The sequence below is a fragment of the Rhinatrema bivittatum genome, chromosome 5 (assembly GCF_901001135.1).
Source record: "Rhinatrema bivittatum chromosome 5, aRhiBiv1.1, whole genome shotgun sequence".
Taxonomy (NCBI): domain Eukaryota; kingdom Metazoa; phylum Chordata; class Amphibia; order Gymnophiona; family Rhinatrematidae; genus Rhinatrema; species Rhinatrema bivittatum.
The window spans coordinates 332678714-332750802 of record NC_042619.1 but is presented as its reverse complement, the minus strand read 5'-3'; the positions used below and the strand labels follow the sequence as shown (position 1 = coordinate 332750802).

The 72089-nt window shown below is 44.7% G+C and overlaps 1 long non-coding RNA gene across 1 annotated transcript; it reads right to left on the bottom strand.

Moving 5' to 3' along the window:
- Positions 1 to 28986: 28986 nt before the first annotated feature.
- Positions 28987 to 49439, bottom strand: LOC115091699. Its single transcript, XR_003856800.1, has 3 exons — positions 49346 to 49439; positions 30983 to 31040; positions 28987 to 29071 (listed from the first exon to the last, which is right to left on the bottom strand). It is a non-coding gene; the product is annotated as an uncharacterized LOC115091699 (long non-coding RNA).
- Between the last annotated feature and the right edge of the window lie 22650 nt (positions 49440 to 72089).

Below are 72089 nucleotides of genomic sequence, written 5' to 3'. Positions count from 1 at the left end.
AGTGAGAGGCTGGCTTCACAGACAGGGGGGAGCTGCCTGACCCTCACTCCTGACTTCCCCCATGTCCCAGCTAGTGAATGGTGTGTGGGTGAGGGGGGGGGGGGAGGATGGTGAAGTCTGAGACCGCCCCCTCCCTGCATTACTAGTGAGAGGCTGGCTTCACAGACAGGGGGGAGCTGCCTGTCCCTCACTCCTGACTTCCCCCATGTCCCAGCTAGTGAATGGTGTGTGGGTGGGGGGGGGGGGGGTGGATGGTGAAGTCTGAGACAGCTCCCTCCCTGCATTACTAGTGAGAGGCTGGCTTCACAGACAGGGGAGAGCTGCCTGACCCTCACTCCTGACTTCCCCCATGTCCCAGCTAGTGAATGGTGTGTGGGTGGGGGGGGGGGGGGGGAGGATGGTGAAGTCTGAGACAGCTCCCTCCCTGCATTACTAGTGAGAGGCTGGCTTCACAGACAGGGGGGAGCTGCCTGACCCTCACTCCTGACTTCCACCATGTCCCAGCTAGTGAATGGTGTGTGGGTGAGGGGGGGGGGGAGGATGGTGAAGTCTGAGACAGCTCCCTCCCTGCATTACTAGTGAGAGGCTGGCTTCGCAGACAGGGGGGAGCTGCCTGACCCTCACTCCTGACTTCCCCCATGTCCCAGCTAGTGAATGGTGTGTGGGTAAGGGGGGGGGGGAGGATGGTGAAGTCTGAGACAGCTCCCTCCCTGCATTACTAGTGAGAGGCTGGCTTCACAGACAGGGGGGAGCTGCCTGACCCTCACTCCTCCGGGGTATTATGATCTTCCTGCACACAGTGCCCTATCCCTGATACCAGGGGTGTTGTGATCTTCCTGCATGCAGTGCCCTATCCCTATTAATACCAGGAGTGTTGTGATCTTCCTGCATGCAGTGCCCTATCCCTATTAATACCAGGAGTGTTGTGATCTTCCTGCATGCAGTGCCCTTTCCCTGATATCGGGATGTGTGCAAGAAAATCACAACACCCCCGGTATCAGGAATAGGGCACTGTGTGCAGGAAGATCACAACACCCCCAGTATCAGGAATAGGGCACTGTGTGCAGGAAGATCACAACACCCCTGGTATTAGGGATAGGGCACTGTGTGCAGGAAGATCACAACACTCCTGGTATTAATAGGGATAGGGCACTGTGTGCAGGAAGATCACAATACCCCTGGTATCAGGGTTAGGGCACAAGTTCTAGTCACATTGACTGATCACATTACTTGTTTTGTCAAGCTACCAACTGTTTCCATTTCCCATCCCCCATATACTGTCAGTAGGAAACTTGGTAACATGAATAAATAAGAGGGCAGCCAATAGGAATACATATTCATTCCTAAACTGACCTTAACTGACCTGAAAAGTGTCAAATTGTATCATTTTCAGTTAGTGCGCACTAACTCCCAGTTAGTGCGCACTAACTCCCGTTAGTGCGCACTAACTCGAGTTAGTGCGCACTAATCGGAAAAAACGATTTTTAACGATTTTTTAACTAAAAAATCGTGCCTAAGACGATTTTCTTGCCCTGCCACACGATTTCTATCGTTAAGACGATATGGAAAACGATTCACATCCCTACTTGCCAGGTTCTTATGGCCTGGATTGGCCACTATTGGAAGCAGGATGCTGGGCTTGATGGACCCTTGGTCTGACCCAATATGGCATTTTCTTATGTTCTTCTAAATGATCTGCAAAAGGGAACAACAAATGAAGTGATCAAATTTGCAGATGATATAAAATGATTATGAATGTTATATCACAAGTGGATTGTGAAAAATTGTAGGAGGATCTTGTGAGACTGGAAGATTGGGCATTTAAATGGTAGATGAAATTTAATGTGGATAATTGTAAAATGATGCACATTGGGAAAAGTAATCCACACTGTAGTTACATGGCGTTAGAGTCTGTATTAGGAATTACCACCCAGGAAAAGGACTTGGGTGTCATAGTGGACAACCTTTGAAATTATCGGTTCAGTATACTGTGGAGGTCAAAAAGGCAAACAGGAATTATTAAGAAAGGAATGGAGAACATGTGGAATGCCATAATGCTTCTGCATCGCTCAGTGATGAGGCTGCACTTAGAGCATTGTGTGCAGTTCTAGTCACCACAGCTCAAAAAGATATAGTTGTATTGGAAATAGACAAGGGTGACTAAAATGATAAAGGGAATGGAGCAGCTCCCCTATGAGGAAAGTCTAAAGGGTTGGGTCTGTTCAGCTTGGAGAAGAGACTGTTGAGGGAGGATATGATAAAGGTCTATAAAATCATGAATAAAATAGAATGGATAATTGTAAATCAGTTAGGTACACTTTAAAAAAAATCAAAGGCTAGGGAGCACTCCATGAAGTTAGTAGGGATGTGCAGACCAAAAGTTTAAGTTCATAAGTTCATAAGTCGAATGGGGGTCCCATTTGCGGTCAATATGGACTTATGGAGAATTCCATAAGTTGAGTCTATGTCCATATGTGCAAATAAAATTTAAACCCCTCACCCGCCTTAATCCCCCCCCCCCCCCAAAGACTTACCAAAACTCCCTGGTGGTCCAGCGGGGTCAGGACGCCATTCCTGAACTCCTTTGCAAGGAGCACGTGACGTCGGCGCCACGTCAGAGTGACGCGCGTCACGTGATTCCCCACGCGTCGCTCCCGGACCCTCACGGAACTTTTGGCCAGCTTTGGTAAGTCTTGGGGGGGGGGGGATTAAGGAGGGTGAGGGGTTTAAATTTGTATTTAGATCAACAATCGCGATTTCCAACGTATTCAACATAGCTATGTTGAATAAGTTGGAAATCCGATCGTTTACGCCTCATCTTTTTTTTAAGTCAAAAAAAAAAAAAAGTTGCGTTTTCCATTTAAGTTCAAAACGAATGCACACCCCTAGAAGTTAGTAAGTAGCACATTCAAAACAAATCAGAGAAAATTCTTATCACTCAATGCTCAGTTAAGCTCTGGAATTAATTCCCAGAGGATATGGTTAAGACAGTTAGCGTAGCTAGTTTTAAAAAATGTTTGGACAAAATCATGTAGGACAATTTAATAAAATGTTATTAATCAAGTAGCCTTAAGAAAGCACCACTACTTATTACTGTGTGATAGCAGCATGGGATATATTTACAGTTTGGGATCTTGCCAGGTACTTATGACCTGGATTAGCCACTATTAGACATAGGATAGTGGTCTTGATGGACCCTCGGTCTGACCCAGTATGGCAGGTAGTAAGGAGTGGCTTTACTACCCCTCTTTAACCTGTGTGGGACCAAGTTTGATGCCTTGTCCACCTTAAATCACCCTAGAAGGAAAGAGCTCTATGGGCAGGACTCTGCTGGGCGGGAAGAGCTCTGTGGGTGGGACTCCGCTGGTAATATTAAGAGCCCAGCTGGGATCAGAGGGTCACACATCTCTAGGAGAAGGCAGATCCTAAATACATTTCTGACCTAAGACTGTAAGTCATCTTTCTGGAGGTAAGAAGTGTCACTAGGAGATGGCAACTCCTATATACATTTCTGTCCTGACTAAACCTGTGAGTTTTACTCTAGAAACCGTAGGCACTCTATTTTGATTGTTTGCTGAGAAGTGTGAATAAAGCTATAATCCGTTAAGAAAAGGATGGAGTCAATGTGGTTTCTGCCTACAATGTATTATCCACTATGATGCCTAGACCTCTTTCTTGGGGAGTAGCACTTAATATGGAACCTAACATTGTGTAACTATAGCATGGGTTATTTTTCCCTATATGCATCACCTTGCACTTATAAGAACATATAAAATTGCCATGCTGGGTCAGACCAAGGGTCCATCAAGCCCAGCATCCTGTTTCCAACAGAGGCCAAACCAGGCCACAAGAACCTGGCAATTACCCAAACACTAAGAAGATCCCTTGCTACTGATGCAATTAATAGCAGTGGCTATTCCCTAAGTAAACTTGATTAATAGCCATTAATGGACTTCTCCTCCAAGAACTTATCCAAACCTTTTTTGAACCCAGCTACACTAACTGCACTAACCACATCCTCTGGCAACAAATTCCAGAGCTTTATTGTGCGTTGAATGAAAAAGAATTTTCTCCAATTAGTCTTAAATGTGCTACTTGCTAACTTCATGAAATGCCTCCTAGTCCTTCTATTATTCGAAACTGTAAATAACCGATTCACATCTACTTGTTCAAGGCCTCTCATGATCTTAAAGATCTCTATCATATCCCCCCTCAGCCGTCTCTTCTCCAAGCTGAACAGCCCTAACCTCTTCAGCCTTTCCTCATAGGGAAGCTTTTCCATCACCTTTATCATTTTGGTTGCCCTTCTCTGTACCTTCTCCATCGCAACCATATCTTTTTTGAGATGCGGTGACCAGAACTGTACACAGTATTCAAGGTGCGGTCTCACCATGGAGCGATATAGAGGCATTATGTCATTTTCTGTTTTATTAACAATTCCCTTCCTAATAATTCCTAACATTTTGCTTGCTTTTTTGACTGCTGCAGCACACTGAGCTGACGATTTTAAAGTATTATCCACTATGATGCCTAGATCTTTTTCCTGGGTGGTAGCTCCTAATATGAAACCTAACATCGTGTAAGTACACAAGGGTTATTTTTCCCTATATGCAACACCTTGCACTTGTCCACATTAAATTTCATCTGCCATTTGGATGCCCAATTTTCCAGTCTTGCAAGGTCCTCCTGTAATGTATCACAATCTGCTTGTGATTTAACATCTCTGAATAATTTTGTATCATCCGCAAATTTGATAACCTCACTCGTCGTATTCCTTTCCAGATCATTTATATTTATATCAAAAAGCACCGGTCCAAGTACAGATCCCTGAAGCACTCCACTGTTTACCCTTTTCCACTGAGAAAATTGACCATTTTATCCTACCCTCTGTTTCCTGTCCTTTTGTAATCCACGAAAGGATATCGCCTCCTATCCCATGACATTTTAGTTTTCTTAGAAGCCTCTCATAAGGGACGTTGTCAAACGCTTTCTGAAAATCCAAATACACCACATCTACCGGTTTACTTTTATCCACATGTTTATTAACCCCTTCAAAAAAATGAAGCAGATTTGTTAGGCAAGACTTCTCTGGGGTAAATCCATGTTGACTGTGTTCCATTAAACCATGTCTTTATATATGTTCTACGATTTTGATCTTGAGAATAGTTTCCACTATTTTTCCCGGCACTGAGGTCAAGCTCACTGGTCTATAGTTACCCGGATCACCCCTGGAGGCTTTTTTAAATTTTGGGGTTACATTGGCTACCCTACAGTCTTCAGGTACAATGGATGATTTTAATGATAGGTTACAAATTTTAACTAATAGATCAGAAATTTAATTTTTGAGTTCCTTCAGTACCCTAGGATGCATACCATCCAGTCCAGGTGATTTGCTACTCTTTAGTTTGTCAATCTGGCCTACTATATCTTCCAGGTTCACAGTGATTTCTAGAGATGTGAATCGGAACCGGAATTGGTTCGGATTCCGGTTCCGATTCACATGTGGGTTTTTTTCCATCGGGCCCGATCGCATTTTGTTTATCGGCTGCGCCCCAGCCAATAAACAAAAAACCCACCCCGACCCTTTAAAAGTAACCCCTTAGCTTCCCCCACCCTCCCGACCCCCCCAAACCTTTTTACAGGTAACTGGTGGTCCAGTGGGGGTCCCGGGAGCGATCTCCCATGATCTCCCACTCCGGGCCATCCTCTGGCTACCGGGCCGTCGGCTGACACTAATCAAAATGGCGCCGATGGCCCTTTGCCCTTACCATGTGACAGGGTACCCGTGCCATTGGACGGATCATGTCACATGGTAGGAGCACTGGATGGCCGGCACCATCTTGTGCTCCTACCATGTGACAGGGGCTGACCAATGGCACTGGTAGCCCCTGTGACATAGTAAGGGCAAAGGCTATCGGTGCCATTTTGAATACTGGCAGCCGACGGTCCGAGTGCAGGAGGTCGCTCCCGGACCCCCGCTGGACTTTTGGCAAGTCTTGTGGGGGTCAGGAGGGTCCCCCAAGACTTGTCAAAAGCCCCTGGTGGTCCAGTGGGGGTCCAGGAGTAATCTCCTGCACTCGGGCCATCGGCTGCCAGTAATCAAAATGGCGCCGATAGCCTTTGCCCTTACTATGTCACAGGGGCTACTGGTGCCATTGGTCAGCCCCTGTCACATGGTAGGAGCACAGGATGGCACCGGCCATCCAGTGCTCCTACCATGTGACATGATCTGGCCAATGGCACGGGTACCCTGCCACATGGTAAGGGCAAAGGGCCATCGGCGCCATTTTGATTAGTGTCAGCCGACGGCCCGGTAGCCAGAGGATGGCCCGGAGCAGGAGATCACGGGAGATCGCTCCCTGGACCCCCACTGGACCACCAGGTACCTGCAAAAAGGTTTTGGGGGGTCGGGAGGGTGGGGGAAGCTAAGGGGTTACTTTTAAAGGGTCGGGGTGGGTTTAGGGGTTATTTTTGTGTGTCGTTTTTCCCGCCCTCCCCCAAAATGATAAGGGAACCCCCACGATCAATATTGTGGGGTTTTCCTATCATTTTGGGGGAGCCCCCGATTTCTGACGATTTTGAAAATATCGACGATATTTTCAATCGTCCGAAGCCCAATTCACATCCCTAGTGATTTCATTCAGTTTGTCTGACTCATCACCCCTGAAAACCATCTCCGGAACTGGTATCTTCCCAACATCCTCATTAATAAACACGGAAGCAAAGAATTAATTTAGTCTTTCTGTAATGGCCTTATCTTCCCTAAGAGCCCCTTTAACCCCTCGGTCATCTAATGGTCCAACTGACTCCCTCACAGGTTTCTTGCTTTGGATATATTTTAAAAAGTTTTTATTATGAGTTTTTGCCTCTATGGCCAACTTCATTTCAAATTCTCTCTTCGCTTGACTTATCAATGTTTTACACTTAACTTGACAATGCTTATGTTTTATCCTATTTTCTTCAGATGGATCCTTCTTCCAATTTTTGAAAGATGTTTTTTGGGCTAAAATAGCCTCTTTTACCTCACCTCACATTAAATTTCATCTGCCATTTCGATGCCCAATTTTCCAGTCTCACAAGGTCTTCCTGCAATTTATCACAATCTGCTTGTGATTTAACTACTCTGAACAATTTTGTATCATCTGCAAATTTGATTACCTCACTCGTCGTATTTCTTTACAGATCATTTATAAATATAGTGAAAAGTAAGGGTCCCAATACAGATCCCTGAGGCCCTCCTGCCCACTCCCTTCCACTGAGAAAATTGCCCATTTAATCCTACTCTCTTTTTCCTGTCTTTTAGCCAGTTTGTAATCCACGAAAGGACATCGCCACCTATCCCATGACTTTTTACTTTTCCTAGCATGTCCACCCCAAAAATGTATTTAAATGATCAGACTACCAGGTATGAAAGAAGAGTTTTTAAATTTAATTGTATGTATACAGGTATGTTAGTGATATAAACATTTAATTGTTCTTAAAGCATTGAAATTGCATTTGCTTACAATTTCGTTTGCTTTTACATTTTCAATGCCTTCAAATATGCATTAGAAAACAGCTGCTGGGCTCATGGTAGAGCTCTTATAGATAGCACTATATTTAGCATGCATGGTAAGCATGCATACTATGCATGCTACAAATAGGCCTTTTGACTTCATAAAGGCTCTTAAAAAGTCTATTCATTTCATAACATTTATATATATAGACGTTCTTTAAAAAATGTGTCTATTATGTTTTTTTTTTTTACTAATTGCAACTAACCTATCAATATAAATATCAGACTCATGTATGAATTCTGGTGGAGGGGTCACATGTATAACACTTTATTCATTAATATGCTCAAGAAAAAAGAAAGCTAAAACCTAATAAAGAAATAGAAATATAAAAAATGTAATCAAGAGAAAACTGTTAAATGCAGGAAAAATAGAGAAGAGAGTAACATATGATGTTTTGAGATAACTGTATTCACTTAGGTTGGCAAGTCAATTCTGAAATTGTCACATTGATTATTAAGCAAAGGTTTGTTGTAAGTCTGTTTTTAAGGAATGCCTTTCAGGGTGTCAGCCAAAGCATAATGAGATTCCTGTCTTCGCATATGTTTGTTTATGCAGGTTTTCAAGGTAAGCTCTGATTCAGATTTCATAAATAATAGTTCCTGGAGGTCCAGCGGGGGTCAGGGAGCGATTTCCCGCCGCGAATCGTTTTCGTACGGAAAATGGCGCCGGCAGGAGATCGACTGCAGGAGGTTGTTCAGCGAGGCGCCGGAACCCTCGCTGAACGACCTCCTGCAGTCGATCTCCTGCCGGCGCCATTTTCCGTACGAAAACGATTCGCGGCGGGAAATCGCTCCCTGACCCCCGCTGGACCTCCAGGAACTTTTGGCCAGCTTGTGGGGGGCCTCCTGACCCCCACGAGACTTGCCAAAAGTCCAGCGGGGGTCCGGAAGGACCTCCTGCCGTCCAATCGTGTTCGTCTATGGCCGCCGCCATTTTTCGGCGCCATTTTGGAAAATGGCGCCGGCTGAAGACAACAAGATTCAGGAGCAGGAGCCCGTTCCGGACCGCTGCCGTTCCGGACCGCCGCTGGACCCGCAGGTTATTTAAGTCATTTGGGGGGGGTTCGGGAGGGTGGGGGATTTAATTTAAAGGGTCGGGGTGGGTTTTAGGGGGTTTTAGTGTGCCGGCTCACGATTCTAACGATTTATAACGATAAATCGTTAGAATCTCTATTGTATTGTGTTCCATAACGGTTTAAGACGATATTAAAATTATCGGACGATAATTTTAATCGTCCTAAAACGATTCACATCCCTAATAAATAAGAGCAGGGCAGTCCTTTGAGAGAAGTGCAGCCCAGATATCGTACGTAATACCTTCATCTGTGCTCAAGTTCTGTGTGTGGCAGCCTAGTTACGCATTTAGAGGGGATTTTTGGAAGGGATTCGACTTATTAAAGAGGAGTTTTACCCTATTAAAGGGGTGGAATGAAAAATGCTCCCCCTCCCCAGCAGATAAATCTAGCTGCCGAACTTCACAAGGGGGCCGAATAAACGGTGGATTAAAGGAGGCGGGGGAGGTGCAAGAACGGAAAGCACAGACAGGGACTTGATTTGAGACCCCTGTGCCTACTTTGACACACGGACACCCCCTATCCAAAATGCAGGTGAAAAATCCACATGAACTTTTATATCTACGGACATTTTGGCTCCAGTTTTCGAAAGGAAAACGTCTGTGATTAGTTTCCTCTTTAAAATTAGCTTGAAGGTGACTAGAAGGAAAAGCATTAATGGGACCTTAAAAGTGCTCAAGGTTTTCAAAATTGCCTTCCTAGTGGGAAATCTTTCAAAAACATTTACCAGGGTAAAAAATGAGTTACTTAGGTAAACACCTCCAGGCAGGGCCGGTGCAAACCTTACAGTCTGGCATCCCCTCCCCATACACAATTTTAAATTATGCATTTTTAACATATTTTACATGAAAAAAGACATTCTGAGGTAAAATTAATATACAAGTTGTTGTGTTAATTTCATGCACTATTGTGATGCCAACAAGAAAACTTTGCATCTTGGAATTCATATGGCATCATACTTATTGTGATATATTTTGGCATGGTCCTCCCGTATCAACACAGTACTATTTGCCAACACTCAAAGAATAACAACCCTACCTATGAAAAAGAATACCACAAATATTACACCTGAATCTAAAATATCAATACACCTCCTATCAGGAAAACAGAACAGGCTAAGCTACTACAGATCCCTACAGAGAAACCACATGATAAAAGAATGCTTCATCTCAGTCTTTGCATGCAGAACACAAACCCTCACCAAATACAGAATAAAGCCACATATAAACAGAAATGTGCAGACAAAAACTGAACTGTAAAACGCATCACGCCAGACTCTATACAGTGTAACAATGGAAAAACAAAAATTTCACCATTCCTCGTGAAACAAATCAATAAAATCAAGATATATACATCATTAATCATAATTATAAAATCATACAAATAAAATAATTTCAAAACAGCTGATGAATAGAATATCCAATAATTAAAGACTCATGCACATTTTGAAAGCTTTACCAAACACCAATAAAATATTTCAAACAGCAGACACATCACATACTACCCATTAATAAAAATGATAGTCAATCAAGAAAAATGAACTTAAAAATCCACCTTTACTTACTCTCTCCAGCAGTTCCCCTACTCCTTTCCCTTGCAGGTCATACCAGAAGCAGCAGTAGCTGCTGAAGCTGTCCTCACAGTCCTCTTCCTTAGGGAGCACAACCAGTCTCTTCTCTCTCTCACACATACAGACCAGTCACACCTTCAGGACCAGTTTCTGTCTCTCACACACACACAAGCACACACATACCAGTCATCTCCCTGATCAGTCTTTCTCACACATACACACGTCACCTCTCTGGCCAGTTTCTCTCAATCACACAATGCTCTCGTTCTCTCTTACTTACATACAGGCTTTCAATCACACACATGCTCTCTCTATTTCACTTACACACAAGCTCTCAATCATAACACATGTTCTATCTCACTTACAGTATGCAACCAAAAAGATCAAGTATATATATCTCTTTATATTTCTTTTGCTGTTGTTGACAGAAATATTTTATCAAGAAATATTCTTTACGATGATACCGCATCAGCAAGCCAGACAACGGCAGTGAACCTACTTGCCGTCCGGACTACTCGCCATTTGCGGTGTGATGTTATCTGTAATGTTTTTACAACTAAATTTTTACAACTCAACAAGACCGACAAGAGACGCTTACAAAGGATCACTTCAAGTACCCCCAGCCAAAACTACCAGTCACATTACGCTAAGAGACCGGGCCTTCTCCACAGCCGGTCCTACCTTATGGAACTCTATTCCCCCAGATCTTAGAACGGAACCCAGCATCTCAACCTTCAAGAAAAGACTCAAGACCTGGCTGTTCACGCAGGCCTTTCCTAACTCCAACATTATTTAACTCCCATCAATCAACACTCTTCGCTAGTAATATCATTAACAGCCACCTCTTACAATGTTATTATATGTAATTATCTGATCTTTATTTTCCTTCTTACTCCAAGTTTTATATTTCCTTGTTACATGTAACTGCTTTTTCTGCACCATTGTTCAAGTTGTTAAGTTTATTATAATTGCACCCCTGTTTCTTGTGAACCAGCATGATGGGACTATCGTCTTGAATGTTGGTATATAAAAAACTTAAATAAATAAAATAAATAAAATAAAAGTCCATTTAAATTTCATCTGTATCCCGCATTTAACTAAACTCCATCTATAACCCAAAACTCAATATGAAGGATTGCACCCGACAACGGCCGGTGTTTCGCGATATGTCAAATCGCTTCTTCAGGAGTATTTTATCGATAAATTTGTCAGGACAGATGCTAAGAATTCAAAAAATGAAAGCAGACATTTAGAATTATTCCACTTGAATCAAATACTTAACTTTGAGTGAACACAGCAATGCGAACCTTTCTGATGGACCCGAGCATCTCTTGTGTTTTCAGCCAAATGGGACAGGGGAACCCTGAACTCACTTACAAACAGGCTCAATCACACACATGCTCTCTCTCACAGCCACAAGCCAGCCAAAAACATGCTCCATCTCTCTCGCACACACACATTGACACACACAAGCACCCTCCCTGACTCACATATACCCCTCACACATACAGAAGCACCCTCCCTGCCTCACATATACACCACACACATACAGAAGCACCCTCCCTGTCTCACATACACAAAGCACCCTCCCCATCTCACATACATATTACACACTCACAGAAGCACCTTGCTTTCAGACTTGCATGATTTTTCACTTTTACTAAAAGTGAAAGTGATACTCCCAACCCTTAAATAAGAAAACCACATTCCTCTTAGAAGGCAAAATGACACCCTTCCTTCAGGTTCTGTCCTCCCAAGGGACAGCCACCTACACCATACAGCTTCTCTTGTTTTACGCTTTCAGGCAATAAAGCAAGTGTCTTTCTTCAAACTATCAGTCATATGATTATTCATGTGGGAGATATGGAACAGAAGGACATCCTTAGTCAGCTTCCCTTTTAAATGGGAAGATTCCAGTCTTAATTTAAAAATATACATTTTCTAAAGGCTTAAAAAAAAAAAAAAAAGCAAAACCATTTCAGATTGGAACTATTCTAGTCTTCAGGCTTAAATTATGCTTCCAAAAAAAAAAAAAAAAAAAACACCACCTAGCATCAGTATCTTAAATTTGTGATTTTGCTGAGATGAATATTTTAAATACTTTAAATTTTTTTTGCTTTAGTATTTGTCTCTACCCACTTTAAGTTAAATTTTATTTTCCAGAAGAGGGATGCTTAAAATTCAGTAATTTCATCATTCATCCAACTTTTCAAAAGTTGCATTACCAGCACAAAAGTTGAGGTATATGTATTATCACATTTCATTTTTTTAAACTGGCAGATTCCTTTCTCACATACACACTACATACACCCACACAGAAGCTCCATTCCTTTCTCACATACACACACACACACACACATACACATACAGAAGCTCCATTCGTCTCTCACATACACAACACATATACCCACACAGAATCTCCACTCCTTTCTCTCATACACACCACATACAAGGGCACTTTTTGCCCTTTCAAAATTCTGCCGCCTGCTGCGGCACCACCTAAGTCTCGGCGCCCTAGGCACAGGCCTAGATCACCTAGTGCTTCCTCCGGCCCTGCCTCCAGGTGAAAACGGCCCTCTCCTCAGTGGGGAAATGCACCTACACTGTGAGGCATCACATGAAGCTTTCACTGCAGGTGACAGGAGCGAAATGGAGATGGTCATTTGCGCGGAGCAGGGTAAAGATGTGCGAACATTTCATTTTGCAATTCCTACACATACTTTGGCCCCTGCGGTACAGCAGGTGCAAAGTTCACAGCTACTTCTAGATGTGTATTGGTTTGTTGACCCTGAATTTTGAAACTCCGCAGGCAGCTTTGCTTTGAAAATTTGATTTCAGGTGTCATGGGGGGGGGGGGGAAGTGTTTCAAAAAGACCAATTTAGGAGGAAATTTTCAAACAGCCTGCATAAGAAGGCCGGCAAAAACATGCGTGTTACACCAATTTTCAAAGCAGGCTTTCGGGCATGGCTCCTTTGAAAATTATCCCATTACTTCTACCAGCAGGTTTAATCCTAGGGGAATTCTGTGCAAAAATAAATTAAAAGTCTGTGCACAAAAACTTAAAATTCTGCAAAATTCTGCAAACTTTATATTGGTCAAAATAACATAATTTACATGACAGTTTTTAAGTAATTGCATTTTAAAATAATACAGAAAAAGTTATTACTTAAAGATGCAGAATTTTAAATATGTTGAGCAGCATTTCCCAGGAAAATCACTGTAAGAGTGCCCCTTCCACTCACTCTCCCTAGTCCCCTGACCAGTTTGCCCTCTCAGGCCCCTCCACCTGCCAGTATCTCTCCCCTCCACCTCTAGGCTCAACCCCTTCCACTCTATCAACACTCCCAGAGTTTGATCCTGTTCTCAGTACTGCCCTCACACAGACTCCCTCTGTCCTTCCTTATCTCACACACATGCTCCCTCTCTCTAGTGTTATTTTCACATTGAAATTAGTCTCCTAAATTTTTAATTTTAGTTTATTTTAATTATTTATTTATTTATTTATTTATTTATTTATTTAAATACTAGTTTACAGGCAGTCAGAGTTTGTTAATTTTATTAATTGTATTACTTAAAATTATTTTACATTGTATTATCTGTTACTTTAGTTTGTTTTACCTATGTATTATGTTTTATACTTTGGTTTTAATGTCTTACGATGTAAACCAATATGAAGCTTTTACAAATATCGGTATATAAAAAGTGAATGAATGAATGAACATAAGAACATAAGAAATTGCCATGCTGGGTCAGACCAAGGGTCCATCAAGCCCAGCATCCTGTTTCCAACAGAGGCCAAAACCAGGCCACAAGAACCTGGCAATTACCCAAACAGTAAGAAGCTCCCATGCTACTGATGCAATTAATAGCAGTGGCTATTCCCTAAGTAAAATTGATTAATAGCCATTAATGGACTTCTCCTCCAAGAACTTATCCAAACATTTTTTGAACCCAGCTACACTAACTGCACTAACCATATCCTCTGGCAACAAATTCCAGAGCTTTATTGTGCGTTGAGTGAAAAATAATTTTCTCCGATTAGTCTTAAATGTGCTACTTGCTAACTTCATGGAATGCCCCCTAGTCCTTCTATTATTCGAAAGTGTAAATAACCGAGTCACATCTACTCGTTCAAGACCTCTCATGATCTTAAAGACCTCTATCATATCCCCCCCTCAGCCATCTCTTCTCCAAGTTGAACAGCCCTAACCTCTTCAGCCTTTCCTCATAGGGGAGCTGTTCCATCCCCTTTATCATTTTGGTAGCCCTTCTCTGTACCTTCTCCATCGCAACTATATCTTTTTTTAAATGCGGCGACCAGAATTGTACACAGTATTCAAGGTGTGGTCTCACCATGGAGCAATACAGAGGCATTATGACATTTTCCGTTCTATTAACCATTCCCTTCCTAATAATTCCTAACATTCTATTTGCTTTTTTGACTGCTGCAGCACACTGAGCCGACGATTTTAAAGTATTATCCACTATGATGCCTAGATCTTTTTCCTGGGTGGTAGCTCCTAATATGGAACCTAGCATCGTGTAACTACAGCAAGGGTTATTTTTCCCTATATGCAACACCTTGCACTTGTCCACATTAAATTTCATCTGCCATTTGGATGCCCAATCTTCCAGTCTTGCAAGGTCCTCCTGTAATGTATCACAGTCTGCTTGTGATTTAACTACTCTGAATAATTTTGTATCATCCGCAAATTTGATAACCTCACTCGTCGTATTCCTTTCCAGATCATTTATATATATATATATATATATATATATTGAATGAATGAATGAATGATTGAGTAAATAAATAAATAAATAAATAAATAGTGCACATACAGACAGCCTCATACAGGCTCCCTCACTCTCTCTCACGCATACATACCCTCATACAGGGTCCCTCTCTCTTGCATACACACCCACACAAGCTCCCTTTCTCTCTCTTGCACACACCCCTTCACACAGGCTACCTATGTCTGTCTCTCACACACCCCTTCATATAGGCTCTCTCTCACATATACACAACCCTTTCATACAGGCTAGCACCCTGTAATTTTTCTGGAACATTTAAGAACAATCTGTTTAAAAATTCAAAACTAAGTACATAAGCCCAAACACTTCCCTAGTTCTGCCCCCAGGAATGTTTCCACGCAGTTTGGGTAAACTTACAAGTGAGCGTGACATACATGCACAGGGAAATTTTGTAAAAAGTCCTTTCTGTGTCTAAAACACTTTTTTTTAAACACAGAAGTCTCTTTCTTGAAGGGAAAATGAATATTCCTAGGCTACATTTAAGAACTTCTCCATGATAAACAAGAATTAGGGGCAAAAGGCCAATGGAGTAGAGCTGAAAATGTTGTTCTATATTGTGTGGATTTGTTCTGTCACCATGAGGATTTCTGAATGACCCATAGGATTACACAGCTGGTACGCAACAATACCACCAGACTAATTTCCCTTTGCATGCTGTGAATGTTCTCACTACGGTCTCCATATAACTACGTAATTTTTCTCTAGCAGCTGTCAAGAATATTTGCTAAAGTGAAAATCCCATCTTTCGCCCAAGTTACAATATGAATTAAAAAGGAAAAACAAAAGCATTTGTCACAAATGTTAAATTTGTAAAGGAGAAGTACTTAATGCATACCCCACAGTGCTTTACATCTCCAACAGAATGAACCATTGAACATTTTAATAACAGGCCCGAGCTTGCAGACCATGCTGCCAGATGTGCATGCACGGTTTTTTTTTTGTATGGCATATGGATAGCAATAACCTGCAGCTAAACTGCCCTCACTGTCTGTTACTTGAACTTCATAAGGTTAAGCGTGGCAGAGTAGAAACCATCGTTCACAGTACACACACACACACACACACACACACTCACTGACACACATACACAGTCACACACACAAACACAGACACACACAGACATACACAAAGCAGCCATTACAACTTCTGGTCATAAAACCTGTGCGTGGCATCTGTGGATATTCAGCAGTCCTTTGCAGAGTTCTCTCAGTAACATTTCCTGGCGACTATTTTTAGCTCTGCATGAAAGCTCACGTAGTATGACATTTTGAAGGATTTTATGTCCTTATACCAAAAATACAATTTTTTTTAAAAAGATAATTTAATTTGGAGGCTAAAACAAGCAATATCTTTTGGAAATCCCCCCTTTTTGCATACATTTTATTTCAGAAGGAGATATTGTTAACAGGATTTTAAAACTCCTCCTGGTAGGTCCCCTATCCTTATTAATCTAATTGAAACTTCAGATGCTATGCTGACCCTGATTAAAACCCCATGAGGGTACAACAGGGATGCAAGCAATAAATGCAGCACAAACAGCTAAGAAGACAGACCAGGAAAAGGAGGTATTCAGATATGTCTATAATTAGAAAGATGCCCCCGTTTCCTTTCTTAGGGAGAGTGATTTCATAATATCACACACAAGGCTAAAATCTGTGGGTGCTTTCTACCTGCAGACTTTAGCCCCCATTTTGAAAGTGGACTTATGCGCAGATGACCATTTTGAACATTTGCAGATGTCCCCGGTATGTGCGCCAACATGCATGCACCAACTTACAACTGCTCCCAAGCAGGTGTATCATGTGCGTGGAGATTTAGATGCATTTTTTCAAAAATCGAAAGTAGAGGCATAAATCCTTTCCCCAACTCCACTCCCTATCCTATGGCAGGTAAAAGTATGCATGAAATCGGGTGTCAAGCACGCCTTTAACCCCTAACCTGTGGGTGTGGGTTGATTTTGAAAGCCGTGATGCATGTGCAGAAAACAGAGCTTTATGTGCACATAGGGGTAGATTTTCAAAGGGTTGCGCGCGTAAGATATGCGCGTAACCCCCGAAAACCTACCCCTGCGCACGATGAGCCTATTTTGCATAGGCTCGGTGGTGCGCGCAAGCCCCGGGATGCATGTATGTCCGGGGCTTCGAAAACGGGGCAGTCCGGGGGCAGGCATATCTCAACGAAATAAGGTAGGGGGGGATTTAGGTAGGGCTGGGGGGTGGGTTAGATAGGGGAAGGGATGGAAAGGTGGGGGGGACCAAACAAAAAGTTCCCTCCAAGGCCGCTCTGATTTCGGAGCGGCCTTGGAGGGAATGGGGAAAGCCATCGGGCCTCCCCTAGGGCTCGGCACATGCAAGGTGTACAAGTGTGCACCCCCTTGCGTGCGCCGACCTTGATTTTATAACATGAATGTGGCAGCGCGCGCATGTTATATGGCACGCTTCACATGTTATATGGCATGTTATATGTTATATGGCACGTTATATGGCACGTTATATGGCGCATGTTATATGGCACGCTTCACAGCCCACACTGACCCTACAAACCTATCAGCATCCAAAAATACCCCCATAGACTACACCACCCAGATCACGCAACTGTACCCTGCCACGCAAACCTCAAACACCTCTCTCTCGAACTTTGAAAACACATCTGCACTAGAAATTGAAACTACACTCAAAAAAATCAAACCTGCCTTCCACCCCTCAGACAATCTTCCCACCAAAATGCTTCTCACAAGCCCCGCCACTATAGCCAAATACATCGCCAACATCCTAAATAAATCCATAACACTAGGCCAGGTCCCAAAGCAACTTAAGCAGGCCATTATTAAACCTACCCTCAAAAAACCGAATTTAGATCCCAATGAACCAGCCAACTACCGCCCTGTATCTAACCTCCCTTTCCTCTCTAAAATACTTGAAAAGATCATCAACAGACAACTCACAGATTACATTGAAGAAAACAACATACTCTCCTCATCCCAATATGGCTTCCGTAAACACCATAGCACAGAAACGCTACTCATCACCCTCTCGGAAACTATACTTAAAGCTATGGACAAGGGACAATCCCACATACTTGCACTGCTGGATATCTCTGCAGCATTCGACACGGTCAACCATCTCACACTTATCAAACGACTCATGGAAATTGGCATCTCTGGCACCGCCCTACTTTGGTTCCAATCATACCTTAATGACAGGAGTTACAGTGTAAAAATTGGCTGTAACAAATCCAAACCTGTCAAACTATCACAAGGAGTACCACAAGGCTCATCCCTTTCTTCAACCCTTTTTAATATATACCTCCTTCCCCTCTGCCAACTTCTTTCTAAACTGGGTATCCAGCATTTCATATATGCTGACGACGTACAGATACTCATCCCTATATCTGACTCCATCACAAACGCAATGAAGATCTGGAACTCTGCTCTGTCTGAAATAAACAAAGTACTCACTAACAATTTCCTAGCACTCAACACCAACAAAACAGAGCTTCTCATTCTTTCTCCCCCTAACAACCCCTTGCACAATCTTCCCCCCACCCTCTCTCTACCCGGCCACCCTCCTACACAACAAGTCCGCAACCTTGGCATAATGATAGACAACCAATTCAACCTCAAAAAATTCATCTCTGCCACTATAAAAAGCGGATTCTTTAAGCTCCACACCCTGAAGAGAATCAAACCTCTTCTCCACACCTCCGACTTCCGCACAGTGCTGCAAGCCATGATTCTGTCCAAACTCGACTACTGCAATGCCATCCTACTAGGCTTACCAAAAAGTACCTTACAACCGCTACAGTTACTACAAAACGCTGCTGCCCGCATCCTCACCAATACTCACCGTCATGAACATATTACTCCAGTTCTTCAGTCACTACACTGGCTCCCCGTATCCTCCAGGATAATATATAAATCACTCACACTCATACACAAAGCCATTCACAACCAAAACATGCAATGGTTCCCAGAATATTTCTCACTCTACATTCCGACTAGACCAACAAGAATGCAACACCAGGCCAAACTCCAAACACCCTCTCCTAAACTCATGAAGCATGTCACGTTTAGAGAGCGCTCATTCATTATAGCAGGAACCTCCCACTGGAATAAAATGCCTCCCCATTTACGCCAGGAACCCTGCCACAAAAAATTCAAACACAATCTCAAAACCTGGCTGTTCAAACTAGCGTACCCCGACTAACCAACGGACTCCCCGCCAAAGCTACGATATGACCACCCGACTGATTTACGCCCAATTATATCTATTCTCCCTCCTCCCCACTTCTTGTGGATCTCCCTCTCCTCCTCCTTCTTACTCCTAATACCCCACCCACCCCCCTCAACTACCTAACTGCTTTGATTAACTCTATTGTTAAAAAAAAAAAAAAAAAAAAATGTACATATGTATATAATCCACGTATTATCTCCACCACCCCCTGTTTACCGACTCCTTGTTAAAAATTTATATTATTGTAAAGCTTGTTGCTAGGTTATGTTACATTGTGAACCGAGGTGATGTTTTGCAAACGTGCCTCGGTATATAAAAAACCCTTAAATAAATAAATAAATAAAATGTTATAAAATTGGGTGTACATTTGTGCGCGCCGGGTAGCGCGCACAAATGTAGCCCCCACGCACAGTATTAAAAATCTGCCCCATAGTGCGTTGAAAACCAATCCCGAAAAAATGAAAAGGTAAAGTACGAGTGAGGCAAAGGAATTAAGGCTCTGAAAAAAAGACAAGGAGAAAACCGAGCTTGCGAGCTAGTAAAGAGACACCGTGACTCTCAGTAGTACTGTAGCTTTCCTGATTTTCTACATCCTCATGCTGCATGCACTATACCATTAGTAGATTTCTCCAAGATACAGAATAATAAATGTTCTAATGTGTAATAGTCCAATTATCTATCTTAGGCTATAATTTGCTATAACTGGCACATTCATACATGTTTCAGGGTAGCCATTTCACTGAGTTTACCATTATTTCCTCATCAGCACAATAGCTGTCTCAAAGTAGCAGTGAAGATTCTGGGGAATGATGAAGAACCTGTGAGTTAGTGTGCAAGAATAAAAAAAAAGACAACCATAATGATTGGAGAAAGGGAAATAAAAGCCGTATTGATCTTTTGATATAAATAAAATATATTCTTATAGACCTCATAGCTTTCCATCCATTGCAAAGATATTGGCTCATAATGAAAACAATAAATGAGGATTCCACTGGGGGAATTAAATTGAGTTTTTGACAGTAGTCCCATATGTAACCAAAGTCCTGCCAGAGGCTGTCAGAGCAGCCTGTGCTACCTTCCGAGAGAAAGACTTTTTCCAGCTACCCTCAGGTCATCGGTGATCCACGTTTTATAACCATATAAATTTTTAAAGCTTCAATAGCAGTCCAAAAAAAAAAAGAAAAGAAAAATAATTGTGCACCGAAACCAAAGCAAAAATAATCTGAACTTCATAGTACCATTAGATTCTGTGAGAAAAAAAAATCATGCAGAAAGTATTTAGGATGACCTATGAATATAAAAATAAGTAGTCTTACAAATACTTCATAACTGGACTTTGCATGATCTTCAAGACCTGCCACCTCCCTATTATCTGCTCATTTCATTGGCTTCTCTCCTCCATTCCTTTTGAATAGGTATAGGTAGGTATCCATCCTAGGTGACACTATATCCTTCTGAAAGAGGCACAGGAAACCACTGCACCTGCTTCAGATATTGATGTTGCCTTGGTGGAAAAGCTTGACCATATTTGTAAGATATTTAGAGTATTGTAAAAATGAATGCCTGAAACTTAGGCGTGTACTAAGTCACTACAAAAGTGCTAACATCAAGGCAATTTCAGATTTGCTCACCAAATCATGTGGGGAAGTGAAAGTAGTCCTGGAAGAGTCAAAAGAGGATCAATGAGGACCAACATTAAAGGCAAATAACAATGGTTGATAAAACAGTGAGTATGGGGGGAGGAAGGAGGAAAGGGGTTTGGGAGAGAAATATGGTCACTTTTACATTATGAGTAAAGTGAGGAAAAAAAAAGACAGCTTACATAATTTTGAAAAGTATTAAAGCCAGGGGACCTTCCATAAAAGGTAGTAGATTTAAAACAAAAGAGAAATCATTTTATTCACTCAACACATAATAAAGCAATGTAATTTGTTGCTGGCAGAAGTGGTAAAGGCATCCAGTATAGTTGGGTTTAAAAGGGATTTGGGCAAGTTTCTAAAGGAAAAATCCATAAACAGTTATTAGCCAGGTAAACTTGGAAAAGCCACCACTTAACCCTGGGAGTGAGCAACAAGAAATGGATCTATCATGGGGTAGTGCTCACTATGACAGGAATGAACCTTGTTCATAAACCAGGGTATGTTAGATATGTAGATGGGATTAGAACCTGCACAAATATTTTCCCTGCGGCATTTGGCTGATCGCTGGTCTGGCCATTGACCGGCCACTCCTACCTCCAGCCCCAGGTAGAGAGGGGACCACTGATGCTGTGACTGGGCTCTGGGAGTAGACGTAGCCGACCACTGCACAGGCCCAATGCGCTGTGCTAGAAATGCCACTCAGCTGAGCGGAATGTCCCTAGGTGCGTGCAGCTCAGGCACATTTAAAGGGCCCATGGTGGGAAATCTACTGCAGCACCTGTGAATGATATCAGAGTTCTTCTTCAATAAGGCCTGCTCTGTCCTGCCTCAGATGCCCTGGCAATAGGTTGAACTCCTTGGAACCAGGAACTCACTGTTCCTGGTTCAGATCCCTGGCTTGTCTTCGTTTGGATTCCTTGCTTGGCTTTGGACTGCTTTTCAACTTTGACTTATGCTTGCCTTGTGATTACTATATGCTCCTCGTCTTGCTGAACTCCACCTGCTCCTGACCTCAGCCTGCTCTCATCACTGCTGTCTGCTGCCTGGCCCAACCTCTGCTTGGGCTGACTTTATTTTTTTCCTGCTGGCCAACAACCTCTTCTGCAACAGATTATTCTCTTCACAGAGGCCCACGCTAGCTGGCCCCAGCACCCGAGATCTTATCCTAAGGGGAACGAGGGCTGGTATTGGTGAAGTTCCTGTTTGGCCTCTGCTCCACCTGCCAATGGTGAGGCCCTGCAGGGCTTCTCCCTGTGGGGAGCGCCAGCTTCACCTCAGTCCAAGGGTCCACTTCTGCAACATTCCCAGCGGTTATCTTGGGAATTTTCAGAAAGACTTTTTGCAAGTCCTGCACCTCCCAATTTTTTAGGCCATCCTCCTTTTGGGATGAGTCTCAGAGGTATAAATTGCTACTGAGCACATGTAGTAGTCAAAGGATTTGGAGATGCTGAGTGGCTTAGTGGTCTAGTGAAGAGGTCAATCCACTGGATCTCACAGTGAAGAGAAGTTTTGAGGTGGAGATTTTGGGTAGTTCCTCAAGGCCTAGTCATTTGAAGAGTTTTTGAGTCTAAGAGATTTTGGAGAAGACTGAGAGTGCTTTTGATATTTTGGATCGGCTCTTGAGAGAGAGAGGAGGGACCCCCCTGGAAGAAAGGGCTGTATTCCTGTTTTTGCATCTTGCACCTAGTTAACAGCAAGGTGGAAGACAGATTTGGGGTTTTGAGAATTTTGAAGATTCTATTTTTGAAGCTGGGGAAAGGTTTTTCTATTGCCCCTGGTAAATGTTGGAACTGGAGGAGAACCTACCTAACTACCCTTATTGGAAGTGTTTTGGATCAGAACACAGTTAAGAGCAGGAGGGTCATCAAGAGGCACTATGGACAAAGAGGGTAGTTAGGTAGGTTGTCCTCCAGTTTGGAATTCTAGCATGGATACTCCTTTTTAAGTTGAAGTAAACCGTTTTATTATTTGAATACCAACCTTACACTCTGAGCATTTATTCATGTGTGCCCTTTTGTATCTGCAGACCGCTCCTGACCGTGAGTGCGAGCTAAGAATAAGAGTGACTGTGTAGTCTGGTTACCCTACCATGGCACCTGGGACCCACTGTCAGAGAACCCTAGTCCCTAGGGTGATGTTTGGTGTTTACAAGTGTAAGAGGTCCAGGAGAGTAAAGACAGCCCTGGAATTTTGCTGTCGCCCCCTGCATCAGACACCCTCCACCAGACAGGGGGTTATAGATACAATCTCAGTCTCTTAAATGGTCTGCTAGTGCTTGCCTCAGTACTTGCATTGTGTCAAAAAGAGAGCCTCTTTCTGGAGATCATAGGATGTAGTATATTTTTATTTATTTTAAATATTATGGAGATAATTGTCAAAGAGTCACATGCAAAAAAACTACCCTATATGTGTGTATGTGGATTGAGCGCATACAATCAGTAATTTAAAAAGGGTCCACATGCTCCTTTACATGTGCAAAAAGGGGCATGTTATGAACATGACCTATTTTAAAAACGGCGTACACACTTATGTTAATGCATGTACATATACATGCGCGTATACATTTGTTACACCTCATTTATGCGTACTAGTGCTAACTTTCACTTTGATTAGCAACTTGGAGGAGAATTTTCAAAAGATATGCACATAAAAATTAATGCGTTTATGTGTGAAATAGCATGTTCACGTGTATATGTTATTTTAAAAACTGCAATATATGCATATGTATTGGGGAGCATGAGTAAACTTACACGTGTATAAAAGAGGTGGACCAAGGGTGGATCCAACAGTTACGCACATAAAGGTGAAATTTAAAAGCTCGGAGTGTGCATCAATTAGGGGATGCACGCATAGGTCGGGCTCGCACAAACCCACTGTATTTTAAAAGCAGCCCAGATACATGCGTATCTCTCGCTGTGCGCACATCTCTCTCTGATTCTAAGAGGGGAGTGGTCTGGGTGGAGTGTGAGTGTTCCAGGGCAGGGCCAAGAGATATGGGTGAAGATACTTATGTGCCTGGGCGTGTGCCCAGGGCTAATGCCACGTAAGTTTACTTCTGCTATGGGGGAGGTGTAAGTTAAAAAAAAAAAACCAGCCATATTCCATGGGTTTGAAGAGTCTTGGCAAACTGAGGGAGTGAACACTATTAAAATAAGTGGGTTTGGAGGATCTAGCTCTTAACTGGGTTAACTGGTTGAAGAATTGGTGAAACTGGCAATGGCGTGAGCATGCACCCCTTTTAAAATCCCCTGACTAATGTGGTAGAAGTGGGATTTGCGCCCCCATGCATGAGCTCACTTAAAATTAGAAGCACATGCGCACCCGGCCAGGCTATTTTATTACATTTGTGCATATATGTGCACAAGTTATCAAATGGCTGCTTATCTGAGTGCGCGTTGATGCACATGCGCCAAAGTGCTCCCGCATGCTGGTTTGAAAGTTAACATCATAAATTACTATTATACAACCTGCCAAAGTGATGCGTTTAAGTCTTTTACTTACATATATTTACTCCTGCTCAAGGTTTTAAGTGATTGTAAACATTTCAAAAGTGATAAAATGTCTGGGTGGGGGGTCTGGATGAAATGGAGGGGTTTCAGGATGAAGAGCCAGGAGGGTCTTCATGATGGACTGGGTGAATTGGTAGACTAATTTGTAAAACTGGTAATTTCATTGCTATACGCATATTGTAAAATCCTGACTTATGTGTTTAAAAGCTGACTTACAGGAGGTAAATGCATCTAAATAACACGAGTAAAATCTATTCACATATCTCTTTAAAATTTGAAATAAAAATTCTCAGGAATATCATTTGCACATACTTATTCTTAGTATGTGGGTACTTGCCAGGTACTTGTTGCCTGGATTGGCCACTGTTGGAAACAGGATGCTGGGCTTGATGGACCCTTGGACTGACCCAAGATGACAATTTCTTATATTCTTAAATTTCGACTAATCCGGCTAAGTAGCACCTTTGCTGCTATTTAGACGGACACATTTGAACCTATGAGGATACGTAGTGTTTTTATTTTAGACTTTTCTTACATACCCGGATAAGTTGGAAAAGGGCTAATTATATGGCCAAGCAGGGCTTTTCAGACTTATCTGGCTAAGTGCTCCTACTTAGCTGGATAAATTGGATCTTATGAGAATAAGTGCCGCTAATTTTCTGCATAAGCCAGAACTTGCACGGTCATGGTCTTTATATACAAGAGCATGTGAGCGCGCATATGTACTCATATTTTATAACCTGCACATATCATTTGCTTGCAGGTTATAAAAATATAGTTGTAAATTCACATGCACCCATATAAATGCATATATGGATGCACCAAGCAGTTTTGAAAGTTATTTTGTTGGAGTTTTGTAGCTTAGCTTCTCTGGGTGAGTAGACACAGGAGCAGGCCAGAGAGCATGACAAGGTGTGTCTGGGATAGACTGGGACTTACTGGGGGACATTGGGAAACTGCAGGGCATACAGGAGGGTTTGAAGGCCAGACTGGTGGGGGGAAGTTTGGATAGAGCGTTTTTGGGATTATACAGGACCATGTTGCCTGCTACTTGGGGGGGGGGGGGGTTAGAGGAACAGATTGGGAAACCCAGGGACATAAAAGCCTACAGAAGGGGAGTGCCAGTATATGTCCAATAACATACACAGGTTAGCTAGGCAGTATTAGAAAGCCCCTTTTCAAGATGACTCTACTGACCCTATGAGTAATGATGTCTATGCAGCTGAGAAAGGTGGAAAGCAGAGGAATAGGAGGAGGACATATCCCTTACACCAAGTACACATGATTAGGACACAGTTTATGGATCTTTCAGAGGAGCTAGTCATGATAGATTATAATTCAACAAGGAAAGCATATTGTACCTATGCCAGCAAGTAGAGGGGGATCTACAGGCAAGACAAGGCCCGAAAGCGCACCTTCCAAAGACCTTATGGGGCCAAGGCTGGAATCAGCCAGGGGTGATGAGGCCACCTACTGAAATTGCAAGGGTTTCACTCCCTTAATATGCAGGTGGTCCATGATGCACAGAGCATCATCCTGGACATAATGCCCAGGTTTCCAGAATCCATTTATGATGTGTACATCCTCTTGCAGTCTAGAATACATGACCACTTTTAGGAGAGATACATCACTGGGGGCTGGTTTATAGGTAGGAATGCACTATACAAGAAATAACCTCTTCTTATTGTCTCCTCCATATCTGGGTGGATTAACACCATTGGACCTGCAGGACTGCTATGACCTTCTCCAGGCAACTGTCCTGCTCATTGCCAAACTTTATGCTATGTTTAACTCTTCTCTGACATCTCCCCTACAGATGACAGATCCTATTCACTCAAAACCTGTTTCATCATCCCCATAGCTTGCCCACAGACTTCTGTGGAGGCTCAATACAACAGGGCCTACTGGTAGAGCAGAGCCATCAATGAGAGAATATTCGGTCTACTAAAACATGCTTCTGCTATCTGGACGGATCTGGGGGATGCCTTCTCTACAACACACCTAAAGTCTGTGAGATCTTTCTAGCCTGCTGTATGCTACATAACCTGACTAAAATGAGATGCCTGCCTCCTCCAGGTACTGCATGAGCATACAAATGAAGAAGAGGAGGAGGAGGAAGAGGCAGATCAGGAGCTGAATCAGACAGAATTGCAGGAGATACATTGCATGAGTCAATGACAAGCTATAAAGGATGGAACAGGAACACTCTGATACAAAGACTTTTTCAAAGATGACTGTGCATTTATTTACATACAGTGCTCCATGTGAATAAAGAAGACAACAATTAATGCTTCCTTGGATGCCCTCTCTAACTGGGGGTATGGGGAATGTGGGTGGGAGGGGAGGCTCTGCACTCTTTACCTGCCCTATCAAGTGCTCCTCCATAGGAGGGTATGGTCACTGTTCATACTGCCCTCAGAGGGCAGAGGAACAGAGGGCTGTAATACATCAGCATAGCTGCATAATAGTCTGGCAGGAAGTGATGTAGCTGGCTGCAAGGGCAATGGTGCAGTTATTGCTGGTGGTGGCAATACTGGAGTTGGTGGAACCATGGGTTGTGGTAGAAGAAAGGCATGAACAGGCAATAATGCAGATGGATGTTCAGTCTGTGGAGGTATCCAGTCACCTAGTGCTTGAAAGGGTGATGGAGGTTGCATCCATGACCCCAAAATATATAGAGCCAGCTGTGGCTGCGAGGGGCAGGATGCCTTATTAGCAGCACCTTCCTCCATACAACTATCTGGGAATCCATTGACTGGCAAAGGTCATGTAGCTTTGCCTGGACACCCCATAGCTGATGCTGCACTCCATGCATCTCCTCCATACAGTCTGTTGAAAGGTCTGCCCTTCCTTCCTCATGGTATCCTTGACCCATGTATCTCAGCTTGAGGTGTGCTCATCTCATCCAAAAGCTGGCCATTCAGATTGAGCAGGAGTGGATGATATCTCCTCTCCATGAGGGACTTGCTCCTCCTCAGATGAGCTGCCTTCTAGCTGCCCACCTTCATGTTGCCCGGAGACAGGTGTCCACCTTCTCCTCCTCCTCCTGGAAGGCAACACACTCAGCAGTGGCTAAAGCAATGAGGCAGATAGGCATTCATCAGTTCTCAAGTTTCACACTAATACTAAATCCATCCCTTTGTGTGCATTCTGTACTTTGCAGTGTAAGCGTCACTATCACCTCTTCCTCTTCTGGTCCCAGCTATACAGTCAGAGCAGGGGGAAGAGGGAAGAATACTGGAGAGCCTAGAGAAGAAAATCCCTGCTGGTTGAACTCTTAAGCCTGATAAGAAATTATGGAACAGCATTGCTGGCTATTCCCCCATTAAATATGCCCTAGTAGTTACTAAAGAAAGGTTACCAATACACAAAGTTTAGAAAATGGTAAATTATTTGCTGAACAATAATTAAACTTTGAAAACTATTTACAAATATACAAATAAAATAGGAAGGGGTGGGGCAAACTCAGGAGCAGAACTATTAACAAAAACAAGGACAGGGAAGAAGGGAGGCCAGGGTCAGCAGATTTAGGAGTCTGTTCTGTATGGGGGCAGTCTCAAAGCTATGATCTGTACTGTCATGGTGTAGTACTGTAGTACCTTACCATAGTTTTGCCCATATGGATCAGAATCCTAAGGGTAGCTCAGATCACCCTCAGCTCCCCCACCACCATCTATATCCCTTGATGAAAAGCTACTGAGACACAGGCTCATCAGCTAGGCCAGGGGCCCTTACTGCTGGTTGAGCATTAAGGGAAGCAGATGATGGTGGGAGAGGTAGAGAGGAATTCAGGCCTCTCTCAACCAGCAATGGCTGGTCTATTGGAGTCCCAGCATCCTAACTTCCCTGATCAAGGTGAAGGAGGCCCTACTTGGATAGAGAGAGTGTGATGTGGGTCTTATGGCCCAGTTTGTGTTGGTTGGGGGGCGGGGGGTTGGCCAACAGGTACTTTCCACTCTTCTTGCTTCTCCTCCTCCTCTGGTGATGGGGTGTTATCATCTGTGAAGAGAACAGCAATTATGCTTCATGTTGTGTGCTCCCATTCTGTTAGAGAGCATTCCTTTGGTAGGAGAGGTATATGGAAAGGGTTGAACTTATAGCTATGGTCTATCACATCATATATGTGGCCACTCACCCAATGAAACATCCCTTGACATAAATAAGAATCCTTTCATCTGGGTGTTTGATGGAGCTTCATATGTGCAATGGACTGTGAGTTAGTCTGTGACAGGATTTGTAGCAATGGGTTGAGGTCAACATAGCAAAGCATCTAGGGCCATGAGGTAGTACATTGTTGTGTAGCACAAGTCAATCTAATTTCCATGGGATTAAATGTTGGAGTGGTTGAGAATAGCCTGAAAGGCTAGCATCTAAGCCAGAGGGTGCCTTCCCATGAACATTTCTCTGGATTATGGCAGTGCTGCCATAATCCAGAGAAATTTCTACAATGTGTGAATGAGGGTTTTAGAAGCCGAAGTCAGAGACATAGTCATGCAGATCAGTAGGCCAATAGCATGGTCAGTGATGAAAACTGGACCTATATAGGCCTTGTGAGAACATGTCTCTGATGACCAGATAAAGACCTTACCTCCATCCCCATCATGCCAAGCTTGCAGCTGGTCCAACCACCTCAACTTGTTTATGCCCAGACACTGGGCCTTCTTCATTAGGTCCTCAATCTATAGGGAGAAATAGGATGAGAAAGCTGAGTGTGTTCTGTAGCTGTTACTGTACCCTCCATACTAGTATGTGAGAATGTATCCTACTGATGTGTGAATTGAATAGCTTGGTTTTAGGCACTCCATTAATGCACATAGAAGTGGTGTGATACCACCTACACCAAAAGAATACCTGAACATGCAGCCTTCATGAAGGGCCACAATACCCCAGGTCACTAGTAAGGCTACTGTGCAGTACAACCTATGAGAATAACTTTATGGTGTAGCAGGAACCATGCGGCAGGCCATAATCTATGCCATAGGCTTGCACTCCTGTAGGTATCACCATGAAATGCTAGAGCAAGTAGCATCTCTTCTTTATATCATTATTATACTTGTCACTATAAGCTTCAGTCATTCGCTGTAAATCTTGCCTACTATTTCTGTTACATAGTACGACTGGCAATAAATGTACAGTCATTCTTTTAAAGAAATCTACAAAAGTTACAGTCTCCATACAAAGTTATTTACTCTAGAGTAAATGTTGGCCCCTTTGGGCCCCTTCATGCCCTCCATGCATATACCCTCTTCCCCTAGTGTCCCTCTTCATGCCCCTACCCCACTACCCACATTCTATTTACCCCAAATGGGTAGGATTCCCATTGATTGAAATCTTGCTGCAGGCCCCTCCAGGCCCATCACATTTCCTCTGTCTATGGAAAGGGAACAGGAGGGCCTCATTATTCACCACCAGGGACACCAGATAGGTGATGTCCCCGGTAGTGAAATTTGGCTGTTGGGCTGATGCAGGCTCATTCAGTCTGTATACCATTGAAGAACAAGAAGTGCTATCCTCGTGGAAGTATGCATGTGTGCATGTACTCATATTTACTTGCAGATTTGGAAGGAGGCACACACATTAACGTACAGATGCGCATGCAATATATGTCAGAGACTTACTCGTATTTTGTGTCATGTGCATACATTTACGTGCATGATACAAAATACAAACGTGTTTGCGTATGCGCACCTTTTAAAGTTATCCTCCCTATGTATTATCCACATATCGAAGTGCTTTGGAAACAGAGCATAGCTAGGTCATTTGGCACTTATGGCCAAGTGAAAAAGTGTGGCCTCACTCTGTATAGAACATATGATACCATTAGCTGGGAGACTCTTAAATGTTTTACATGTTTTAAAAAGTTAAAACATTATCATTATTATTATTTATAACCTACAAGAACTGTAGGTTTGTCCTTTCTAGCTAATTCTAACCTTCATCAAATTGCATTTTGACCAAAACATGCTGCTGGTCACTTATTAGATTTGGAGGTTTTATTGGATAAGTTTAATTTGAAAGCTGGGGGCATCTCCTGAGTATCACCTAAGGGAAACTTTAAATCTTCTGAATGTCACATAAAGAAAATGAGATCACATGTAATCTCTTTACTGTGTCATATATATATATATATATACATATACAGTACAATAAAAAAAACAACATATATATATATACATATATAAAATCAACAAGTTCAATGGTCACCAATCCCACAGGTACAAAACTGATTAATCTCAGTCTCTCAAAGAATAACACAGTACAAACTTAGGTTTACATATTTATCTTTATCATTGCACACATTGTTACATGCTGTGCCTCTCAATACAGGATGTTAGCATTAAGATGGCTGTAGAATAGGATTTTGATATTTCCCCTAAAAGTTTCTATTCATTACATTGAAAAATGTAAGCGTAATTGAGGTGTATCAGTGCAGAAACACTAAGAAAGGTCTTTGTTGCAGGTAGCTTTGATGCATAGAGCTAGGTCTGCTTCAATCTCTTTTCTCACTATTCTCAGTCATTGAAAAGATAAGGTTATTCATATTTCTATCAAGTGCCTCCTGACACACATGCTATGGGATATTTTCTAACCTTTATGCAGGCTTTGATTGGATGATCCCAGTCCACTGCATCAAGGGAATGGGCTCATCTGCAACAAAATTAAATTCTGTTATACACTGTTGTTTGGTTCCACATTGTGGCAAACTAATCATAAAGTTTATGCATTTTTAATAGAAGTCAAGAAACAGTGAAATTCATGAAATCAAATGGAATATGAAATATAAGAAGCATTTCTGTCAGTCAGCAATAAATTCTTTACAATTTTTTTTTTTTGTTCCTCAGTTGTCTTGTGCACATGACTCTGAGCATAGAACTTTCCAATTATCTTTACTGTATATGCAGTATGGACAATGGAAAAGCCGCAGATTTCTCTGGACAAGTGTGGTCATTTTGTGAGCAATTTCATGTAGAATATTTGGTCACAGGTAACAGTGAGCACCCAGGAAACTGAAGCAGCTTACATCAGGGCTTCCCAATCCTGCCCTGGGGATCCATAGCCAATCAGCAAATCCACAAGAAATATGCATATGATACTGTAAGTCTGCATGTATTGGAGTCCCAGTATATGGAAATTTGTCTCAGGCATATTCCTTATGGATATCCTGAAAATCCGACTGGTTGTGCTGTTCCTAGGACAGATTTGGGAAGCTGTGGTCTACCTGGTTTTACTAAATCTCCCTTCATGTCAGTAGAAAGAAAACACTCTTTATGCAATTGTAATATTTAAAAAGGTAATTTCATTCATATAAACATGATGGGGTTGACTCACTCTTGCTTGTGACTTAGAAAAATTTCTGTCAACAATGTATTTGCCATCTTCGGTGAATAAAAAGAATCACATTCAGAGTTACAAAATGCTGACAAGGTGCTCTGTGCATCTTGGCAGCCCTGAATTAACTTCCTATTTATTTATTTATTTTATTTCAAAATTCTTCTATACCGTCGTTAAGTTGGAGAACCATCACAACGGTTTACATATAGGCACGATAATTATGATTGGTATAGCTTACAACTTGAACATGTGCCATCATAGTACGGTAACAATAAAGTGCAATAAGCTATGAGTTTAAGTAAACTAATCAGTTTGGTATGACAATTTCTCAACGGTACAAAATTAACATTACTGTGGGTTTGTTCGGTGCGTCCATCTTAATCAATTGTTTTTTTCCTTCTCTTTGTCCTTCTCGAAAGCTTGTATATAGAGCCAGGTTTTCATGTTAGATTTAATGATTTTCAGATTTCTCTGGAGCCTTAATTCAAGAGGCATGGTGTTCCATAGTACAGGGCCAGCCAGTGACAGTGCTCTTTCCCTTACTTGAGTGAGCCGAGCTGATTTGACTGAGGGGACAGTTAGTAGGGCCTTATTCGCAGATCTTAGTTTTTCAGACTCTTACTGGTCTTTGGATTATTTACAATATGCATAAGGCTTATTATTCCTTTTCAGATATGCAAAATTGCTCTGTTGGCATTATCAGCATTGGAACTGGGTAGAGGAAGTGCTCATAGTGTGATATGATAGCAATCTGCAGGCAAGAAGACAACATTGCTTTCCCACACCTCAGTCACTACTTGACCTCCTCTAAATGTGCTGTCACATATGAATGGCCTGGCTCAACAGAAAACAATAGACGTCTTGTACGTTTGTCTTCTTAGATTGTAAGCTCTAATGAGCAGGGCTGTCTTTTTGTGTGTTTGTAGTGTTATAAAAATGTTAAGTAGTAGCAGAAGTAAATTCCTTAGGAAGGTGTAGGTGGAGTGGGCAAGCATGTATGCCAGCTAAGCCCAGACAATGTAGGGTTCAAGAAGGAGTTTATTTTTGCAGCTTTCAGGCAGAAACAAAGAACAGATTCAGATAGCAGAAAAGAAATACAAATATCCTATCTTCACTTCAGTTTCATATCATAAACAGAGAAACAGAGAAATGTGACAGCTGAAAAAGACCATATTGCCCATCTACTCTGCCCATCCAGATGAACTACTCAGTAGTCAGCTCTACAATCCTTACCACTCCCTCAGAGATCCCCTGTGCTTATCATGTAACCAATTAGTATACAGGATTTTGATGCAACAGCGGCACAGATCTCTGCTTCGATGGCGGGGGAAAAAGAGGGGAATTGGATTCAGACAATGCCAATGTGGGGCCCTGACTTTTATGGTCCGGAGTACTGACACGCAGACAGGGAAAATGCGCAGGTCTGCTTCAATGGCCAAAGTCCAAAAGCAAGGCACGTTCAAGCAGCATTGTATGAATTATAACGAAGGCAGCTCACCCTGTAAAATGCTGCTAGCAGTAATTTTTGTTTTGGGTTTGACAGTTGCTTGGTTTCAATTGTTAATATTACTACTCTTGAGAGAAACCTGCACAGAGTGGCAGTTACTACCTTAAGAAACTTGCTGGGAAGCCTAGATGGACTATTTGATCTTTTTCTGCCATGGTCATTATGTTACTATGTAATGTTATCTCATGCTTTCTTGAATTCACATACTCTCCTTTTCACCACCTTCTCTGTATAGAACTATTTACTTGGATTACTCCTAAGCCTACCCCTTTGAACTTCATGCCATGAACCCCTCATTCCAGAAAATCAGAATCTCCTTTGATAGAGGCCCACCTCCTATGCATTGATACTTTAGAGGTGTTTGTTTGTCTCTATCATATCTCACCTATCCCACCTTTCCGCTAGGGTATATATATTTAGATCTTTAAGACTGTCCTCATATGCTTTAAAACAAAATCTATTGACCATTTTAGTTGCCTTCTTCTGGACCATCCAGTTTATATCCTAATGAAGGTATAGTCTCCAGAATTGTACACCACCAGGGACTTATATAAAGGTAATATTATCTCCTTTTTTACATTCCTCTCCCTTTGTACCTAAGCATCTTTCTGGCTTTTTCTGTTACCTTATCTTCTGTTTGGCCACTTTAAGATCATCAGATATGATCACCCCCAGATCCCACTCTTGATTCAAGCTTAGAATTAAACTGTCTATACTGTACTACTCCTTTGGGTTTTTGCAAATCAAATGCATAACTGCAGTTGTTAGTATTAAATCTTAGCTGCCATATTCTAGACCATTTCTCAAACTTTGCTAAATCCCTTCTCTTGGTTTTCACACTTTCCTGGGTGCATACCCTGTTGCAAGTTTTGGTATCATCCACAAATAGACAATCCTTTCCTGATAGTCCTACTGCAATATTGCTTATGAAAATGTTGAAGAAATCTAAAGGAACAAATAGTTATCCTGAGTAGCAAGTTCAGGCTCTGAAAAAAGAGGTTCAGCCTCATATCTGTAAGCCTCAGTCTGTGGGAATAAGGGTTCAGCATTTTTATATATGACACATAGGCTGCTAACACAGAGTGGCAGAAAGCTGATAGGGGAAAGACAGGCTGGCAGAGCCTAGCTGCACAGGGTACTAGTTGTAACACAGGTTGTATGAGAAACTCTTCCTCTGGTATTTTCTGGAATAGCAAGTCCAAGGGATTGATATATCATATACCCCACCTCAACAAACATGGACCATGCTCTAATGCTTGTTAGCTGAAACCAGATTGGGTTGCGGTCAAAACCCAGGGTGGAACTATCTTTTAGGGATGTGCAGAAGGAAAACATTCATTTCGATTCGGTTTTCATTTTGCCGGGACCCAAATTTGTTGCATTCATTTCATAAGGGGGAAAACCAATTCTTTGATTAGTTTTATTCGTTTTCCGATTTCCCATTAAAGTCAATGGGGAAGTATTTGCAGCCTACTTTTGGCTGAAGAATTGAAGTTTTCTTATCACTTCTGATGAAACTTCTGGGTGGCAATCATCAGAATGAGAAAATATGTGGCATGTGGCAAAGTGGCACCAAAGTGGCATGAATAGCCTAAGGCACCTTAAAGGGGCAAAGGTGTACCAGGCATGGCAAGAGTACTTTAACAGAGATGCAAAGCAGCAGCGAGAGTGTCAAAACCACACCACAACTTCAAAAGAGAGCACCGATAACAGATGCATGAACCCTCGAAGGCAGCACAACAGGCAAGCAAGTAGCATCAACAACCTACAGCACAATGAAGGGGGAACATAGCAAGCAGAAAGATTAGCATCAACACACTGAGGAACCATGATAGTGGCAGGAACACCACAAGGAGTTTAGTGAGTCATCTGGTATACGACAGCAAGGCAGAGAGGCAGAAAGCTGATAGGGGCAAGACAGGCTGGCAGAGCGGAGGTAGACTGGTCCCTGTGGTTTTGATAGGGGCAAGACAGGCTGGCCCAGGGGAGAGTTCCCTTTCCTTTGCACAGGAAAGGGCTCCCTAGAATGGGTTTGCCCCTAGAGTGGGGTGTTTCCATTGGCATCTAGTGAGCTCTTGCTGGTCATTTAAAATCTGGTGGAGTTAGCAGAGGAGAGTGCCATATGAACAGAGGTTCAACATGGGTCAACAGTTACTAATAGGCTGGCCAGCTAGCCCGGGGAGAGTTCCTTTTCCTTTGAGCAGGAAAGGGCCCCCCGGAATGGGTTGGCCCCTAAAGTGGAGCACGAGCCTTCAAAGCATGGCGATGTGGAGCAGGGTGCCATGTGAACAGCAGTTCAACATGGGTCAACAGGTACTAAGAGATAGGCCAGCTACACCCGGGGAGAGTTCACTTTCCTTTGAGCAGGAAAAGGCTCCTGGATGGACAGGCACAGCATTTGAGGTCAAGCCCTCATAGGGACTTAAGGCCTGGACAGGCAGGCACTGCATTCGAGGATAGAGGTCAAGCCCTCATTGGGACATAAGGCCTGGATGGACAGGCACAGCATTAGAGGTCAAGCCCTAGTAGGGACATAAGACCTGGATGGACAGGCACAGCATTCGAGGATAGAGGTCAAGCCCTCATTGGGACATAAGGCCTGGACGGACAGGCACAACATTAGAGGTCAAGCCCTTGTAGGGACATAAGGCCTGGACGGACAGGCAGGCACAGCATTAGAGGTCAAGCCCTTCTAATAATTCAACAGAGGATGCTTTTAGAGCAATAGACTGCCATTTGTGAAGCAAGAAATGAGCTGAAGATTATTTGTGAATACCCAGAACCTATTAACATCTGAAGTCAGCTTTTTATGTTCTTACATTCCAAATGTGGATGGATAGGCACATAGTTAGATGTCAAGCCCTTTTAGGGACATAAGGCCTGGGTGGACAGGCACAGCATTTGATGATAGAGGTCAAGCCCTCATAGGGACGTAAAGGCTGGATGGACAGGCAGGCACAGCATTAGAGGTCAAGCCCTTTTACGTAGGGACATAAGGCCTAGACAGACAGGCACAGCATTCGAGGTCAAGCCCTTGTAGGGACATAAGGGCTGGACAGACAGGCACAGCATTAGAGGTCAGATCGCTATCTCCTCCCCTTTTCAGGAGAACAGCAGAACAGATTGCTAACTCCGCTCTCCTGGTGGGGTGAGCGATAACAGATTTCTAACTCCTCCCCTCTGGAGGAGGAGAGCATAACAGATTGCTAACTCCTCCCCTCTGGAGGAGGAGAACATAACACGGTGCTGCATTGTCTGGACATTTTTCAGAAGCAGGTGCAAGAGAGATTAGTGCCTTTAACAGAAGAGCACACATACATGCTCACCACAGTCTGTGGTGAGCATGTATGTGTGCTCTTTTAGGGACATAAGGCCTGGATGGACAGGCACAGCATTCTAGGTCAAGCTCTTATAGGGACATAAAGCCTGCACCGACAGGCACAGCATTAGAGGTCAAGCCCTTGTAATTCAACAGAGGATGCTTTTAGAGCAATTGAGACTGCCATTTGTGAAGCAAGAAATGAGCTGGAGATTATTTGTGAATACCCAGAAGCTATTAACATCTGAAGTCAGGTTTTTATGTTCTTATATTCAAATGTTGCAAAACAGGAAAAGAATATTCTGGAAAGAAGTGATGCACAAATACATGAAACTGAAATTAGAAATACTAGAACTAAACTCAGACAGGCACAGCGTTTGAGGTCAGGCCCTTGTTGGGATACACGGCCTGGACAGTGGCCAGACAGGCACAGCGTTTAAGGTCAGACCCTTGTAGGGACATACGGCCTGGATAGTGGACGGACAAGCACAGCGTTTCAGGTCAGGCCCTTGTAGGGATGTACAGTCCGGACAGTGGCCAGACAGGCACAGCGTTTCAGGTCAGGTACATGTGCTGATATTATCTGGAGCAAAGTAGACAGTTGGAGCTGCTGCAAGGCTTTCAATTGCTTTTATTCATCTTGCCATTCACAGGGAAAATTTGGAAACCCAAGCAAAGGCAGGTTTATTTTCTAAAACACCAGCATTTCCATCAACTCTGGTGCCAGCCTTTAGCGGTGAGGGCTCATGATATCCCCTGTCATTGAAAATTCATGTTGACTGGGCACACTGGTTGGTGGACATGACAGATATCGTTGAGCCACTTTGGCTAGGTGTGGCCAGACAGTGGACTTGTGGGCCCAATATGCCAGCGGATCTGTCTGCATGTCCTCTGTGGGATCTGAGAGATACCGTGTCATTGACAGTTGTGCTGGTATCTCCTTTGCTTGGGTGGGCTTAGAGTACACATGCCAGCTGCTTTCTCTCTAGCCCATAGCAGAACAGATGATTCTTTATGGGCAACATGCCTTTGGCATACTGAAGTGGAGGAGGAGGAGGTAGTAGCTGTCGCTGACAGAGTGGTGCAACTGCTTGGGCTAGCACAACTCTCTGAAATGCCCACCGCTGTTTCCTCCTCTGCTTCATGCCTAATCTGTCTCTGCCTATGGTTCTCCTGATCACGGACGTTTGGTAACAGCAATTCCTTCACAAATAAGAGACAATTGGACTGTAGGGCGAGTTTCCCTTTCACACGGGGATCACAGACTGTGGTGAGCATGTATGTGTGCTCTTCTGTTAAAGGCCCTAATCTCTCTTGCACCTGCTTCTGAAAAATGTCCAGACAATGCAGCACCGTGTTATGTTCTCCTCCTCCAGAGGGGAGGAGTTAGCAATCTGTTATGCTCTCCTCCTCCAGAGGGGAGGAGTTAGCAATCTGTTATCGCTCACCCCACCAGGAGAGCGGAGTTAGCAATCTGTTCTGCTGTTCTCCTGAAAAGGGGAGGAGATAGCGATCTGACATGACCTGCTCATCCAGAAGGGAGGAGTTAGCTATCTGTAGATCTGTTAGCGAACTGCTGTTAGATGCTCCTGTAGGGAAGGAGGTAGCAAGCTGTAATGGATCACTCTCTCAGGGAAGAGGAGTTGACAATCTTGTTCAATGATATTCTATTGAGGAGAGGAGCTAACAATAGGTAGCAATCTATCATGCCTCTGCTACAGAGTAGCAATCTGTTATATATAGGCTGCTGGAAAGTCCCATAGAAAGAGAGGTTAGCTACTATTTATTTATTTAATTGTTTATCTATTTATTTATTTATTTAAAATCTTTTCTATACCGTCGTTAAGCTAGTTGCTGTCACAACAGTTCACAATAAGGCACATAATTTCAAACTTAAATGTGTTAAATTATATTAACTAAATAGGTGCCATCAAATACTGTAACATAGTTTCATATTAAATATTACTTAGTGGTTGTGATGAGTCATGTCTACTTTAAGTATATCGGTTATAAGATAAATTAACACTTAAGTCTGGTCCTCTGTTGTTGCAATCTAATAAAGGTAAAATAAAATAAAATATACACACACCTACAATTCGAGTAAGCTGATGTGTGTGTGTGTGTGTGTGTGAGTTCTTCTGACGACATCATACAGTTCCCTGGATTCTACTCTTCATATCCTTTGTGGTATGCTTGCTTAAATAGCCATGTTTTTAAACTTTTTCTGAATGCTTTGATGTCTCTTTGTGTTCTGATTTCTAAAGGCATGGTGTGTTATGCTCCTGCCCGCAAGAAGCGTGGGCAGGCTCTTACCTCTCACAGCCACAGCCAGCCTGGCTGCTGACTCTGCTAGCTTTCTCCCTGAATCAGCTGGGGCCGTTTCCACAGCTGCTGCCATGCGGTCTGCTTCTCTGCTCCTGTTCCTGCCTTCCCGGGACCTCCAGCCAGCAGCGAGACCGTCTCTCCCAGTGCCTGCTTCAGCCCGGGTCCTTGCCTGGTTGGGAAGCCGTCCCTGCCAGTGCCTGCACTCTTACCTCTGCTCCTGGGGCTGTCTTCACGGCATGCAGCCGTTCCTGCAGTCAGCCCTTCCCCCGCTTCCTCTGCAGCCAGCACTTCTCTCTGCCGGTGCCTGTAGCCAGCCTTACCTTCTCTGTTTCTGTCCATGCGGCTGGGAGCTGCTCCACTGAACTGCCTTCACCCAGCTCTAGTCCAGGGCTGCTCCGCGGCTTCCTTGGGCCCTCCACGTGGCTGAGGACGCCACAAGCTTCCAGCTCTTCTCTCCAGCCTCCTAGGGCGCGAGCGCACGCCTCTCTGCTCCTCTTAAAGGGCCAGCCAGGTGTGGCCCCCTGCTGACCCCTCCCTGGGCGTTGTCCACCTCAGCCCTACTAAAGGGCTCAGCTTTCAGTGTGTCTTTGCCTTCGCAAGGAGTTGGTCACTCCTGAGATCCTCGTTCCAGGAGATGCCTTGTATTCCAGCCTTCTGCAAGGTCCAGTGTTCCATGTTTCCCATTGAAGCTTCTTGTCAAGTTGTTCCAGTCCTGATGTCTTCAGTGTTCCAGTCCTGATGTCTTCAGTGTTCCAGTCCTGATGTCTGCCTGCCGTTCCAGTCCCAAGGTCTGTCTCTTGATCCAGTCCTGATGTTCCTGATGTCCATGTTCCAGCCCAGAGGTGTGTCTCCTATTCCAGTATATGTGTTCCAGTCCTGATGTTCCTGATATCCTTGTTCCTGATCCTGATGCTTTGACCTGCCTCGTGCTGCCAGGAGAGCAGCGTATTCTTGCCTCGTGCTGCCAGGAGAGCAGCGAACCCGCTTCCTCTTACCTGTGCTCTCCCGCTCTCTGCGTGGTCCGCGACCAGCCTTCCAGGGCTGTGTAGGGCGCGCATGGGACAGGGTGGTCCGCGACTCAGTCCCGCGGGTGGCCTGAGTAGGGCGCCCTGAGGGTCAGTGCCCATGTCTTCCTTCAGCCCTCGTTCCTGACTCCACCTCTGTGCATCCAGTACCTCGACCTGAGTCCACGTCTGTGCCTGTCCACGTCTATGCATCCTGCACCTCGTTCCTGAGTCCACGTCTTGCCTGAGTCCATGTCTATGCATCCTGCACCTCGTTCCTGAGTCCACGTCTTGCCTGCGTCCATGTCTTTGCATACTGCACCTCGTTCCTGAAGTCCACGTCTATGCCTGAGTCCACGTCTAAGGATCCTGCATCTATGCCTGAGTCCACGTCTATGGATCCTGCACCTCGTCCTGAGTCCACGTCTAAGCCTGAGTCTACGTCATTCCTGAGTCTCGTCTGAATCCATGTTCCAGTCTTCGCTGCCCTGGCCTCCATCCGGCCTGCCGCTTCGTGCCGTACCCTGCGGCAGGTCCGAAAGGGCTAGGAACGGTCGGAGGACTGTTCACAAGACCAACATTGCGTTGTTGGGTCTTCCGAAGCGTGCAGGTCCGGAGGAGGGCCTGTCTTCCATGTCACTCCAGCCCTGCTCCCGTCCAGCCCATGCTCGGGCATGCCACGCCTCCCACGGCACTTCTTCAGAGTCCTCTGGGGTCGAGCCGTGGCCCAAGGACACACATCAACCAGGAGTGGGATCGCTCTCCTAGCGCTCCACAACATGGTGTTCTATATTATAGGTCCTGCTAGGGATAGGGTCCTATCCCTTACTTGAGTTAGTCTGGTTGTTTTTATTGAGGGAATAGTTAGTAGGGCTTTGTTTGCTGATCTCAAGTTTCTATTAGGGACGTGTACGTGAAGGGCTGCCTTTTCATCGTGTATTAATTTATGTATGGTGCATAGAGTCTTGTATTGAATTCTTTGTTCAATGGGTAGCCAGTGTAGCTCAATTAGGGTTTTGGTGATATGGTCTCTTTTACTTTTACCAGTTAAAATTCTTGCAGTGTGTTTTGTAATACATGTAGTGGTCTTATCATGGTGTGGGGTAATCCTAGTAGAAGGGCATTACAGAAATCAGTGCTTGAAAAAATTAATGCTTGTAGTACTGACCGGAAGTCAGTTGGTATTAGTAGTGGTTTAAGTCTTCTAAGAGTCATAAGTTTGGTGTAACCTTCCCTTACTTTTAGAGATATATGTTGTTTCATACTTAGTTCAGTATCCATAATCACTCCAAGATTTCGTACTTTCTCAGCTAGTTGTATTTTTTGGTTGTTATTGATTGTGATTGGGTTTTGAATGATTGTGATGTTTTTTCATTCAAGATGTAGGAATTCTGTTTTCTCTATGTTAATAACTAATTCCATTTGGTTTAGGAGCTGTTTTATTATATCTAGATACATGTTGGCTGAGGTTAATGTTTTCTCAATTGAGTCATTAATTGGAAGTATTAATTGAATATCATTAGCATATATGTAGTGTGAGATGCCCAGAACAGCTAGCAGGTGGCATAATGGCAGCATGTATTAGAGATGTGAATCGTGTCCTCGATCATCTTAACGATCGATTTCGGCTGGGAGGGGGAGGGAATCGTATTGTTGCCGTTTGGGTTTTTAAAATATCGTGAAAAATCGTTAAAATCGTGAGCCAACCCTCTAAAACCCACCCCCGACCCTTTAAATTAAATCCCCCACCCTCCCGAACCCCCCCCCAAATGCTTTAAATTACCTGGGGATCCAGCGGTGGTCCAGAACGGCGGTGGTCCAGAACGGCCCCCTCAATTGAATCCTTTTGTCTTCAGCCGGCGCCATTTTGCAAAATGGCCGCCGCAAAATGGCGGCGGCCATAGACAAAAACGATTCGACGCAGGAGGTCGTTCCGGACCCCCACTGAACTTTTGGCAAGTCTTGTGGGGGTCAGGAGGCCCCCCCAAGCTGGCCAAAAGTTTCTGGGAGTCCAGCGGGGTTCAGGAAGCGATTTCTTGCCGCGAATCGTTTTCCGTACGGAAAATGGCGCCAGTAGGAGATCGACTGCAGGAGGTCGTTCAGCGGCGGTCCGGAACCCCCGCTGAATGACCTCCTGCAGTCGATCTCCTGCCGGCGCCATTTTCCGTACGGAAAACGATTCGCGGCAAGAAATCGCTTCCTGAACCCCGCTGGACTCCCAGGAACTTTTGGCCAGCTTGGGGGGGCCTCCTGACCCCCACAAGACTTGCCAAAAGTCCAGCGGGGGTCCGGAACGACCTCCTGTGTTGAATCGTTTTTGTCTATGGCCGCCGCCATTTTGCGGCGGCCATTTTGCAAAATGGCGCCGGCTGAAGACAACAGGATTCAATTGAGGGGGCCGTTCCGGACCACCGCTGTTCTGCACCACCGCTGGATCCCCAGGTAATTTAAAGCATGGGGGGGGGGGTTCGGGAGGGTGGGGGATTTAATTTTAAGGGTCGGAGGTGGGTTTTAGGGGGTTTTAGTGTGCCGGCTCACGATTGTAACGATTTTCACGATAGTTTACACACCCAAACGGCAACAATACGATTCCCTCCCCCTCCCAGCCGAAATCGATCGTTAAGACGATCGAGGACACGATTCACATCTCTAATGACAAGAAGTGTCCAGCCTGGAGTAAGGGACATTAGAAAAACATCTAAGATTTGGAATCATTTTAATGTTGTGGCTGATTGGAGATGTGCTGAATGTATACATTGTAAAAGGATAGTGAGCCGTGGAAGAATTCTTGGACATCTTACTAACAGCAACATGAAATATCACCTTGAAAGAGAACATAGAGCACTGTTGCTTGCAGAAGAAGCTGCAGGGAAGCCACAGAAGGAAAGTAGTTCAGAAGATTGTGTTTATGTGAAGCAGAAGCGGTCTCCTTCCCCTTCTCCTCTTCCCCGGCAGCAGCAGCAAGCTACTATTGAGCAGATGGGGTGGTGTCCTTCTTCAATTTCACAGACTAGAAAGCAAGTAATATCCAAAGTGGTGACACGACAAATTGCTGTAATGATTGCTGAGGATGATCAGCCACTGCAGATTGTAGAGAATGGTGGATTTAAGAAGCTGATCCATCTTTTAGCCCCTGACTACAAAATTCCTTCAAAAACTACACTTACCTCTCAGGTGATTCCTTCCCTGTACTCACAATGTCGTGCTCAAATGCAGACCGTGATGGCAAGGGCAAAGGGAAGGAGCATACATCTCACCAGTGATGTTTGGACTAGTATGAATGCAATGCATGCATATTTGTCTCTAACAGCACATTGGTGGCAGCTGGATGAGGCATTAACTGACAGCACAAGAAGCAGTGGCAGTAGCACCAGCAGCTCCAAAAACCTTTCTCCAGGATACCGGTGGGCTTTACTGCATGCTCAAGTGCTAGACAAGAGACATACTTCTGAAAATATCTTACAGACAATTCAGGGGATGATGGAAGGATGGAAAGGGCTACTTAGAAGCAGTGATATGGAATGTTTAAATGGATATGTTATTACTGACAATGGTGCCAATATGATTAAGGCTCTGGGTGATGGTGGATTCAAGAGCATCCGATAATTTGCACGTACACTGCACCTGGTAGTGAGGGATGCTTTGGGGCTAAGTGGCAAGGAAGTGCAAGGTGCTGGTACTAGTCAAGTCCTGAAGCGGTTGATTGAAAAGTGTTGCAAAATAGCTGGGCATTTCAATCGCAGTGTGAAAAGTGGGAAGGAACTCAGAGAGAAACAAATAGCAGTTAGGGCATCATTGCATAACCTTGTTCAAGATGTGCCTACCAGATGGAATTCCACTTATCTTATGTTGGAGAGGTTGTCTGAACAACAGACACCTCTGCATGATTTGGCAATGGAATCTGAAATTGGATTGGAAAGTCCTCTGGGATGTCAGGACTGGACAAACATTGCACAGATGGTGCATGTCCTCAAGCCTTTCAAAGAATATACTGATGAAATGAGTGTAGCTACGTCCAGTTTAGGTGATATCATCCCTGTAATATATGATCTGGACCAGGTATTAGAGGAATTTCTGCATCAGCCAGATTTGTTGAAGGAAGTGTTGCAGCTTGTGAAATGCTTAAAAGAACAAGTACAGAAAAGGTTGAAACCTCTAATGGAAAGGGATAGCTATATGTTAGCTGCTATGTGTGACCCACATGTGAAAGGCAATTTTGCTCTCAAGTGCAATACACTTGCATACTGGAAACATAAGTTGATTAAAATGGTTGAAAAGATTTCAACTCCTCCCACTCTATCCGGCTCAACTGCTTCCAGTTCTACCAGCTGCTCCCCTCTCATGATGACACCCCATTATCCTCCCAAATTTCATCAAATTGGTGCTATTTCAAAAGCAAGAGCAAGACTTGGCAGAATTGTGACTGGTGCTGCTAACCAGCAGCAATACCTGCAAGAGAAGGTTTCAGAAATTAATGTGAATAATTTTCTCTCTGAGCCAGTTCAGAGCATGGAGTCAGATCCCCTGAGATATTGGGCAGAAAAAGCTTCAATGTGGCCTAATCTTACCTTATTAGCACAACACTTTCTTTCCTGCCCACCCACCAGTGTGCAAAGTGAAAGAGTATTTTCATTGACAGGGAACATTGTGAGTCCACACTGTGCACGTTTGAATCCAGAATTAGTAGAGGAATTGGTTTTCATCAAAATGAACCTTCTGCTGCTTGAGAATCCAAAAATTCCCTGTGACTGGGAGGAGGGGTGAGCCTCATGTATAGGATGGGGATGCAAGGTCGTTTGGGGACGCAGCAGAATGGAGCATTCAGCATCATGTGTCCCGTACTGGCTTTTTTGCAGAAGTCAGCCAGTCAGCCCTGCTCCTGCCTCCTGTCCAGGTGACATATCACGGTGCCACCACTGCTTCTTGCAGCCCCTGGCAGAAGCCAGTCCGGGAGCCACAAGCAAGCCATGAGGTGAGAAAAGGCCCCGTCCTGTTGCATCCCCACACCACAGGCTGCCAGCCAGTCAGCCAGCCAGTCAGCCCTGCTCTTGCCTCCTGTCCAGGCCCCTAGATGCAAGGTCGAGGACTGGAAGTGAGGCAGGCCTTGCTCTAGTCTGTGCAGCTGTGCTCCCAGCAGCGCCCACTGGGGCACCCGGCAGGCGGCACTGTGCCGCTGATGCACCACGGTGCCGGCGCTGCCTCTTGCGGCCCCCGGCAGAAGCCAGTCCGGGAGCCACAAACAAGCCATGGGGTGAGAAAAGGCCCCATCCTGCTGTGTCCCCGCACAACAGAAGCGAGGCCTTGCTCTAGTCTGTGCACACAGGCTTCTCACTCCCACACTCTCCCTTGCCCACCTCCGAGGCTGGACCCAGCCGGATTCCTTTCTCTGCCTCCTTTCCACCAGCGTCCACCTCCGAGGCCGGACCCAGCCGGGTTCCTTCCTCTGCCTCCCCCAGTGTCCACCTCCTTCCCACCAGAGTCTCATAGTCTTTTCCAAAACAAAATACTTGAGTGAATGAATTATGAAAGATTTTCAAGGCCAATGCAATAAAGTAAGTGCAAAGACCTTCAGAAATAATGCAAAAGTAATATTAGAAGAAAAAGAAAAACTGAGCCCCCAGCAGTTGTGTATTTCTGAAGGATTTTTTTTTTTTTTAAGATTCTGCTTTCTCTTATCCTACTTTAGTATCACACAAACATTACATTTGCTGCTTTAAATGACTGCCTTGGTCATGCTTTGTACTTGTTCCAATAGACTGAGTGCACTGCAGTGCTGCACACAGTGCACTGCACAATGAATATTCCATTGGCCCATTTGAAAGCTGTGTGAATGGTCAGTAGCCATGGTTGAAGTCTTGCCGTTGGTGCTACTAATCACAAGTATACAACTTGTGCTAATTCAACCAGACTGAATTTTTATTTCTGAATGTGTATGACTGAGTGCCATACTAAATTAAAAAAACACTGAAATTTGTTGGATTATATATAATACGATTATGTACATATCTGTTCTCTGTAAATTTAGTACCATACTACTTCATTTAGTAATAATAATAATGAATAAGTTCAATAACTTCTTTAAATAATATATAGTACAGTAATAAAATAATATAAATACAGAAAGACATCTATGAATGTAATCAAGCACAGGACAGTTGTCACATTATAATAATTGAGTCCACTAATATTTCTCAAATAAAAAATATTTCACATCCATCACCCCACACAGCCCCATTCACTGCTGGTATATAAGAGAGAGAAGAGGGGAGGGAGGTGAAGGGCCAAGCAGTCCCTGTCTCTGAAGGACAGCTCTCTTCAGAAAATCAGACCTGAATACAGGGCTGTCTCCCCCCTTCACATCCATCGCCCCCACACCCCCCCTCCCCCATTCACTGCTGGTATATGGGAGAGAGAAGGGGAGGGGGAGGTGAAGGGCCAAGCAGTCCCTGTCTCTGAAGGACAGCTCTCTTCAGAAAATCAGACTTGAATGCAGGTCTGTCTCCCCCTTCCCATCCCCCTTCACCCCCCCCTGATTCACTCCTGGTATATGGGAGAGAGAAGGGGGGGAAGTGAAGGGCCACACAATCCCTGTCTCTGAAGGACAGCTCTCTTCAGAAAATCAGACCTGAATGCAGGGGCTGTCTCCCCCTTCACATCCACCCCCCCCCCCCCATTCACTGCTGGTATATGGGAGAGAGAAGGGGGGGGTGAAGGGCCAAGCAGTCCCTCTCTGAAGGACAGCTCTCTTCAGAAAATCAGACCTGAATGCAGGGGCTGTCTCCCCCTTCACATCCATCCCCCCCACACACCCCCCATTCACTGCTGGTATATGGGAGAGAGAAGGGGGGGTGAAGGGCCAAGCATTCCCTGTCTCTGAAGGACAGCTCTCTTCAGAAAATCAGACCTGAATGCAGGGGCTGTCTTCCCCTTCACATCCATCTCCCCCCCCCCCCCCCCCCCCCACACACACACACCCATTCACTGCTGGTATATGGGAGAGAGAAGGGGGGGTGAAGGGTAGGGATGTGCAGAGCAAAATTTTATGTTCATATTTTTTATGTCCGAAAGGGGGTCCCACTTGCGGCCAATATGGACATAAAAAAAATCCAATGAGTTGGGTATATGTACATATGTGCAAAAAAAAAAATTAAACCCCCTCACCCTCCTTAATCCCCCCCCCAGACTTACCACAACTCCCTGGTGATCGAGCGAGGAGTGAGGACGTCATTTCTGCAATCCTTGGCGAGAAGCATGTGACGTCGGTGGCACGTCGAGTGACGCGGCGTCACGTGATTCCCGGCTCGTTCGCGCCGGACGGCTCGTTCGGCCCAAAAAGAACTTTTGGCCAGCTTGGGGGGGTCAGGAGGCCCCCCCAAGCTGGCCAAAAGTTCTTTTTGGGCCGAACGAGCCGTCCGGCGTGAACTTGCCGGGAATCACGTGACGTCGGCGTCACGTGATTCCCGGCTTGTTCGCGCCGAACGAGCCGTCCGGCGCGAACTTGCCGGGAATCACGTGACGTCGCGTCTGAGTGACGCGGCGCCACGTGATTCCCGGCTCGTTCGCGCCGGACGGCTCGTTCGGCCCAAAAAGAACTTTTGGCCAGCTTGGGGGGGTCAGGAGGCCCCCCCAAGCTGGTCAAAAGTTCTTTTTGGGCCGAACGAGCCGTCCGGCGCGAACGAGCCGGGAATCACGTGACGCCGGCGTCACTCGACATGCCGCCGACGTCACATGCTTCTCGCCAAGGATTGCAGAAATGGCGTCCTCACTCCTCGCTCCATCACCAGGGAGTTGTGGTAAGTCGGGGGGGGGGGGATTAAGGAGGGTGAGGGGTTTATATTTTTATTTTGGCTCAACAATCGCGATTTCCCACATATCGAACATATCTATGTTCGATATGTGGGAAATCCGATCATTTATGTCGAATCAATTTTTTAAGTAAAAAAAAAATATGAGTTGCGTTTTACTAATGCGGTCAATCCGAATGCACACCCCTAGTGAAGGGCCAAGCAGTCCCTTTCTCTGAAGGACAGCTCTCTTCAGAAAATCAGACCTGAATGCAGGGGCTGTCTCCCCCTTCACATCCATCCCCCCCACATACACCCCCATTCACTGCTGGTATATGGGAGAGAGAAGGGGAGGTGAAGGGCCAAGCAGTCCCTGTCTCTGAAGGACAGCACTCTTCAGAAAATCAGACCTGAATACAGGGCTGTCTCCCCCCTTCACATCCATCGCCCCCACACCCCCCCCTCCCCCATTCACTGCTGGTATATGGGAGAGAGAAGGGGATGGGGAGGTGAAGGGCCAAGCAGTCCCTGTCTCTGAAGGACAGCTCTCTTCAGAAAATCAGACTTGAATGCAGGTCTGTCTCCCCCTTCCCATCCCCCTTCACCCCCCCCCCCTGATTCACTCCTGGTATATGGGAGAGAGAAGGGGGGGAAGTGAAGGGCCACACAATCCCTGTCTCTGAAGGACAGCTCTCTTCAGAAAATCAGACCTGAATGCAGGGGCTGTCTCCCCCTTCACATCCACCCCCCCCCCCATTCACTGCTGGTATATGGGAGAGAGAAGGGGGGGGGGTGAAGGGCCAAGCAGTCCCTCTCTGAAGGACAGCTCTCTTCAGAAAATCAGACCTGAATGCAGGGGCTGTCTCCCCCTTCACATCCATCCCCCCCCCACACCCCCCCATTCACTGCTGGTATATGGGAGAGAGAAGGGGGGGTGAAGGGCCAAGCAGTCCCTGTCTCTGAAGGACAGCTCTCTTCAGAAAATCAGACCTGAATGCAGGGGCTGTCTCCCCCTTCACATCCATCCCCCCCCCCCCCATTCACTGCTGGTATATGGGAGAGAGAAGGGGGGGGTGAAGGGCCAAGCAGTCCCTCTCTGAAGGACAGCTTTCTTCAGAAAATCAGACCTGAATGCAGGGGCTGGCTTCCCCTTCACATCCATCTCCCCCCCCCCCCCCCCACACACACCCATTCACTGCTGGTATATGGGAGAGAGAAGGGGGGGTGAAGGGCCAAGCAGTCCCTTTCTCTGAAGGACAGCTCTCTTCAGAAAATCAGACCTGAATGCAGGGGCTGTCTCCCCCTTCACATCCCCCCCCCCCCCCCATTCACTGCTGGTATATGGGAGAGAGAAGGGGAGAGGGAGGTGAAGGGCCAGGCAGTCTCTGAAGAACAGCTGTCTGTTCAGAAGTTCAGATGGGCCATGCAGATAAAATTGGTGAGAAAACTTGGCTCAAGTTTGCAGTTCCTGTGTTAAACTTTTTTTTCACTAGAGTAGCATAAAATAAAATGAAGTACTTTGTGTATTAAACTAAATAAACTTTACATAAAATGAAATTAAGTACTTTAGTGAATATGCTACTTTAGTGAAACAAAACATTTAAAGAAACTTGCCACCTGAGCTTCAAAACATTAACATACTATAGAAAAACTAAACAAAAAAGCTTATTTACTATACTTACTGTTGTTTAATTTAAAGAGCAGGCTACTGTAATTAATTTGAATTGCTTGCACTCAGTCACTGGTACTGCACTACTTCTCTGCTGAGTCTCTCTCTCTTGTGGCTGCGTGCTATCTGTATCTGGTAGCAAAATGGCCACAGGAACAGCACCAAGCACGTGCAGCTTAGTGCACTACAAAAAGCATGCGCAGCTTAGTGCACTACAAAAAATCAGTTAAATATATGGTTCTACTTTCCCATTGGCTGTCTACAAGGTGGAGACAGCCAATGAGGATGCAGAGTGATACCTCTAGCTAACGAACATTTCCTCAAATGTTACTTTTAAACTGTTAAGTAACATTTTTTGTAGTGCACACTAACTCGCCGGTAGTGCACACTAACTCGCGTTAGTGTGCACTAATCAGGAAAATGATTTTTTAACTAAAAAAAAAGATGCCAATCCGCTGGAACATTATATTTTACGGCTGCCAGACGAACCCGATCATGAAAACGATCCGGCACCCGATTCACATCTCTAGTCCCATAGGGCCTTTGCAACTTGGGTGGGAGGGAGGCAGGGGACAGGCCACAATGTGAGGTTTTTTTTAATTTTTTTAAATGAAATTTTTCTTAACCAGATATATTCTTTTTTGAATTTATCCAGTTAAGTCTAAAGTTATATGGCTAACTATAGCCAAATAACTTTATAGATAATCGGCAATATCCAAAAGAATATCCGGTTAGGTTTAAAGTTATCTGGCTATGGATAGTCAGATAACTTGAATTGGGGATATTCAATGAGACATTTATTCCGCTGAAAATCCAGAACAAGTTATTCAGCTAACTTTAGCCAGATTTCTTATCTACTAAATGTCCTCCTAAATAAATACTCTTTCGTGTGTAACATTGAACAACACACAGAGAGAATCACTACAGTACTATTTTAGTATTTTGCTCTACTGTCTAGTGTACTGCATGCACACACACACACACAAACCAGAGAATGATATAATGCTCTAATATATATGTGAATACATAACACCTCCGTACACTAGTAAATGCTGTAAAAAAATTAATCCACAAAGTGGATGGTGGTGACTGGCACAGATTGCTTTCTTTGTGGATGCACTGACTTTGGTACACACAGACCAGACACACACAGGCCAATACAGTAAAGTGCGGCTGCGGTTACCCTGTTTTTAACCCGCTTTGTACGCACATTTTGGACGCGTATGTCTAACCTGCGATTCAGTTTCCGGTTTTATGCGTCCTTACCGCTTACTGAAATCGACGCGTATCCCTTTCCACCCGCTGTATGTATATGATATGTTAATGATCGGATTAGCTATTCCCTCTGATACAGTAACATGTGCCCAGATTATCACCTTTTTAACCAGCTATTTTGCCGCGTCTTTAACCTGCAAATTTACCGTCTACCCTGACCCTTGTGTTAGTGTGGCATTAGTGTGGTGAACTTAGCCGTCCAGTCCTAAACCAACCCAATCCACAGAAAAAAATGCTTCTTGCACAAGGGGGAAAAAAGTAACCCCCACCTGGCACCACCGCGCTTAACCTCAGAGTACTTCGGTTCCATAGGGAAGAACGGACACCGTTTCCGGGGGCTCCTCTGGCCTTCTCGTGGGTCTGGGCTCCTTGTCGCCGCTGACTTGCAGTGGGCACGAGCTCCTGTATCAGGCCCTATCCTACACACCATACGCCATGACCTTGGATGTCCAGCCGGGTGCTCAGGTCCCGGCGTGCGTTCATGCGCCTTCCCACTGCCTTGAGCACCCAACTTGGATGCCCAGGCGGGCGCTCAAGGCAGCGGGAAAGTAAGATGGGAGAATTAGAATGTATAGCAGTGAATGGTGACATAGACTTAATTGGCATCTGAGAGACATGGTGGAAGGAGGATAACCAATGGGACAGTGCTATACCGGGGTACAAATTATATCGCAATGACAGAGAGGAGCACCCAGGAGGCAGTGTAGTGCTTTATGTCTGGGCTGGCATAGAGTCCAACAGGATAAACATCCTGCATGAGACTAAATGCACAATCAAATCTTTATGGATAGAAATCCCTTGTGTGTTGGGTAAGACTATAGTGATAGGAGTATACTATCGTTCACCTGGCCAAAATGGTGAGATGGACAGTGAAATGCTAAGAGAAATTAGGGAAGCTAACCAAATTGGTAGTGCGGTAATAATGGGAGACTTCAATTACCCCAGTATTGACTGGGTAAATGTATCATCGGAACACGCTAGAGAGATAACGTTCCTGGATGGAATAAATGATAGCTTTATGGAGCAATTGGTTCAGGAACCGATGAGGGAGGGATCAATTTTAGATCTAATTCTCAGTGGAGCACAGGATTTGGTGAGACAGGTAACGGTGGTGGGGCCACTTGGCAATAGTGATCATAATATGATCAAATTTGATTTAATGACTGGAAGAGGAACAATGTGCAAATCTAAGGCTCTCGTGCTAAACTTTCAAAAGGGAAACTTTGAGAAAATGAGAAAAATAGTTTAAAAAAAACTGAAAGGAGCAGCTACAAAGGTAAAAAGTGTGCAAGAGGTGTGGTCATTGTTAAAAAACACCATCCTAGAAGCACAGTCCAGATGTATTCCACATATTAAGAAAGGTGGAAGGAAGGCAAAATGATTACCAGCATGGTTAAAAGGTGAGGTTAAAGAAGCTATTTTAGCCAAAAGATCTTCATTCAAAAATTGGAAGAAGGATCCAACACAAGAAAACAGGATAATGCATAAGCATTGGCAAGTTAAATGTAAGACATTGATAAGACAGGCTAAGAGAGAATTTGAAAAGAAGTTGGCCCTAGAGGCAAAACCTCACAGTAAAAACTTTTACAAATATATCTGAAGCAGAAAGCCTGTGAGGGAGTCAGCAGGACCGTGTCTCAAGGGTTAAAGGGGCATTTAGAGAAGATAAGGCCATTGCGGAAAGATTAAATGATTCTTTGCTTCGGTGTTTACTGAAGAGGATGTTGAGGAAATACCCATACCGAAGAAGTAATGGGTAATAATTCAGATGAACTGAACCAAATCAGGTTAACCTAGAAGATGTGGTAGGCCTGATTGACAAACTGAAGAGTAGTAAATCATCTGGACCTGATGGTATACACCCCAGGGTTCTGAAGGAACTCAAAAATGAAATTTCAGACCTATTAGTAAAAATTTGAAACCTATCATTAAAAGCATCCATTGTACCTGAAGACTGGAGGGTGGCTAATGTAACCCCAACATTTAAAAAGGGCTCCAGGGGTGATCCAGGAAAACACAGACAAGTTAGCCTGGAAAAATAGTGGAAAGCCAGGAAAAATAGTGGAAAGTGTTCTAAATATCAAAATCACAGAACATATAGAAAGACATGGTTTAATGGGAAAAAGTCAGCATGCCTTTACCCAAGGCAAGTCTTGCCTCACAAATCTGCTTCATTTTATGAAGGAGTTAATAAACATGTAGATAAAGGTGAACCAGTAGATGTAGTGTATTTGGATTTTCAGAAGGCGTTTGACAAAGTTCCTCATGAGAGGCTTCTAGGAAAAGTAAAAAGTCATGGGATAGATAGGTGGTGATGTCCTTTTGTGGGTTACAAACTGGCTAAAAGACAGGAAACAGAGAGTAGGATTAAATGGACAATTTTCTCAGTGGAGTGGAGTGGGCAGTGGAGTGCCTCAGGGATCTGTATTGGGACCCGTGCTTTTCAATACATTTATAAATGATCTGGAAAGGAATACGATGAGTGAGGTAATCAAATATGCAGATGATACAAAATTATTCAGAGTCGTTAAGTCACAAGCAGAGTGTGATGATAAATTGCAGGAAGACATTGTGAGACTGGAAAATTGGGCATCCAAATGGCAGATGAAATTTAATGTGGATAAGTGCAAAGTGATGAATATAGGGAAAAATAACCCATGCTATAGTTATAGAATGTTAGGTTACATATTAGGAGCTACCACCCGATAAAGAGATCTAGGTGTCATAGTGGATAACACATTGAAATCTTCAGTTCAATGTGCTGTGGCAGTCAAAAAAGCAAACAGAATGTTGGGAATTATTAGAAAGGGAATGGTGAATAAAATGGAAAATTCATAATGCCTCTGTATCACTCCATGGTGAGACCGCACCTTAAATACTGTGTACAGTTCTAGTCGCCGCATCTCAAAAAAGATATAGTTGCGATGGAGAAGGTACAGAGAAGGGTGACCGAAATGAGAAAGGGGATGGAACTGCTCCCTTATTAGGAAAGACTAAAGAGGTTAGGACTTTTCAACTTGGAGAAGAGAAGGATATGGGGGGATATGACAGAGGCGTTTAAAATCATGAGAGGTCTAGAAGGGGTAAATGTGAATTGGTTATTTATTCTTTCAGATAATAGAAGGACTAGGGGGTACTCCATGAAGTTAGCATTTGGCACATTTAAATAATCGGAGAAAGTTCTTTTTCACTCAACGCACAATTAAACTCTGGAATTTGTTGCCAGGGGATGTGGTTAGTACAGTTAGTGTAGCTGGGTTTAAAAAAGGATTGGATTAGTTCTTGGAGGAGAAGTCCATTACCTGCTATTAATTAAGTTGACTTAGAAAATAACCACTGCTATTACTAGCAACAGTAACATGGGATAGAATTAGTTTTTGGGAACTTGCCAAGTTCTTATGGACTGGATTGGCCACTGTTGAAAACAGGATGCTGGGCTTGATGGACCCTTGCTCTGACCCAGTATGGCATGTTCTTATGTTCTTATGGCTAAGCAAGCAGAGTAACTTGAAGATCTGGAAAATCGCTCACGCCGGTCAAATCTGCACTTTCTCGGCCTGCCAGAATCCCTAGTGAAAGATCTACCTGCCTTCCTGGAAACATGGCTCTCTTGTGAACTTTGCCTATCCCATGCACATGGCCCAGTCTTGTTGGAGCAGGCCCACAGGTTGGAGCCTAAAGGGACAGCCTCTGGCAAGCCTCACGTGGTCATCGCGAAAATATTTAAATTTGTACATAAAACCGAAATTTTGCAAATCCTGCAATCCGGAAAATCCATAGCCTACATTAACAAGAAGATATTGGTGTTTCAAGATTACCCCGCGTCCCTCGCGACACAGCGTTGAGCTTTAGCCATATTCTGCGCTAAGCTCTTTGCTATGGGTTTCCACACTGTTATGGTTTATCCTGCTAGGTACGGGTGCAAGCCCCTGAGGGAGTGTGGTGTTTCTCCGAGGTTAGCGAACTCTAACATTTCCTGAGTGGTGCTAGGGTCGGGCACTCACTGTGAGTCGGATAGTGGAACTTCATGAAGTGCAGGCCACTTTCCAGTTTACTCTGAATCCACATGAGGCTGATGACCGTTTGATCCCCTAGGACTCGCAGCAGCGCGGGGATGCTCTTTCCACTTGGACGTTCACAAGCCATGGACATTTCAGGCAGGGGCACAAATGATGTTCCAACTTTGGTTCCTTTTTTATGTTTTATTTTTCAACATGACTGCCAGACACGCCTACATGTCCTCCCTTTCTGAGCCTTGCAGACGTGGCCAGTCTGCTAGCTCCCTGCTGCAATCCTCAGCTGCGTCAGTAACTTTATTATTTGTTTTTTCAAATGTGTGGTCAATTTTGATATCTGTGCTTTCTTTTTTATTTAGTGCTGGGAGCCTTCTTTGCAATTGCAGTTTAAAGAGATGGCAATTTGTGGATGGGGATGGGTCTTGGGCTCGAGACCAGTATGCATGGTGGTGATCTCGATTATACTTTGGGATATGATTAAAGGGGGAAAGGGGGAGGTAGGGGGAGGTAGAGGGGTGGGGGAGGGAATTTGGGGGGAACGCTCACTGTTTATGCTGTGTCGCTGTTTTAATTCAAATTTATGGTAGCTAGTTCAGAATCCTCTATGTCCACTTTGTAAGAAAGGGGACCCCTGCTGGGAGGGTCCCTTCCCCATATTTTAGTTGGATTATCTCATAGTTTGATGTCCTGAGAAAATATAGATGACCAATCACGGAACTCGTATCTTCTCCTGGAAAGTTTGTGGCATACATTCACCCATAAAGCGGACCAAAATTCTTACTATCTTAAAGAGGAAATCCGCAGATCTAGTATTCTTACAGGAAACACATCTCACTGATCAAGAACACAAAAACAATGTCAAAATTGGGTAGGAGCAGTTCATTAAGCCTCTGCCTCTATAACCCTTGCTGTAGTTACACGATGTTAGGTTCCATATTAGGAGCTATCACCCAGAAAAAAAGATTTAGGAATCATAGTGGATAATACTTTAAAATCGTCGGCTCACTGTGCTGCAGCAGTCAAAAAAGCAAACAGAATGTTAGGAATTATTAGGAAGGAAATGGTTAGGGCTGTTCAGCTTGGAGAAGAGACGGCTGAGGGGAGATTTGATAGAGGTCTTTAAGATCATGAGAGGTCTTGAACAAGTAGATGTGAATCTGTTATTTACACTTTCAAATAATAGAAGGACTAGGGGGCATTCCATGAAGTTAGCAAGTAGCACATTTAAGACTAATCGGAGAAAATTCTTTTTCACTCAACGCACAATAAAGCTCTGGAATTTGTTGCCAGAGGATGTGGTTAGTGCAGTTAGTGTAGCTGGGTTCAAAAAAGGTTTGGATAAGTTCTTGGAGGAGAAGTCCATTAACTGATATTAATCAAGTTTACTTAGGGAATAGCCACTGCTATTAATTGCATCAGTAGCATGGGATCTTCTTAGTGTTTGGGTAATTGCCAGGTTCTTTTGGCCTGGTTTGGCCTCTGTTGGAAACAATATGCTGGGCTTGATGGACCCTTGGTCTGACCCAGCATGGCAATTTCTTATGTTCTTATATTCTTACTAAATCAGCTGGTATGGCTATTCTGGTCAATAAACATTTACTCCTCACCATCCAGAAAAAATTTAAATATCCCGTGGTCTGTTATATTGTTTTAACTGGCTGTACCCTACCACGCGTTGCTGTGGCTGAGCCTGGTTAAGTTGAAAAAACAGAACAGAGCCAGGGGATATCTGTAATATGTTTCATTTTGCAATGCTTGTTGGTATACAACATTTTTTATTGTTCCATCGTTAGTGCAGATATACAAATTGTCAGGTTTGCCTACTCGTGAACATGCAACATACAATTGTCCATGTGAGAAGCAATCGGTTTGTAGATGTAAACCGCAGAGGTGTAAAGGTTGTCCTTGAGCTTTGTTGATGGTTATTGCAAATGCCAATCTAATTGGGAATTGCAATCTTTTAAATTGAAATGGCATATCTGTTGGAATGATAGGGATGCAAGGAACGAGTACATCTTCATCTTTGAAAGGTCCTGTCAAGATTGTAGCTTCTATGATATTGGTCCTTAAATTTTTGATAGCAACACATCCCCTTTGTTTCTCCCAGAAATTTCATAGCCTTGCAGTATGGATACACGTGTGTCATAGAGCCAATGAGAACATGCCGTATGAAAGTATAATCCTGATGTGGGTTGTATCGGAAATCAAGTCGATTATAATGTTTGGCCAGTTGATGTGGGATCCATGGCTGACGTTGAGGTGCTGTCGGTGTTAGAGGGATTTCAGCCACTGTCAGCGTTTCATGGGCATGGTGTTGTGAACGAAGGAGATTGTGAGCAGCGGAATGTGCTTGCCGTGATAGCAAGCGTGCCTCTAGCAGTCTGGATGCACGTTGCTCGGCCGCTTCCTGCTATTTTCCTACAGCTATTCTTTCCTTGTTGTGCTGTTTTTTTGCTGCCCGTTCCTCCTCCGTGCGCCTAGTTCTAAGGCGTTGGGCCACTAGCGCAGTGCGAGTACGCCGATGTAAGTTAGATTTTCTGCGAGGCATTAATTTGGTGAATTGCAAGAGATGTATGAATGGTGTGTAAAAGGATCAAGGGAAATGGGACTGTAATGTCCGAAGAGCAAGAGAAATGCACAGGGCAAAAATTAATGCCTTCTTAGGTAAGAGGATCCAGACCTTAAAAAGCAGTTACGACGCTGATAGATAAGAAATGAATTGGTGTGTATAAACGTGGTCAGTCAGTGGGAGGTTGTGATCCTTAGGGATAAAAGTAGGGGAGTGCCTAATCCACCTAGTAATGTGTCTGTAGAGAAGTTTCTTTTGGAGGGCTAATCCGCTAGCTTTCAGAGATCAGTAAAGGTTATAGTTTGTGTGGGTTGTTTTTTTTTACCCCAAATGAACAGCACCAGCAAAGAATAGTTTAAATATGCAAGCACACCTTCCTGGCCCCCCACCCAACCCGGCGAAATAGAGCAACCCACGCTACAGCCCCCCTCTCGGGAGATGTGGAGAATGAGTGCCCCCCCCCCTGTGAAAAACTCGCGGCGGAAAATGAGAACGGTCCCCCACCGTGCTCCTCCCCGGCTACCTGTGTAAACTACCAGCCGGTAGCGAGGGTGTGTGCTAGGGTTTGTTCCGCCGGCTGCCATGTCGCAAAACTTCACCGGTGAAAGTGGTGCGTCAGGATTCCTGACCTAGTAAGGGCAAATGTCCGCTGAAGATATGACGCCGATTGGGCTCTTGCCCTTACAATGTCACATGGTGTACCGACGTCATTGTTGTCTCCGTATAGCATAGTAAGGGCAAGGTTCGCCGGCGCCATTTTAGTTGCTGGCATCCGACGGCCCTACTGAATGCGATGTGTCCCGGACCGTTCCTGTGGTGCTGGCGGAGAAGCGCGGAATTGTTTCAGGTGTAGTGTGTGATCGGAGTGCAGTGCGTGGGTGGGTGGAAGAGGGTACTTTAATTTAAAATCGGAGGGTGTGTGAAATGCATGGCTTCCCAATGTAGCAGCCAGGAATTCGTGTTTTGATATGTTTTGGGAGGGTGGGTGAAGTAAGTGACATTGACAGGAGTGTGGGTGGGGGTGTGTGGTGTGATGAGTGTGGATTTCTGTGTGTTATGAGGAAGTGTGAATGAAAGAAAATAGCCCTGTGTGGGGTGGGGTGTGGTATGTGAGTGTGTGTGAAAGGTGTAAGAGGTTGCGCTTGCGTCGACGGCCACCAGATGTCGCTGTTTTATGTAAGCAATTTTTAAACTTGTATTACCTGTCACAGGTGTGACCTATATGTAATGTAACTGTATAAGATCCTTCCCGTATGGGAAGTGAATGTTGTGTGCAAATTTGAACGCATTCGGTTAAGCGGTTGGTGAGATTAGTGACGACGTACAAACTATTTAACATTTTTATTTATATAGATTTCTGATCTCAATCACATCCCTCTGGTTCTTTGTAATCTTTACACTCCTAACACTTATAATCTGGTTTTCTTTAGGGACCTCTATAGCATTCTGCTGCCTTATGCAACACACACCTTCATAGTTGGGGGCAACTTCAATGCGGTTAGAGACCCTCATTTGAATGTGTCCCAGACCAATCCCACAGAGTGCAGGCCTAGCAAAGGGTTCTCATTTCTTGAACACTCCCTGCACTTTGTGGATGCGTGGAGGAATCTGCACCCCTCTGATAGGTACTTTACCCATATATCCAGGGCCCACTCCTCTCACTCTCGACTAGACTTTTAGTAAGCTCACATGCCTTTTCAAAAATCAATGACACGGGTATAAATGACATTATTATCTCTGACCAAGCACCTGTTTGGATTGATCTCTTGGGGCCTAACACCACTCAGCCTTTTTCCATCTGGCATTTTCCTTACTTTCTGGCTGATGACTCTCACTTCCATGATTTTTTACGCTCTAAATGGAATGATTATGCGAACTTAAATAGTATCCACACGGATGATCCTGTACTATTCTGGTATACTGCTAAAACAGTGCTGCATAGGGATATTAGTTCCTACTTGGCCCATAGGCGGAAGATGTTGGATAAACGCCTCTTGGCCCTAAGTGGTCATTTGCAGAGTGCAAAAAAGGCTTTACTTGAAGCCCCCACTCGGGCTAATAGAGAGCGATGTATGTCAATTGAAACAGCCCTAATCCATGAGGGGACAGAAAAGAGTTTAGTATATTATCAGTTTAAACTATTTCAGTTTGTTAATAAATCAGGGAAGCTGATGGAGAATTTGATTAAAACAATGCGGGGACCAGATAAATCACCGCCTTGAGAACACCCTTGGGCCACATGGTTAATGATACCGCCATAATTTTAAGCAGCTTTCAGAAATACTATTCCGAGCTGTATGCTTCTGAAGGAAGGAACAATGATGGATATGCTAGTTTTCGTTCGCAGATCAATTTACCCCAACTAACCCCAGACCAGTGTTCTTAGTTGAACTATTACTGCGGAAGAGATTACAGAGGCTATTCGCCGTGCGAAACATTTTAAAGCTGAGTCCAGATGGGTTCATTGCTGAATTCTACAAAAGTATAGTGGACTCATTGGGTGCCCCACTAGCGCTGGCATTTAAAGTGCTAATTCAATCGGGCAAATACCCAGCCCATACTAATTCCGCTCACATAACTCTTATGTTGCGCTGGGAGTGGACCCTTGGTCTGGTGCAGGATTGGTACGGCCCTCTGGTTGGACCTGGAGAGCGCCTGCCACCAGGAGGCAGAGCACAGGAGGAGACAGAGGCTAACTGGAGCTTGGCCAATAGCAACCCGGGGTTCCCTCAGGTTGAGCCCTTGGTTACCCTGGCCACCTGGTCTTAGGTGGGCCTCGCAGGGTCTCCTAGAGAGAAAGTTCAAGGGCGTGCCCACCACGAACAAGGGTGCGTGGTCGGTGTCCAGACAGGAAAGACCAGAGGTCACAGGAGGCCAGAAGAGAGTGTCCAGTGGTCAGCCAAAGCAGAGTCGGTAACAGAGGTCAATCCGGGCATAGTCAGGTCAAGCAGAAGGTCAAGTTCTAAGTGTCAGTCAAGAGTAGTCAGAGTTCCATACAGAGGTCAGCGCAGGCAGCAATCAAAGAGTAATAATTAGACAGGCAGAGGTCAGGCTTGGAAAAGAGGTCAGCATGGTCAGGCAGGCGAGATCAAGCTTGGAGAAGACGAACAGCGTAGTCAGGCAGGTAGAGGTCAGGCTTGTAGAAGATGATCAGCGTGGTCAGGCAGGCGAAGGTGAGGCTTGGAGAAGACGGTCAGCGTGGTCAGGCAGGCAGATGTCAGGCTTGGAGAAGATGACCAGTGTGGTCAGGCAGGCAGAGGTCAGGCTTGGAGAAGACGGTCAGCGTGGTCAGGTAGGCAGAGGTCGGTATCAGGGAGGTATCAGGTGAAGTCCGAGAGTAGACACTGGAGCTAGGAAGCCCTGGAGGCAACAAGGAGTAAGGGAACTTGTTGCAAAGGCAAGCTCTGACTGCCAGAGCTTGCCTTAAATAGTTCCTGGTTGCTGACGTCCATAGGCTGGGCCGGCGGCCCTTGCACACCGCAGCTCCTTTAAATTCAAACAGGAAGCGCATGTGCCTAGAGGCCCCGGGGGAGGAAGTAGCCAGCGGCGGCATGTCTGCCTCGAGGCAGGGCCGCAAAGAGATCGACCGCGGCACCTCCAGCATGCCAGGATCACCGAGAGGGAAGCAGAACTGAAGCCGCTCCATCCACACTGCGGCAGACCCAGCTCACGCTCCGGCACTGACGGCAGGAAGCGGTAAGGATGGCCGGTTGTGGGTCCTGTGGCCGGCCGCCGCAACATCTTATACCCAAACCGGGTAAGGACCCTCTCTCTCCGGTGTCATACCAGCCCATTTCATTGCTAAATTTCGATCAAAAATTGATGGCAAAAATATTGGTGGACCAATTGGCTGATATTCTATCTCTTTTAATTGCACCAGGCCAAGTGGGATTTGCCTGAAAGCGCTATGCAGTAACTAGTGCTCAACGCTATGGCCCTGTGTGGCAGTGTGGAGAAGCTCTACTTGGTAGTTAGTTTGGATGCTGAAAAAGCATTTGATAGAGTTGAATGGGGATACCTCTTCCAGAGTCTGCGAGATGTGGGAATAGAGGGACTCTTCTATTATGTGTTTCGATTGCTTTACAAAGGCCAGACGGCGTCTATTGTGGCCAATAGATCATTGTCAGACTCCTTCACGATTAATAGAGAGACCAGGCAGGGCTGTCCCCTCTCTTCCTTGCTTTTTCTCTTAACTCTTGAACCCCTTCTTTTTTCCATTCAATCCACTAAAGCGTTAAAAGGGGTCAAACTCTGGGAGATGATATTTAAATATGCTGCATTTGCCAATGATATATTGGTTTTCCTGACAGGCCCAAACGCTCCTTACAATCTTTATTAAAGATATTCCACAGTTTTGGGGCCTTTTCTGGCCTCCATTTAAATTGGGACAAATCCAAGGCCCTAGCCTTTCCTGAGGCTCTCAAGGAGAGGTGGGAGACTCCTTCCCTTTACATTGGGCTGGGGAAACCATTCGCTATCTTTGGGTCTATCTGTCCACTAATTTATCCAATTTATATAGTTTAACTATCTCTCCCATGTTACGTCTCATGCAGGACAAGTTGCAGGCCTGGCGTGACCTGTCGCTGTCCCAAGGGGGTCGTGTTAACCTTTTCAAAATGGTTCTCTTCCCTAAATGACCTTATATCCTTCAGAACATTCCTCTGCAGATTAATTATGGAGACCTTTCTGCTCTGGATAAGGCCTTGCGCTTTTTTCTTTGGCAAGGCAAATAGCCACGCATACCTCTAAAATGGCTGAGGGAAAGGTGGGGTTGGGGAGGCTTGGGTGTTCCCAATTTATCCAGCTACAATTTGACCAGTAATTTGTGCATTATACGGGAGTGGATCATAGGTTGCTCATTTTATGTGAACCTTTCAGCCGAGCAGGCTTTGGTGGCCCCTTTGGACTTGCGATACATCTTGCAGGCGCCCACCAGTGGTCTCCCAGCTTCCCTATAACATAATGTTTTACTAGAAACACTTAGACTGGCATGGATTCACTTAACTAAGAAGCTGGGCATATCACGTTTATGTTCTTACCTCCTACCTATCGGGGCAATTATGCGTTCACGCCGGGCTCACAATCCACTGCTTTTCGTTTTTGGGCTGACCATGATATCACCCATTTGGGACATATTTTGGATGGGGAAGGAGTAACACTTACATTTCAGGGCCTGAAAGATCTCAATGGCTTATGTACCTCCCACTTGTTTTCCTATTTGCAGGTACAACATTACATTAAATCTTACCACACGAGTCTCGATACTCAGTCTTGATACTCAGAAACCTTTATCTTTGTCTACTTACTATAAAGGTCTCAGGAGAATTGTGAAAATTGATACCTTTTCCATTTTGATGGAGTGAAGGAATAAGGATGGAATGTTCACACTTACTCCATTTACTCTCCAAGCTTGTTTCAAATATATTTCAGCAACGTCCACCAACATGTACTATTGGGAAATGCAGTACAAATTCCTTCATAGAGCACATGTTTCCCTTCAAACAATGTTTCTTTCCAAATTGTACGCCTCGGCAACATGTGTTAAATGCCATATGGCTATTGGATCTTTGTCTCACTCTTTCTGGGCCTGCCCCCTCATTAAATGTTTCTGGGGTCGCATTATCAATTATCTTGCTGGCATATTAGACATTTCAATTCCCATTTCTCCGAAGGTACTTTTATTTGGCTGCATTCCCCCTTTGCAAATTAGGGGACAGGGACCCCGCCTACTCATAAGGAAGGCGAGTATGGTGGGGAAACAACTTAATCTTCTTTTCTGGAAAGGACCTGATTCTCCCTCCTTTTGGATGTGGCGGAACTACTTACACCACATGATGCAGATGGATAATATGGCATCCAGGATTTCCCCTCTACACAGATGGAAATTTTTGTTGGTTTGGAACTGTTACCTACAATCACTGCCTCATCAATCCAGGAGCTTGATTTTGAATGATTGTTTGTGAGCTGTTCTCTGAGCTGGCTTCCTAGCATACCTAAATGACACAGTTATTTTCTCTTTTTTCTTCCCTTGGTGTCTCAAGGGTGTGTGTGTTGTGGGAGGGAAGAGCGTGGGCAGGGTGGTGGGTAAAGATGTTTAAATATTTCATATATTGTTAAAAATACTATATTGTGTTGTAATTACCTGCTGGCATCTCAGAAACCATGCCCCGCAGGGTGAGTTCACTTTCTTGCTAATAAAAAATTGTTGGAACTAAAAAGCACCCATATACATGGCTAAATGCTACTGTGCACACATCTCAAAAGTTTCCAAAATGGGGCTGGGTGTAGTCATTTCAGGGCCTGGCCAAGAGATGTGCACGAAACTATTTACTATCGTGCAAAAGTCCCCGGCTATGTAACTTTACTTCTGCTTTGGATGACTTGTAAGTTATAAAATAAAAGGACTGAGCCATTTCTGAGAGGCTTAAAGGTTCTGGGGTAACTAGGGTGTGTGTAGGTTCTCAAACCAGTGGTGGTGGTGGGGGCAGCGGGGGGGGTTGGAAGACCTAGCTATTAACTGGGTGAACTGGTGGACAAACTGGTAAACTGGAAATGGCGTGGGCGATGCCCTTTTTAAAATTCCCTGACTTATGCGGTAAAAGCAATATTTGAACGCCCACTTAAAATTAGGTGCACATGTGCGCATGGGCAGGCTATTTTATAACATGCATGCATATACATGTGCAAGTTATAAAATGGCCATGTTCCTGGGCAAGGGGTGATGCAAAAGTGTGCCTGCTTGCTGGTTTGAAACTTACCATCTTATTGTGGTTTTTTGGCCAAAAGAAGCTTGTCATTCCATCTCCTTGTGAATATAAGTTACAAGAGACATCGGTCAGAGCATTCTTGTTTGCAGGACCTATGCTATGGAATGTGCTGCCTAGCGATTTAAGGGATGAATTTGACCACTTATTTATTTTAGTAAAAAAGTGGTTAAGGCATTCTTTTTTAATAAAGTTTATGTTACACTCGCCGGCCACGGGTTCTTGCTTCTTCCAGCTCTGAGCTGGCTGCCTGATGCCGCTGGCCCCGCGGCCCCAAGCCGCCAGCCTGACACACAGAGTCTCCCTCTTCGTCGTGGAATGCCACCAGCACTGCCGAGTCCTTCCTGCTTTCGGCATCCTCCTAGGTGCACGATCATGCTTCTTTTCCTCATTTAAAAGACCCGTGGTGGGAAAATGCTTATGGCCCTCCCGGATGACATCATTACTGGAGGACTTCCAGCCTCTGTCTTGGCAACAGGTCTCCTCGCTACTTGCGTTGTGCTTGTTGCGGTCCTGAGTTCCTGAGTCCCTTGCCTCCTTCCTTGTCCTTTGGATTGCCTTGACTTTGACTTCAGACTGGATTCTGACCATGAGATATGCTGCCTGCCTCGATCCCTGCCTGGAACCCAACCACGAGATACACCGCCTGCCTCGATCATTGTCTGGAATCTGCCCTCATACTCTGCTGCTTGTTCCTGAACTTGGCCTACTCTCCAGCTCCTCTTCTCCTGGACTTCCATCACTACAGAGACTTCATGTAAGTCCAGCCGGCCCCTGTACCTGAGGGCTCAACCTAAGGAGAACATGGTCTGGTAGTGGTGAAGCTCCAACGGGGTCTCTGCTCTTCATCAGCCTTGCCAATCGAGGTGGCATCAACTCCCCCTCGGTCTAAGGGTCCACCAGCATAACAGTTTATGAATAATTTTGTCACATTTATATTTTTAAAATGATGCATAATTTGTGTTCATGTTGTCAATATATTTATTTTTGAATATTTACTTGTAATCTATGTTGAACAATGTATTGGAAATTTGTGGAATACAATAAACATAGGGGCAAACTACTGCGGGATTTGCACTACAGTTTAGTAAATAACACATAGTTTCTCCTGCAGTACAAATACTCTTAGACTGGTTGGCGAGCTGCATCGTTTCTTTTCAGATTTGAAAATAGTTACGCAATTGCTCGTAATTTCAAAGTTTGATTATTACAATGACCTCTATATGGGCTTGCCAGTTAAGATGAAATCTTCAATTGGTTCAGAACAAGGCTGCTAGGATAATTATAGTTAGTAAGGTAAAAGATAGCTTTATTCCCAGTTTTGCAGAGCCTTCATTGGCTTTTGCAAGACCTCAGAGCCGTGCAAAATCCTGACTCTGGCATTCAGTGGCCAATGTACTAAATTGCAAACATTTTTTCAGGATATGCATTTGCATTAAAAATCATACAAAACACCCAGAAATGCCCAAAATTCCAAAACTTTGGAGGTCCACATTCCAAAGTATTTTGACAGCTAACTGAAGTTATTCAACTAAATGAATATTTGGGCACATAACTGGCTAAATTCTAGCCGGCTAATAAGTTATCTGGCTAGAATTTAAGTGGATAAGTTAGGGGCATTCAGAGGGAATAATTAGGAGGAGTTAAGTTAGATGTTACGATGCTGCTCACGAAGCCCATCCCATGAGCAGCCTTTCACCTCCGTGCCAGCCTAACGCCACAGGATGTCTTCTTCTTGCGGTCTAGGCCACCACGGATTGCTGTTGCTACTCCTATTGGCCCGACGCCACTGTGTGTGGCAGCAGGGGCTGCCGTTGCTTCTTCATGACAGAAGTAACAGCCGTCTTTCTCATCTACACGGCCCTGGTGCTGCTGCCATTGCCTCAGTCATGAGGCAGGGACGCCGCCAATGCTGTCTTCCTTCATCTCCCAGGCCCTTCATAGGCACGCATGCCTCCTTTCTTCATTTAAAGGGCCAGTGGCAGGAAAAGCCCACGGCCCTAACTTTATCTTCCCGTGTCTAGTCCAGCTCAATAAAAGGGCTCAGCTTTCACTCCTCGGTGCCTTTGAATCGGGTCTCACAGTTGCCTGTGGTCTTTCCACGGTCAATGTCCTCCATGATTTCCTCATGTCTAGATGGCTCTTCATTTGATGTTCCTGATGTTCCTGGTCTCCTTTGTATGATGTTCCTGGTCTTGTTCCTCGTCGGAGCTCCTTCATCGCCTGTTCCATGTTCTGATGTTCCTGACATTCCATGTTCCTGATGTTCCAGTCCTGATTTTGATGTTTCCATCTCTGACTCTTCATCCTGCTTCCAGGTTTCCTACTTGTCCACCTTTCCATGGGGGGGCTGTGTAGGAGTCTTCATGGCACAAGGCCTGTCTTCATCTGTAGTGCAAGTCTCAGGAAGGCCCTTGCTTTTAATGCCGAGGTCTGTTCCTGAATCCTGAGTCCTGAATCCTGTTTCTGGTCTTCAGAGTATCTTGTTCCTGCTTCTATCCATGCCCTAGACTCAAGCCAGAATCTGCTCCGCTTCAACATGGTCTGCAACCAGCCACAGGCGGCTGTGTAGGGTGAACTTCAGTGCAGGCCTCTCCTGAATCTGTTGTGTGCCCAACCCGCGGAGGTCCGCGGGGTGGGCGTCCCTTCTGCAGGGGAGATGCCGCCGACATCTGTTCAGGCCCCGCCCCCTAGGTGCGCGCGTGCACAAGGCCCAAACATTTAAAGGGCCCAGCGTGGGAAAGGAAGCCACCACCTCTCAGGATGACATCAGACGCTGCTGGACGCCCTTCTCCCTTGTCTTGCAATGAGGTTCACTCTGGTAAGAGTTGCTAGTTGTTGTTTTGGATCATTCGGCTTCTGACTCCGGCTTCTGACTCCTGGCTTTCGACTCCAGCTTCCGTCCACAGACTTCTGATTCCGCTTCACCCTTTGGCTTCTGAATTTGGCTTCTGACTCCCGGCTTTCGACTCCGGCTTTTGTTCAGACTTCTGATCCAGCTTCGTCCTTTGGCTTTCGACTTTGGCTTCATCCAGGAGGCCTCGCCTAAGTACAAGCGGCTCGGGTCCTCATGAGCTGCTCTCGGGGGGACCGCGGCTTCCAGTGGTGAAGTTCCAGTTGGCCTCCTGGCTCCAGCTCTTCATCTCCATTCCCTGGATACCACCTCGCAGGAGATCACTCGTAAGTCCAAGCGGCCCGGGTCCTCACGGACTCCTCCTGGGGGGACCTCGGGTCTCCAGTGGTGAAGATCTCTTGGTCTCCTGTCTGTACCACCTCCCGGCTTCGACACCCACTGGAATCTCCTCAGTGAGCCACCAAGTCCTAGTTGGTCCAAGGGTCCATGAATTCAACAGAATCTTTGACATGTTTCCGGTTCCAAGTCTTCACTTTCTCGCCTGGAGTCTGCTTCACTTTTGGCATGGTCCGCAACCAGCCATGGGCGGCTATGTATGGCATGCTGCGGCGCAGTACTCACCCTGTACTAGTGCATGAATCCTGAATCCTTGCCTGATTCTTCCAAGTATCCTGAATCCTCGTCTGAGTCTTCCAAGTATCCTGAAACCTTGTCTGAGTCTTCCAAGTATCCTCGAGTCCTCGTCAGAGTCTTCCAAGTTCCTCATGTTCTTGTCTGAGTCTTCCAAGTTCCTGAGTTCCATGTCTCATCTTGTTCCTGACCTCAGCCTCCGTCTGGCCTCACACATTCATTGTTCCCAAGCGGCGGGTCCAGAAGGGCTACAAGTGGCTGGAGGGCTATTCTTAAGACCAGTATTGCATTGCTGGGTCTCACCGGTGTGTGCAGGTCCAGTGGAGGTCTGAGCCTGCCTTGTTCCAGTTCCTGATGTTCCACATCTTGTCCCTGGTCCAGCCTTGATCTTGCTCCAGCGCATGCTTGAACATTCTCACCTCCCATGGTGTGTGTCTTGGGGCTCCTCCCTGAACCGCGCCATGACCCAAGGGCTCAAAATCCCTCTTGAGCAAGCGACCGCACCGCCGCACTTGCAACAGGATTCGAAGGCCATGAGCTCAGTTGGTGTGTTCTTGTGATGGGCCCAAGTTTTTTCCTAGACTCTTTTGATACCTTGTTCCTTGTCAAGAATGTTATGCCCAAGTTTAAGAACATAAGAACATGCCATACTGGGTCAGACCAAGGGTCCATCAAGCCCAGCATCCTGTCTCCAACAGTGGCCAATCCAGGCCATAAGAACCTGGCAAGTACCCAAAAACGAAGTGTATTCCATTTTACCGTTGCTTGGAATAGCAGTGGCTATTTTCTAAGTCAACTTAATTAATAGCAGGTAATGGACTTCTCCTCCAAGAACTTAACCAATACTTTTTTAAACACAGTTATACTAACTGCACTGACCACATCCTCTGGCAACAAATTCAAGAGTTTAATTGTGCGTTGAGTAAAAAAGAACTTTCTCCGATTAGTTTTAAATGTGCCACATGCTAACTTCATGGAGTGCCCCTAGTCTTTCTATTATCCGAAAGAGTAAATAACTGATTCACATCTACCCGTTCTAGACCTCTCATGATTTTAAACACCTCTATCATATCCCCCCTCAGTTTCATGGACTTCTGATTCCTGCTGCTAGACAAGAATTTTTTTTCCTCTCCTTTTTGGTGTGTCTCGATTTTTACGACCTGCAGGAGATGCCTGCATCCAGATCCCCTTCAAGTTCAATCCGTCCTGGAACTCCTCTTGACCTGCAGGAGGTGCCTGCAATTGTTCCAGGGGCCATCTCTGTTCAATCTACAGAGATGCCCTGCATTCCTTCCTAGGTTCCATATGACCTGCAGGAGGTGCCTGCGCCCAGGTTTCAACATGTGCAGTCATTTAAATCTCCTTGCTCCTCCGTTTGAGCATCCTCGATCTCAGGGATGTATAACCCTTGTAAGCTATGGATTCCATAGTAATCCCAGGTCCTTGAGTTTGAACGACCTACAGGAGGCACCTGCACCTTAGGCCTGGCTCCGTCTCATCAGTTTCAATCCAGTTCCTGCCTTACACAGCTCTGGTTCTTGCCATGGGACCATCTACAGCCAAGATCCTGATTCTGCTCTGTGCAAGTGGTGATTCCAGCTGATTCCATTCCAGGTTTCCTGTAATGTCATCTTGTTATCTCTTTTCCTTATTACCGACGTGGTGAGTTGTTCTGAATCCATAGCTTGCAGCCATCATCCTCCAGTGTCTTTCTTGCAGCCTTTCTGAGCTGGTAGAATCAGGATAGGGAGATCCTAATTTGTCCTGACTAGATGACTCTTCGTTTGATGTTCCTGATGTTCCTGGTCTCCTTTGTATGATGTTCCTGGTCTTGTTCCTCGTTGGAGCTCCTTCATTGCCTGTTCCATGTTCTGATGACCCTGATGTTCCATGTTCCTGAAGTTCCTGATGTTCCTGGTGTTCCATATTCCTGATGTTCCATGTTCTGGTATCCCATGTTCCTGTTTCAGTCCTGATCCTACTGTTCACATCTCTAGCTCTTCATCCTGCTTCCAGGTTTCCTGCTTGTCCACCTTTCCTGGCGTGCCACTGTCTTGGTCCGTTACCAGCCCATGGGGGTCTGTTTAGGTGCTTCGTGGCACAATGCCTGTCTTTATGTCTGCAGAACAAGTCTCCAGAATGGCCTTGCTTTTAATGCTGAAGTCTGTTCCTGAATCCTGAGTCTTGAATCCTGTTCCTGATCTTCAGAGAACCTTCTTCCTGCTTCTGTCCATGCCCTAGACTCAACCCAGAACCTGCTCTGCTTCAGCGTGGTCCGCGACGAGCCACGGGCTGCTGCCTTCGGTGCAGGCCTCTCCTGAATCTTCGACATGTTTCCGGTTCCAAGTCTTCACTTTCTCGCCTGGAGTTTGCTTCACTTTTGGAGTGGTCTGTGACCAGCCATGGGCTGTGTATGGTGCGCTGCAATGCAGTACTCACCCTGTACTAGTGCCTGAATCCTGAATCCTCACCTATGTCTTCCAAGTTCTTTGAGTCCTCGTCTGAGTCTTCCAAGTATCCTGAAACCTTGTTTGAATCTTCCAAGTATCCTCGAGTCCTCATCTGAGTCTTCCAAGTTCCTGAGTTCCATGTCTCATCTTGTTCCTACCCTCAGCTTCCGTCTGGCCTCACGCACTCGTTGTTCCCAAGCGGTGGTTCCAGAACAGCTACCGAGTGGCTGGAGGGCTACTCTTGAGACCAGCATTGCGTTGCTGGCTCTCACTAGTGTGTGCAGATCCAGTGGAGGTCTGAGCTGCCCTGTTCAGTTCCTGATGTTCCACATCTTGACCCTGGTCCAGCCTTGTTCCTGCTTCAGCCCATACTTGAACACTCTCACCTCCCTCAGTGTGTTTCTTGGGGCTCCTCCCTGAGCCACGCCATGGCCCAAGGGCTCACAATCCCTCTTGAGCAAGCGACCACACCTCCGCGCTCGCAACATTAGATGGCTAAATTAACCAGCTAACTCCAATATTCAGAGTTAGCCAGATAACTTAGCTGGCTAATAATGGTCAGGACAGAACACTGTTCTAAAGTTATCCAGCTATAGTTATTGAATATACCTCCAAAGTTAGCTGGATACATTTATCTGGACTGGGTCTAAATGTGGACCTCTTGAACAACCCTTCTGCCAAAAATGTGCAATTCTAGGCCAGCCTTTGTAGTAAATTTGCGAGTGTAGTCCACTATGAGCAAACGCTTAAGTTCATAAATCATTTGTTGCTTCGATGCAAAGACATGCAGAGCTGCAGATTGTTTTTTGAAAACTGGCATACTGAAAATATCTTCTCATGCCGGTTTCATCCAAAAAATGATAGGTACATCTCAATAATAAAGCAAATGACATCAAAAGCTTGAGCTCCTGGGGTGGCTGAACAAGATCATTATACCAAGGTGTAATTATCTTGTTCAGCTCAAGCTCAAGCTTTTGATCTCAATCGCTTGCTCATTTTCTACCTCACTCCCAGTTTATTTATGTGGGTAGAAAAGTTACATGTGAATGAGGCCGCTAACCCACTAACATACTTTGCAAGTTGGCTTTTCCTGCTGAGAGAGTGGACCTCAAGGCTAGCTGCTTGGATGTTACTGCTGTCCAGAATGCTGCACTGAGGGAATCATCAGTTATTATAGTTGATCCCTTCTTTAGGGTGGGTATGAAGATAGGGATTAGGATGTTAATTTTTAGAGTTATTAGTGTCAGTTTTTCCTGTGTGGAACTAATTCATATCAGAGATTTTTGTATTATTGTTTATTGTGTTTTGATTAGGGGATATTGATTTTATACCTGTGACTAAACTGCATAGGTTGTACATTGTTATATATTAGTAGTTGGTTAAGGTTTCTTTTAAAGGTATTTATTTAACATAATATCTATTAATTATATATTGTTTTATTTTGCTATATTTATGAATATTATTATTATATTTGTAATGTTGCATTAGTACTTTGAGGAGTTTTCAAAAAGCAGTCTAGATATCTTTCTACCTCTATCTATATATCTATGCACATCTACCTATAATGGACACAACTGGACAGACTGGCTGGAGAATTTGGGTCTTTACCATCATTTCTGTGTTAATAGCTCAACATAGAATATACTGGAGAAGATGTGTCTATTGGTCTTTAGTTGTGTACTTTACGAACAAACTACTTAAAATCTACTCCAAACTTTTCAATTCCTCTAAAGTGATATGATTTAGCTAGCAACAACAGCTATCATACTATGTTGAATATTGTATGCTTTTATTCTGCCTCCTCTTCAGTTATCTTTTCTTTCCTTATGATTCCTCCACTTTGTGAAACACTAGGCACCTAGTTCTGTTAGTCATGATCAGTTTCCTCCTATCTCACTCTGATTGATCCATCTCCTCTACCGCAGTGTTTATATGATAACTTCATTATAACCTTCAACCTCTGACTACTTCCTAACCACCACTGATCTCCTCCATCATCTCTACCACCACCAATGTCTCCCACAATCCAGGCAGGTGCAACTTCTCCGACAAAGGTAAGGTGGGGTTTAGGTAGGGCTGCGGAGCAGGTTAGGTAGGGGAAGGGAGGGGAGGGGAAGGTGCGGGAGGCGGAAAGAAAGTTTCCTCCGAGGCCACTCCGATTTCAGAGCAACCTCAGAGGGAACGGAGGAAGGCTGCGCG